This window comes from Nicotiana tomentosiformis, chromosome 6 (genome assembly GCF_000390325.3).
Source record: "Nicotiana tomentosiformis chromosome 6, ASM39032v3, whole genome shotgun sequence".
Lineage (NCBI taxonomy): Eukaryota > Viridiplantae > Streptophyta > Magnoliopsida > Solanales > Solanaceae > Nicotiana > Nicotiana tomentosiformis.
The window spans coordinates 142,938,853-143,010,941 of NC_090817.1; the positions used below are offsets into that span (position 1 = coordinate 142,938,853).

The window sequence follows — 72,089 nt, forward strand, 5'->3', positions numbered from 1 at the left end:
GACGCATCGCATATTGGTCTCAGCGCAGTGTTAATGCAGGATGGTAGGGTGATTGCCTACGCTTCCAGATAGTTAAAGGTGCATGAGAAGAATTATCTTGTATATGACCTGGAGTTAGTAGCTATTGTTCATGCCTTAAAATTTTGGCGGCATTATTTGTACGGTGTCCATTGTGAGATCTACACCGATCACCGGAGTCTACAACATCTGTTTAAACAGAATGATCTTAATTTGTGGCAGCGGAGATGGTTGGAGTTGCTTAAGGATTTTGACATCACCATTCTCTATCATCCTGGAAAGGCCAATGTGGTAGCCGATGCCTTGAGTCGTAAGGCGGAGAGTTTGGGTAGCTTAGCATACTTAACAGTAGCAGAGAGGCCTTTAGCCTTGGATGTTCAGGCCTTGGCCAACCAATTTGTTAGACTGGATGTTTTCGAGCCGAGTCGAGTTTTGGCTTGCGTGGTTTCTCAGTCTTCTCTTTATGATCGTATCAGGGAACGTCAGTATGATGACCCTCATCTGCTTGTCCTTAACGATACAGTTCAGCAAGGTGATGCTAAGGAAGTAACTATTAGAGATGACGATGTATTACGGATGCAGGGCATGCTATTTATGCCTAATGTGGATGGTTTGCATGAGTTGATTCTCCAGGAGGCTCACAGTTCGCGGTACTCCATTCATCCGGGTGCTACAAATATGTATCAGGACTTGAGACAACACTATTGGTTGAGGCGGATGAAGAAAGACATAGTGGGGTATGTATCTCAGTGTCTAAATTGTCAACAGGTGAAATATGAGCAGCAACGACCGGGTGGATTACTTCAGAAGTTAGAGATTCCATAATGGAAATGGGAGCGGATCACTATGGATATCATTGTTGGGCTCCCACAGACTCAGCAGAAGTTTGATGCAGTTTGGGTGATTGTGGATAGGCTGACCAAATCAGCTCATTTCATTCATGTGATTACTACTTACTCTTCATAGCAGCTGGCTCAGGTATATATTCGCGAGATTGTCAGACTTCACGGTGTACCAGTATCTATCATCTCTGACCGAGGTACACAGTTTACCTGACGATTTTGGAGGGTAGTTTAGCGTGAGTTGGGTACTCGGGTAGAGTTGAGTACAACATTTCACCCTTAGACGGACGGGCAGTCCAAACGCACTATTCAGATACTGGAGGATATGCTTCGTGCGTGTGTGATAGATTTTGGGGGTGCTTGGGATCAATTCTTACCACTTGCGGAGTTTGCTTACAACAACAGTTACCAGTCAAGCATTCAGATGGCCCCGTATAAGGCTTTGTATGGTAGGCGGTGCTGGTCTCCAGTGGGTTGGTTCGAACCGGGCGAGGCTAGACTATTGGGTACAGACTTGGTTCAGGATGCCTTGAAAAAGGTTAAGTTGATTCAGGACCGACTTCGTACAACCTAATCTAGACAAAAGAGTTATGCGGATCGGAAGGTTCGTGATGTTGCATTCATGGTTAGTGAGCGGGTATTGCTCCGGGTTTCGCCTATGAAGGGTGTGATGAGGTTCGGGAAGAAGGCAAAGTTGAGCCCTAGGTATATTGGGCCTTTTGAGATTCTTGAAAGAGTTGGAGATGTGGCTTACAGACTTGCGCTACTACCTAGTCTCTCTGCAGTTCATCCGGTATTCCATGTTTTTATGCTTCGGAAATATCACGTCGATCTATCTCATGTGTTAGACTTCAGTTCGGTTCAGTTGGACAAGGATCTATCTTATGTTGAGGAACCAGTGGCTATTTTAGATAGGCAGGTTCGAAAGCTGAGGTCAAAGAACATTGCTTCCGTGAAGGTTCAGTTGAGGGGTCATCCGGTCGAGGAGGCGACTTGGGAGACCGAGCTTGATATACGCAGCCGTTATCCACACTTATTCACCAGCTCAGGTACTTTTTCTAACTCCGTTCGAGTACGAATGTTTGTTTTAGAGGTGGAGAATGTGATAACCTAAAATGTCATATTTAAATTTAATAATTAATTCTATATTCTAAGAGCTCAAAAAGTACTATTTATCATTCCTCGACTTGCGTGCTCAGTCCGTAAATTTTTCTGGAAAGTGTTTTATGTGAAAAATGGATTAAAATATGAATTAGAGCTTTAAAACTCAACTGAGTTAACTTTGGTCAACATTTTGAGCAAACGGACTAGGATCAGTGTTTTGACAGTTCCGGTAGGTCCGTATCGTGAATTGGAACTTTGGCGTATGCCCAGAATCAAATTCCGAGGTCCCTAGCCCGAGATATAAAAATTTGATGAAAAATTAAAAGTTTAAGTTCAAATAGTGATCGGATGTCGAACTATGTGCAAACGAACCCGGAATAGAATTTTGATGATTCCAACAGCTCCGTATGGTGATTTTGGACTTAGGAGTGTGATCGAATTTTTATTTGGAAGTCCGTAGTGGAATTAGGCTTGAAATGCCGAAAGTTGAATTTTTGGGAAGTTTGATCGAGGGGTTGACTTTTTGATATCGGGGTCAAAATCTGATTCTGAAAATTTGAGTACCTCCGTTATGTCATTTATGACTTGTGCGCAAAATTCGAGGTAAATCGGACGTGATTTGATAGGTTTCCGGAGTCATTTGTAGAAATTAGAAATTTTAAAGTTCATTAGGCTTTAATCTATGTGTGATTCGCGTTTTAGTATTGTTGGATGTGATTTGAAGGCTCGACTAAGTTCGTATGATATTTTAGGACTTGTTGGTATTTTCGGACGGGGTCCCGAGTACCCCGAGTGCGATCTGGATCGAAATCGGATCAATTTTTGGACTTAGGCAAATTCTGAAATTTGCAGCTTCTGGTGTCATCGCACCTGTGGAAGGACTGACCGCAGGTGCGGACTCGTACAAGCGAGCTGTGGCTCGCAGAAGTGGACAAAAGGCTGCCAAGTTGGAGCCGCAGATGCGGCTCATGTTGCGCAGAAGCGAGAGGAAGGGTGCAGGTGCGGGCGGGTACGCAGGTGCGATGGAATTTTCCGCACCTGTGAAGGCGCAGATGCGGTCCAAAGCTCGCAGAAGCGAAGGCAGCTGGGCTGAGCAATTTTCACAGATGCAGTATTTCAGTGCCCGCAGGTGCGAGAATTTTGTCCGTAGATGCGAAAGCACTGACCAGATTACCAAAACATAGGGGTTCCGATATTTTTGTCATTTGGACATTTTTAACACGGTTTTGGGCGATTTTTCAGAGAGAATTCACGGGGAAACTTGCGCTAAGTCCCATGTGATCATTGTTAGTCAATTATATTGGATTATTATTGAATATTTCGAATAGATTACATATTTTTGAGGTGAAATTAGAGGATTTGGGCTTAGGGATTTCAAAATGAGAATTTGAGATTTGGAGGTCAAGTTGATGTTAGATTTTTGTAAAAATGGTATGGTTGGACTCGTAGTTGAATAGGCGTTCATATTTCGTAACTTTCATCAGATTCCGAGACGTGGGCCCCACGGGCCATTTTTGAGTTAATTTTGGATTTTATTGAAAAATATAGTATTTTCTTATGGAATTGATTCTATAATTTTTGTTGACTGTATCGAATTAATTATGACTAGATACGAGTCGATCGGAATGGGAAAAATCGAGGAAAAAGCATACTACTTGGTTAAATTGGAGCAAGTCGAGGTAAGTGACTTATCCAACCTTGTGTGGGGGAAATTTCCCCTAGAATTGATATTAATGTGAGTAATGAAATGTGTTGAAAGTAGTGTACACGAGGTAACGAATGTGCACACGGGCTAAATGTGAAAGATTATATTTTTAAATTGTGTAGATCATTGTTGCGCATTTATTAAATTATTTTATCTTGTTATATTCTTTATCATTGATCTAAGATATATACCTTAAATTTGTTTGACATTTTCCTGCTAATTGTTATACCTGTTTAGTTGAAACTTGGTTTCTTTTATTCTGTGCATTATTTGAAGGGTGATTTTCTTTAAATTAAACATTATTAATATGAAATATTTGATATTTTTAAATCTGATATTGAAGCAACGTATTAAAGATTTTGAAATATTATTTTCCTTAATTATTTATTCTTGAATAATTTGTAAGATTTTTGTACTCGTTGTGATGGAGCCATGAGCTCTTTATTATGGACAAATATTATTGATGATTTATTTTGGCATGAGCCGTGAGCAATTTATTGTGGAAAAATATTATTGTTGAATTATTTCGGCAAGTTACATTATTTGAGCACTTGAGGTGCAAATTGTGATATATTGTGATATTGACACGCATGCGGTGGTATAAGGTCTGGGTATTGAAACACATGCAGTGAGATAAAGGTGGCTTGATACGCGTGGCTAGTAGGGGGAACTACTAGAAGTCATGCGGTGTGATAATAATGGCTAAAACGCGGGATGCTACTTCGGAAAAAAAATATTTTCTTTAAAATAAATTGTGAAGGCTCCCGCGATGAGATAAGAAAATGAGATATTGTGAATTTATTTATGATTTGGGACTACGAGGCGGTACCTCAGTAGTGCCCTTGTTGATATTGATTTATGGCCATAGTTGCCTTCGATTAATTGTTGTGATTTTCATAAAGTTGAAAGGAATTCTGTTTTGATTCCACGAGATATTATTTGCAATTATTTGGTGTCATTAAATGTGACATACTATTTGATTCATTTCCATAGTCATTTTATCTTATTAAATTATTTAAATATTTTTTCATGTCATTATCTATTCTCCAGTAGGGCCTGACCTGACCTCGTCACTACTCTACCGAGGTTAGGCTTGGCACTTACTGGGTACCGCTGTGATGCACTCATACTACGCTTCTGCACATATTTTTATGCAGATCCAGGTACATCTTACCAGTCTAAACGTTAGTGAGTTACCTACGCACGGAGACTTCGAGGTATATCTGCCAGAGTACGCAGACTCGAGAGTCCCCTTCTATCATTTTATGTTGCTTCCTTATTTTTTCTTTAGATCTTAATACATAGAAACATTGAGAATAAATTTTTAGAAGTTTGTGACTTATTTCTACAAGGTTTTGGGAGTTGTAATTATTTGAATTGTAGTTTAATTATTTAAGATATTTATGATTATTCCGCATTGTTAGGCTTACCTAGTCTTAGAGACTAGGTGCCATCACGACCTCCTACGGAGGGAATTTGGGGTCGTGACATCCGCATATCACGTGAGTTGACCGTGCGGATCCAGGTATTGATATGATGGCACGTGAGTTATCCGTGCTTAGCGCTTGGGCTTTGGGAGCCCCTCCGGAGTCTATACACACCCCCAGTGAGCGCAGAGTGTTGAGTGTTGAGTGTTGAGTGCTGAGTGTGAGTGATGAGTGATGGAGTGACACTGCTGTGAGGTTGTATTTATTTGTATTGTTGCTGCATTTATCTGTTAAACTTCTTTGTGGCATTTATTGAGTTATGGAATTTACTTGTTTATTTCTGTTTATTTTTAAATTGTGAAAATAAATAATTGGACTGTTTTACTTAGCTCGTCACTACTGCTCAGTTCCTTAGTTATTTCTGTTACTACTGAGTCGGTTATACTCATACTACACATTGTACTTTATGTGCAGATCCAGGTGAGTTAGAGCGCGGCGATCGTTGAGTTCATGTCGACTATCTGTGGAGATTGCAAGGTAGCTGCTAGCGTCCGCAGGACCTTGTTACTCCTTTTGTCATTTCTTCTTTTGGACAGTTAGACATCTTATATATCTTAGTTCATAGTTTTAGATGCTCATGACTTAGTGACACCCCAATATTTGGGGCTCGTTTCCGTATTTTTCTATATTATATTTAGAGTTGATTTAGTTTATGAAAAAATTAAATGTTAAAATATTTTATTAAATTCTTATAATAGGTTTAGTAGTAATATTTTGGGAAGTAGGCTTGCCTAGTAACACGATAGGCGCCATCACGACCATGGTTAGATTTTGGGTCGTGACAATTTAGCTTGCAATGCGAGCATGTAATTTTCTCATACTTTTATTGCATCCTTTAATGTTTTTGTACAATAGTATAGTCGCAGATAGTTGTACCAATATTCTTGAACAATCATATACTCTGTTGGTATGCATGTATACCATATTGGTATCATATGGTACTAGAAGTCTTTTTTGCTACTTATATTTTTATTATATTTTTCAATATTTTATTATTATTTCTATTCTAACTAGTATATATGGAGATTTGGTGGCCGTAGATTATGTTTTCTTGCTCCATAACTGGTTGTGTTACTGCTAATGGTAGAGCGTGTACTGTTATTTGTAGGGAGGGAGATCAAGGTTTGCATGGCAATCAAGTTGAATTAGAAAAGGAACAAGAAATAAAAAAAATAAATAAAAAGAAAAAAAAATAAAGAAGGGGTTAAATTTGAGTGTGAAATAAGTTATGATAAAAATAACAATAATACGATTTGAGCAAAAATAAATGAATAAAGGAGAAAAGGGAAAAAATAAGAAGAAAACGAGAAAAAAGAAAAACAGAAAAGAAAGAAAAAAAAGAAAAAAGAAAAGAGGCATATAAATAAAAAAGAATTGGAGAAAAAGAGAAAATTTCTCACAAAAACTACTATGGGTAGGAAATGTAATTAGTTTGATGGTAGAAAAACAAATGGGAAGGTAAGAATAAATAGTTTTGTTTTTGTGAGTAACTGTGACAATCACCCTTATTAAAATTACTTAGCTTTCTTATTGTCAAGTTGTATGCAAAGTTGCTACATAAAACAAATATTCCTACATAGTGGCCCTCGCACGGCTCCATCAGTGAATTACAAAACTTTTCTTTTATACATTCCCTTTTGTTGCAAGATTTATGTCTTAGAAAGATAGGACAACGAATTGATTTTTTTTTCTTTCAGATACAATAAGTGAACATGCATGATCAAACGTGTTGGTGGAAACAAGTGAATGGGGTGATAAGCAAAAATTTCGATGAAATTGTAATTCAAGGGCTTGTGGATTTATGCTTTGAAAATTTACGCGTGCTTTTATTACAAAGTTTTGTTTTCAAAGACAAAGTGCTTCCATGAAAGTTTAACGGGGATTTGCAGTCGTACCCTATATTTGTGCCACCTTTTAACATGTATCATATTTTTTAAAATTATTGATTTGGTAGTCATCTCACAAAAAATCTGTAATAACATGACAATTACACCCTTGACAAAAGATATAAAACGATCTCCTCCTCTCCTCTCCTCTCAGCAACTTTATAAAAAAATCAGAAACTTGTCCAGATTCATCTTCAGAATCACACTTGCATGCATGCTAAAGTTATTTATCCTGTAATCTACAGTTTTGTCATGAATTTTATCCGAAACTTCAGTGTAAACATGCTGAAATTATTTAATTCATTTGCTAAAATTTCAGACTAAACATGCTGAAGTTATTTAGTCCATTTGCTAAAATTTCAGACTAAACATGCTGAAGTTATTTAGTTCATTTGCTAAAACTTCATACTAAACATGCTTAAGTTATTTAGTTCATTTGTTAAAATTTCAGACTAAACATACTTAAGTTATTTAGTTCATTTGCTAAAATTTCAGACTAAACATGCTTAAGTTATTTCGTTCATTTGCTAAAATTTCACACTAAACATGTTTAAATTTTTTATTTCATTTGCTAAAATTTCAGACTAAACATGTTTAAGTTTTTTAGTTCATTCGCTAAAATTTCAGACTAAACATGCTTAAATTTTTGTCTTGTAGTATGTAATTTTCTAATGAGTTTTTACTAATGCATGCTGAAATTATTTAGTTCATTTGCTAAAATTTCAGACAAAACATGGTGAAGTTATTTAGTTCATTTGCTAAAATTTCAGACTAAACATGCTAAATTTTTTTAGTTTATTTGCTAAAACTTCAGACTAAACATGCTTAAGTTTTTGTCTTGCAGTATGTAATTTTCTAAAGAGTTTTTGCTAATGCATGCTGAAGTTATTTAGTTCATTTGCTAAAATTTCATACCAAAACACGCTGAAGTTTTGTAACGCAGTCTACAGTTTTGTCCTGAGTTTTATCTGAAACCTCAGTCTAAACAAGTTGAAGTTTTTTAGTTTATTTGCTAAAACCTCATCCTAAACATGCTTAAGTTTTTATACTGCAGTTTGTCAATAGTCTTTTATTAAAGAAGGGCAAAATCGTCTTTTTAAATTACTTTTAACAAAAAAAAAAAAGGGTACGGATGCAAACAAAAAATAAAACGGTTATAAGTTAAAAATGAGCAACCAAATAGGGCGCCCCATGCAATTTTTACAAGTTTAATGACTCCTATGATTTACCATTTAGCGCATCCCAGACATTATTGATTTTGGGTTACGTTATTGTTCATTAGTGTACCACATTATTGGCTTCTATGCTGTCAAAAGTGTCACATTGCTAAGTTTCTTTTAGAAATTAACATAAATAGACGCTCACCCAACTATTTAAACTAAAAATAACTGATGAATATGTAACATATGTATAATTAAAAAGAACAATTCGGTAAACAAAGTATCCCGTGTTCCCATAAAATCTGGGATAGATCGGATTCTATTGGATGTGATATAAATAATCTACTCTAATACAAATATTAGTGGTTGTTGTCACGGCTCGAACCCGACTATTTGGGTAAAGATTCCAAAAGGTTTTGTCCTTTGGGTCGAGCAAAGAGTTTGGGTCACCCAACTGGTTGACCATTGATGAGGGGCAGTTAAAGTCAACCAACCATTATTTTCATTAAAGAAATTAAAGCAATAAAATATAAATGAAAGAATATGCTAGTGCTGAATGCATAACATACAGTCATAAACATACAAAATAAGGAGGAATTACTGGGTTTTCTTTTCAGTTATTTTTCCTTCTTTAATGGTTTTATAATCTCAACCTTTAATTAGTATTTTTTTAATTTGTTACAGGGAAAAGCTTGAAGCCAAAATCAGGAACCCTAAAAACAGAAAAAACAATCAGGAGTTATCCCTGTTTTCATTTGACATAGAATCACTGTTAAGTTTGTCATGAATATAATCTATTGCTCATTTTTATGTTTTTCTGTTCCAATTTTTATTTAAATGAAAGGAAAAACGTTTAAATTTATTTATGTACCATCTAAATTGAACATTTTTGTTCTTTTTGTTAAACTTGTAGTCTAATATTGCCGATGGCGTAAGAAAATCTCACGTTTGTATTGACACTTGATGGATTCAACCTTAGAGTGATTTGAGGTTATAGTGTAAGGATGGGAAATTTAGACAAATGAAGTTAACTATATTACATCAGAGTGCAATACTACTATTATTTACCCATAAAATGGTACAATTGAATTTATACGTGATTTATAGACAAGTAAATCGATTTGATCATAAAATGATAAATAAATTAGACAAAAATGTAAGACTTAGCCTTGAAGTTGAGATAAAACAACAGGAATTGTGATTCCGGGAGTAGGACTTCCGGAGGCAATAATAACAATATAAATGAGCAAGAAGGTAAAATTGTATTGAGTTTTGCACAGTGTAGTATATGCTTGTCAAAATATTCGTGTCCTTACAACGATGATAGAGCTCACTATTTATAGCTGCACTAAAGGTGGCACAATAGTTAAAAGAAAACAGTTATCAACTCATATTATCCATTTAAAAATGAGTCGGATAATGAATTTTTTAAAAACGGGTCGAATATGGATAAGAACCATATTATCCGCTTAGAAAATGGATAACCAAATGAATAACCCATGGATAACTAATGAGTTTATCTTTTACATTTGTAAAGCCTCAAATTGGGGTTCTTCAAGTTTGGGAGACTAGGAATTTTACCAAAAGTGATTATATTTAAGAAGTCATGGATAGTATGAATATCCATATTATCCGCCGGATAAACCGTTTTTTATCCGTATCAAATATGGGTCGGGTCGGATAATTTATCCGTTTTTGAATTACCCGTTTTTGACCCGCTCATATCCGATCCGACCCGTCCGTTTGCCACCCCTAAGCTGCACCTAGGGAACAAGGTCCTAGGATCAAGCCCATCTTAAATGACAATTATGAGGGCCATTGAAGAATGTGTAACGGTAGGTAATGAATGTCATATTCTCTGTAACGGATCATGCACTTAATGCTATAGAATATTCTTCATTGAATGATACCAGGTGACAGACATTTATTTTGCCTTTAATAATATCGTTATCTCTGGTAGCAAACAAGATCGTTGCCTTCAGATCCAACTGTCTTCTGTCTTCGGCTCCACGTATCGCTTTCTTATGCTATCATTAAATATGAACATATTTTACCCTATACAAAAAACCTTCTCATTAATTAAATTGGGATGATATGTTAGATTTGCTTTATAAACTTTTAATTATTTTTTTCTCTAGATATTTATTTACAAAAAAATAATAAGCAATTACTTTTTTTTTTTATATTTTAATATATGTATCGTAGTTGGTTTTAAACATGTTACTATAAGATTTATGTGACTATAAATCATTTAATTAGGAGTAAATGAACAAATTAAAATTAAAATTTTTGGTTAAAACATTAAATTATTTTTAAAAATAAAAGATGAAATATTCCTTTTGCAAACGGATTAATAGTGCCGAAGTAAAATGAAATTGAGAAAATATTATAGTTGTGGAGAAAATATTAGTTTGAGGAAGAGTGTTATGGAATGAGATGCTGTTTGGTCATATGATGGATTCTCGAAACCGGCTATTCTTCAGCTTTTTTTGCGCAAAGTGTGGCGCGCATCTCCGCTTTCTTTCTTTCTTCTCAATATTCCAATTTTTTCTTTTTCCTTGCCTATTAGGAGTTAGGACTCTCGTATTTAATGGCTTTTATCACTGACCAAAACTGAAAAAATTTCAACACAAATCAAAATCAAACCATGGCTCAAAAATCCTAAAAAAACTGATCCAACAATCCACCTATCGCTGTTTCACCACTAACGCCTCGCCACGAGCAGTCACGGCGTTGGTCCACTGGTAACCGATTCAGTGGAACAAGTGATGCAGGCACCCGTTTACTTCGAGCGGTACGAAGTACGCGGTGATATGAAGTGTATTCCGGAGGAAGTAATTGATTCGATTAAGAAGAATAAGGTTTGTTTAAAGGAGGGTTAAAAACACCGGTCGCTGAATGTGCAAATGAGGAAAGAGCTTGATCTGTACGCTTCTATTGTGCATTGTTTCACTTTCCCAGGGTTGCCTACGCGGCATGAGGATGTGGATATTGTTGTGATTAGGGAGAATACCGAGGGAGAGTATGCTGGCCTTGAGCATGAGGTTGTTCCTGGTGTCGTTGAGAGCCTTAAGGTACTGCACTTTTTCGTTTTGAGAATTTTTCATTTTAGTATGTTATGCGAGCCCGTTAGATTCATAATCTTTGCTTACCTCTGCCTATGTGAGAAGATGTAAAAAAATTGATGAGGTGCGAATGGATATTGAGGATTCATAGTTTGGATTGAGGCATAGTTCTTGTTGTTGTATCCAATTTTACTGTGTCTAAAAAAGGGATCATGCGCTACTTTTAGTAGAACTGCACATATAGGTGGCTCTTATGTGCATTTACTCTGATGCCTTGTTTTGAATGTGCAGTTATCCTTGAGATTTAGATCGTAATCATGTTTTGGCCCATTATTGTATGCATAAGGCCCCATGTAGGACCGCATGGCAGCAGCGTAATTCCGTCAAGGGTGTTCAAACTTAAACAAGTTAATAATTTCTTTTTTGTCGATGAATGGTGTACTAAATTTTTTAGATCAAACTACGTAACATTTAGCTAAGCAATAAATAAAAAATAAACCACACATGGTTGTCTCCATTTAATTTTGGCAAATAAAATGGGCATAACTTTGAGAACCGGTGAACAACACTTTAAACACCCTGAACCGTTGGGCTGCCTCATTCAACCGTGTTAAGGATGTTCAAGATCTAATATATAATCATATAAAGTAGTACTCCCTCTGTTTTAATTTATGTGAACCTATTTCTTCTTTAGTTCGTGCCAAAAAGAATGACTCCTTTCCTTATTTGGCAACAATTTACCTTTATACAATGATTTATAGCCACACAAAATATATGTGCCTCATTTTACACCACATGTTCAAAAGTCTTCTCTCTTTTCTTAAACTCCGTGCCCAGTCAAATGGGTTCGCATAAATTGAAACGGAGGGAGTATTAACTTATATACGCAGTATAATTTTTTGGCAAGGATATGCGCTTGACCACCCTTGGCATAGGGTGGCTGCACCACTACCGCAGGGTGCACACTAATGCACTCATTCCTTAGTAGGTTAGTATGGAAGGCCCCATTTTGGGAAACACGGTGCACATTTTTTTGGGAAATACTCTTTGTGCTCCATCCTCGTGCTGGAGAGTGCATTTTGCCTGAAGCTTTGCTGCTTCTTCATTTTATATATCCTTGACATTATTATCATATTAATATCCTTGATAGGTGATGTAATCTTGAGTGAAGTGTATACATTATCAGCTGCAGTTGAACCTGTTTGATTGTGGTTTGTGCATGAGGAAGAATTACACTGTTAGTGCTTATCTTTACCTGGTCACGTCAAAAGGGTAGAGAAATGGGCCAGCTAAGCGAGATGCACGTGATTTTTTCTTCATATGAATTTTCATTTTGTAACTTGACCAATTTATGCCTATATGGTTTAAATGTTACTCTTATATGCCTGCTTGTTGATCCTTCTAAAAAAGTAGTTGTTCTTTTTTCTTTATCAATGTTCCTTTGTGGTTCCTCATATTATATCGACTCCTCTGTAAAATTCTCCTGTCCCATGACTTGCTTTAACCCTATACTTTCATGTTTTCCCTTTTCCAGGTGATAACAAAATATTGTTCTGAGCGTATAGCAAAATTTGCATTTGAGTATGCTGATGTAAACAAAAGAAAGAAGGTTACAGCTGTGCACAAAGTCAACATTATGAAACTTGCAGATGGTCTATTCCTAGAATCATGTAGAGAAGTTGCAGCTAAATATCCAGAAATACAGTACGAGGAGATTATTGTGGATAACTGCTGCATGCAACTTGTCTCAAGGCCAGAACAATTTGATGTCATGATACGGGGATATGCTTCCGTGGCTTTTCTCTTTACTACCGTCCTTAAAATTCTAGCTTCTCTTACATCTGATATCTAATGGTGTCATTCAAATTTATCAAAAAGAAATCTAATGGTGAATGTCATCCATTAGTTTAGTCCTTGAGGAGAGGATTGGCTTGCTGAGAGCTTGTCCTGTCTGCTGTTTGTGTGCAGTTGGATAATTTGCTTGACTTTTGAAGTTAGAAACTTGCTTGAAGCTGATATGAGACTAGTACATATGGTATTTGGCTATGGACTAATAAGCAAATAATATTGGAAGTTAGGAATGTTCACTAGGTTGCTTGCATAGTCAAAGGGCCTAGTTTTGGCACTCTGTCTCTAGCATCTATTTTGACCTCTTAATTTTGTGTTCTTACTGGTAACTGTCGAGACCAGTGATGTGATGAAATAACAGAGTCCAAGTGACAAGGTCTGCAAAAATATTGAAGTCTTTTCCCTTCTCCTTCATTTACAATTGAGTTACCAGGATAATCTTGCACCTGGGATTTCCCTTGAGTGGCCTCTTTGATTTTCTTGTAAAATAATACGATATCAGTAAGCTTGGTTGGTGAGAAGAAATGCTTGCTTCATTCAGTGCAACTTACGGAGAAGGGGATGCAAGTCGTCTATTTCTGCATTTTAGAATCACTGGTCAGCTGTGGGACATGTTTCTCACTCTGCTGTACTCAAGTGGGCTATGCCTAGAACTGTTTTGATATTTCTACAGTTAGGGGACTGGGAGGTACTCGGACAAGATTATGGAATGCTATCCCAGCAGCTATTTGGTGGACTATCTGGAGAGAGAGGAATGCCAGAATATACTTAGGCTTAAATTCAAATATATACTTTTTCTATCTTTTTGGGATAAGCTGGCAAATATAAACGTTATTCAGGATGTTGAGGTCATGTTTGACTTTTTAAACTCCTTACATACTCTGTTACAAGTTACAACTAACAGAAGCTTGATTGGTCGCAATGTCCAGGCTTCCAGCATATGCTTGTTGCTGGTTATACACCTATAAAAGCTTGCCTTATCAAAATATAGGATATCAGTGAGAGAGCATGGATAGAAAAAATTAAGATTAGCAAAGGTAGGTATTACCCTCCCGGCTTTTTTCACTGTGGTTTTTAGGTTAAGAGTCATCAGCTTTCCTGCATCGATCCAGAAGCAATCATTTGGTGTGTATTTAGCTGCCCGATTCTAACTTGTCTCCTAATTTTGACATAGCTGATAAGCTTTTTGCTGAACTTCAACCATTGCAAGGTGACACCCAACCTCTACGGAAACCTAATTGCAAATACAGCTGCTGGTTTAGCTGGTGGAACAGGAGTCATGCCAGGAGGTAAATCCTTCAGACATTTTGAATGATTACATCTCTGTATTATGCTAAGCTGTTGATTCTTGCTAGCATTAGCAGCCCTTTTTTTTTTGTCTATAAATGACAGGTTGATCTTAAGATTTCACTAAGTTAAGACACCCTTAACTTGGTGGCTAATCTGTAAGTCACAATTTATCAAATATAATTCCGGTGATCTAACCTGTTAACTTCCCAGCAACCAAAACAACTAGCTTCTTTGTAGATGGATTTTCTTGGTAACTTAAGTCTAGCTATACTGCAGAAAATTGATCCACAAATGTTCTAAATGAATAGAAAACTCATATTTTATTGGCAGACAGAAGTAGTAAATTACAGTAACAGAAGATTGAGCTGTTTCGAGGTACTAAAAGGAAAAGGAATAAGCAGGATGACAGTTTAGGGAAATCACATCATCTGTTGGACTTGCAGTACAACCGGATTGGCATCAGAAGGTCAGGGAAATCGGTCATGGAAATATTTGAAGATTGAGATTACAACTATAGCTACCACTTATTCAGTATGTTCTTATTCAAGCTGTGCAAGGCAAAAGGAGCTCAAACATAATCATACCAGAGATAGTGGACTCAGGCTGGGAAGACATAACCTAAATACAGAAGATTCATCAGAAAAAGGGTAGCAGGTTAACACAACCTTATGCACATTAGGTTAGAAGAGAGGTTGCTGCTCTTAGTAGCTGGCTAGAAATGAGAGCTAAAGTCATATGAAATTAGTGGAGGAGGGTCATTGAATTTCAATAGAAGAAAATTCAGTAGCTAAGGATTAAATCATCTTAATAAATGTTTAATTTGAAAATTCGGAGCTTACATACAGAGGTGCCTCATGTTCTGGAGGTGTAGAGATGGGCTCATAAGATGAATTGACACATTTTTCCTCTGCCGATTACCTGTGAAGGCTATTACAGAGAGTCAAGGTGGGTGAATGGTATTTCGAAGGTCAGAAGCTCTTCCTTGACTAGTGGTCTCTGATCGCACTTTCATCAGCCTAATCCTAAACCAAGTCACTGGCGGGCTTCCATTGCACTTGTGATGAATATCCTGTCTGAATAGACGGAGACATTTGTGGTGGTTATTTGGAACTTAACAAGGTTTCAAGGAACAAGAGAAACCTCCGATAGGCTAGAGTTTTTGTTAGGGCTTCGGACAAGAAAATTCCGGGGACACTGCATTTGAGGCAAGCAATTGGATATACTTGGTGTCAATTTGGTCTAAGATGATGAATTGGGTGCAGAACATAAGGCGTCAGAGAGGTCACTCTAAAATGCATTTTCTACAAATAGAGATGGCCAGCTGGAATACTTGCCCTTAAAACTACAAAGAGCTAAGCAACTTCATCAAAAAACTATAAAGAGCCAAGCAACTTGTGGACAAGTGGGGAATTCGAACTGAGATTAACTCAGCCAGATCGGAAGCTTTTGCTTACTGATGGGAAGCGGGGGAACACTAACAACCGAAGTTGTTGTAAGTGGGCTGACTCTGCCACAAGAAAAAAAATTTCCATTAAAAATGGAAAGCAGGCAGGTGCTGAAATCAAGGCCAATTTGTAAGGCATCAACCACGGACGGATAAGTCGTCTCAGCCTCTCAGCACAAAAATGAATTAAAATTCTAGGCCCTGATCCATGTGGCGAGGACAAACTTTTTGGCTTTCGTATAGGTGAATCATATGTTGAACCAATGGAGGTGTAGATAGAGGTCTAGTTAGAAGCATGATATTCGTTAGAGATTTTTCTCGAGCCATTGAAGATAGTGAAGTTCGGGGATAAAGAATGCAGACCAAAGTCATAACGATTAGCTCAAGCTAAGGAATAGAGCTAGGTGACAAAAATTAATTGCCTCTGGCTGACAAATTAGGAAAGGAAGTCACACAGTCAACGGCATACTAGAGAGCCAAGGATTAGAGGAGATGGCTACAACAACTGTGCAACTAATTGATGAACCAGGGTCAATGCTGGTGTCGTTACATTTACTCCTCCCTTATTACAGAGATGATAGAAAAGAAAAGTGCATGCAGGCGACGAGGGGAAAAGAAATTGGAGTGTAGCTGGGTGAAAAAGAATGTGCTCAAGCTGACCAAACAGGTAAAGGTGCATTTTGCAAGGTTTGAAGAAGATGTTCTAGCTCTATTCAGCTTGAGCATATTCTTTTGTGGAGATTGCAATGTTCTCGAGTTGGCTTTAGAAAAGTTGAATGCTTCTCTGTCATCAAAATCTATGAATTTTTATAAAGTTCCATAAGAGATGGACCTGTGGATCCACCACTATTGGAAGGCATATTTACTTGGTGTAAGGAAGGAGAAAGACCTGCTGCTTTCGGAATAGATATTTCTATTCTCTATGGGATAGCGAATTTTTTAAAAAGCTTTTTTTTTTAAAAATAAAATAAAAATAAAGCAGCACGCTCTACCTAAAGCCTTGTCACGTCACAAGCCAATGTTGTTGGAATGTGGGGATTGACACAGCAATGTGTATGTGTAAAATTCAGACAGTTCCCCATCCATTCTTCCAATGGGTACAGCCACTAATCCAACTCTTGTCTACTGCGCTATGCATCATCCTGAGTAGGTATATTGGTGAGGGCCAAGCAGGTATCTCCGTGCTGCCTAACTTCATCCACCCCAGGTTGCACTAGCTCCAAGGGAATGATACTGCTGCTCAATTACATTTCATGTTGGCCTTTTCTTTTCCTTTTATATTTTGGATGCATTTATAGATCGTTATGTTCTTTCAAACTTCACCGTTGGTTTGCTCAGCTAGCATGTCTAACATAAATGTAGTTGGTCAATTACTTTGTGGGTTTCGATATCTCTTGAGATTAAATCTTTCTGTTAGCCTTGTTAAGTACTAACTTCTAAGTGAGGCTAGTGTGGATAAACAATCTTTATGCTTGACCCTCCTCTACATCTCTTTGTCCCCCCCCCCCCCCCCCCCATGACTGTTCAGTATAACGATATCCATCCAAATATGAGGTATTTACTGGTTGGTTGTTGAATCACTTCCACGCCCACTTCCCTCGGCTCAGTGCTGAACTTACACTCCAGGTATTCCGTCTTCGTCCTGCTCAGCTTGGGTCGGTTATTCAGAGGGGAGGGGAGATCGATGAGGATGTCACACACCGTATTGGGGTAGGGTGAATGAAGTGGAGGTTAGCATCTGGAGTCCTGTGTGATAAGAGAGTGCCACCGATACTCAAAGGTAAGTTTTACAAAGCGGTGGTTAGACCGGCAATGATGTATGGGGTTGAGTGTTGGCCTGTTAAGAACTCACATATCCAGAAGATGAAGTAGCAGAAATGAGTATGTTGAGGTGGATGTGCGGACACACTAGGATGGATAAGATCAGGAATGAAGATATTCGGGAGAAGGTGGACGTGGTTCCCATTGATGACAAGATGCGGGAAGTGAGGCTCAGATGGTTCTGACACGTACAAAGGAGAAGCCCAGATGCTCCTGTAAGGAGGTGTGAGCGGCTGACTTTGGAGGGCACGAGAAGAGGTAGAGTACGACCTAAGAAGTATTGGGGAGAGGTGATCAGGCAGGACATGGCGAGAGCTTCAGATTTCCGAAGACATGACTCTTGATAGGAAGGTGTGGAGGTCGAGTATTAGGGTTGTAGGTTAGGAGGTAGTTGAGTCTACCTTACTTCGTACCTTTGTGAGGCTAGTATGGTAGGGTTTTTGCCGATGTCAGCTAGTGGCAATGTTGTGTCTTGCTACTCTTTTGTTTTCCATAGTGTCGCGTCTATGTACTTTCTATTAAGTTTGCTTTGCAAGTTCTCATTTTCATGATGTTATTTTTCCTATGGTTTCTATTGGTGATACCGATATTGTCTCCTTTCGTTTTCTTGAGCCGAGGGTCTTTCGGAAACAACCTCTTTTCTCCCTCGGGGTAGGGGTAAGGTCTGCGTACACACTGCCCTCCCCACACTCCACTAGTGGGATTTCACTGGGTCGTTATTGTTGTATTGTTGTTGAATTGGTTAGTGCCCTTTTGCTTATTATGTGACAGTTCCGACTGATTGCTAGTACTTAACAAAATGCACTAGAAGCCTCTTTATGAGTGCCTACTTCTCCTGTGACTTTAACAAATGCTCATTAGTACTTGTTCTAACTTCTTTGTTGGAAGAAAGATTTAAGTGCCTTGTGCTTGTCTATTCTACAGATCATTTATAGCATCTCTCAGGGAACAATTAGAATATTATCAGGATTTCTTCCTCAAGCATTAGGCTGCTTATGAGATTTAATGTATGGCTGTGATTTTCTAAGGTAATGTTGGGACTGATCAAGCAGTATTTGAGCAAGGTGCTTCAGCTGGGAATGTTGGCAATGAAAAGATTTTGAAGCTTAAGAAAGCAAATCCAGTGGCGCTTCTTTTGTCGTCAGCAATGATGCTTAGACATCGTGAATTTCCATCATTTGCTGATTGTTTAGAAACAGCTGTAAAACGTGTAATAGCAGAGGGAAAAGTCAGGACAAAGGACCTTGGAGGAGATTGCACTACCCAAGAAGTTGTTGATGCAATTATAGCTGCTCTAGACTAATCAGCACTATACTCAGGAAATAGTTAAGAAATTTTGTTCACTGACCAGAGATCTACTTGGCCTATTTTTCGAGCAGCTGCAGTTTTGTTAGAATCTGCTTTCTATAATTTTGCTGCTACAATTTTTATTAGTACTATCATTGGTTAATAATTCAAATTTGATGCATGATTGCTGGTGCATAAAAAACTTGTAAAGGATCACTTCTTGATCTGTCCATATTATTTAAAGGAATTTTGCTTCGTGGTGATATTTTGTTCCATTTTGGTACATACTTTATTTGATCTTTCTTATTTTTATTCTTCTTTCTCCGTGGTTAGTGGAAAGCATGTCTTCTTGTTCTTCTTCATCACTCACTTATTGTTTTATTTTTATTTTATTCAGCCATGTGTAGTGGACCTCCTTTTTTATTTCTTGCTCTCGTTCTCACTTCATTCCTTTACCTTTTTTATGAAGAAACAAGAAATATTTGAACTTTTTTTTTTGCTCTGTCAACTCTAATCTGATCTTCACATTGCCAATATATGTCATAGTTCTGAAAGGTTCCAGATGTTACTCTTCAATCTTACTTATACTACCAATTCGGTTCAAATTAAACACATAAATACTCAGAGGCCTCGCCACTCGTGTCAGGTTTCAATGAATCTTCAATCTGAGTCATTGCGATCAATGCTTGAATGTTAAGCAAACTATATATGTTCCATTGACACCCATAAGTTTGCAGCAAATGTTTTTAGAGGAAGAACTTCTATCATTGATGGACCTTCTGTGAAGTATACTTGGGAAGAGGCACATGCACATAGGATTTGTGGGATTTTACTGGGTTGTTGTTGTTGTTGTTGTTGTATGTGGTAAGTTTCTTCTAACCATTTACGTTAGAACATAGGATGACTAAAGAATTTGTAGAATTGTAGTTCTCCAGTTGTAGTATAAAGAACGATACGTTTCATCTTCAACCCAACTTCCTTCAAAGAATTTGCAGCTCTGCCGTGGATAAAATGGATGATGCATTTGCATTTGCTTTTTTATGCTTCCACGCAAATGTTTCTTATCTTGTGTAATCTTAATCTTTTAAAGAGAAAAATAGGAACAGAATTGTCTCTTTTGCAACGTCTGTCTTTTGATGTCCCTGAAATTAAGTTGGCAATAAAGATGACAAGTTTTCTGTAACCGTTTTTTATGATTATTGAGATGCAATAATATGATAGTAATTAAAATGATCAATTTTCAGTGAATGGAATGAAGGGAAAAGACAAAAAAAAAAAGGAAAAAAGATAAATAGTAATCCTTATCTTTGAGAGGTGCCACATCAACTCTACTATTCCCAGGATTATATATATATAGACAAGGGGATGGTTTCGATCTTGCTTCGTGGTATCCTTTCGATGATTGTTTATTTAATATTAATTCTGTGCTTGAGTTGGAGCGCCAAAAAGATCATAAGTACATTAGAACTTGTAATTGTGCATATTAGAACATGCGCACCGGAAGCAAGCATACAATTCAGACATCAAATACATGTAAATTAGATAATGATATAATTACGAGATTAGAAACCACTAACCTCTTGAAAGCGTTGCACAGGTCCTCATCAAAGCAAGAATCCAGGGCTGCAGTCTTTCTGCTATGGTTCTAGTAAGACATTGGACGAAATTATTTTGAGTGGGCAAGAACAATACAACTCAAAAAGTGAGTTATTGGGTGAAACATGTCTTCCTTATATAGGCTCGTTTTTCAGCCAAAGAGGGCTCCAAAAACGTGTAGGATTCTGCTTGTGCAATTAGAATCCTACTCTAACTTTACATGATGACTTTTCTCCCAAGTCATTTTTTACCCAAGTTAATTCAGGTTTTTACTAGGTATAGCAGAGATCACAAAAATAGTAAGAGGCTACCAATTATAGCATTAATTCGAAAATTTGGATGAATTAATTCCTACTATAATTAATTAAAGTTTATTCCATTAAAAAACTGCAATTGAACTCCTCAATATGAATTTCGAAAATTCACTAACACTTATTTTAACTCCCCATGTTAAGATCACAAATACCAGTTAATTAAATTAAATCACTGACAATTTAATTTAATCAACTAATTAAATCCTCTATAATTCCGCTTAAACTATTTCATGTGACAGATACAAAATCCACCGGCAGGGTTTTTACATGAAAACTTATAAGCTTACATAAAGTGATATCATCAAACTCAAAACCGGGTCATGAATTCTATCAACTAATTATTATTTCACATAATACTATTATTAAGTTTTATAAAGTGGTTCACGTTTTGAAAGAATAAGTTGTTTTGTGGTGAATGATTTTCAGCTCATGATCTAATTTTAAAGTTGAGCCCAACCTAATTAATGTCCATCATCTTATCAAAAACACTAAGAGCATGTTTGGAAAGTCACTTAGAAATTGGATTTGGGTATAATTGGATGTAATTACACAGTTTGGCATGTTTATTTGGACAAGTAATTACGTGGTCAGCATGTAATTGGGTGTAATTAGAGAGGTGCAATTACACTCTCCAATTCTCAAGGGGAGGTAAAATTGGTGGTAATTACACTGTGCAATTATAAGGTTACTTTTTAAAATTCTTCATTTTTGTTTTTATTTTAATTTATTTTCTTTATAACTTTTTATTTCTATTATTTTTATTTTTATTTTATTTTTAGTTTTTAATTTCTTTTTAATTTTAAAATATATTTCTTGTCCATTATTTATCTTTTATTTCTTCACATTTACTTCTTGTGATTCTATGTAATTGCTCGTGTGTTTTATTTCTTATTTGTTTAATTTCTTTATTTAGCATAATTGCGTTATTATTCTAGTTTCTGAAACTACATCTCCTAATATTAGAAATAATAATTCATTAACAAATTTGACATATAATGAGTGATGTTATTAAAGTAGAATTTCGTTGTTGAATGAGGTTATAAACTTATTATGTTTCCTAATCTTAAGTTGTATTGAAATTTATTTTTATTATGTTGGAATTTGACATATGATTAAGTTTTTTTTTTTGGGATTTTGAAATTGTGTTTATTTATGGTTCCAATTTACTTGTTTTAGTGGTATTGACTTGTTATTTCACATTGCATATTATTCATTTTTTAGTTAGAATTGATAGATTAGTTTTGTCAAACACTTGCATAATGTTATGACATTATATTTATAAATATTAATTTATTTTATCAAACATACATTCCATGATATTCTTACAAAATGTATGTTTTTAGTTTTTATAATTGATTAAACTAAATACTATTAATTTGAAATATATATATATATATATATATATATATATATATATATATATATATATATATATATATATATATTACTAATAAGTGTATATGCAAGAAAAAATATGCATCTTAAAAAATCTAATATCATTTATACTTATAAAAAATTATTTATAGGCATATATTTATTATTTTTAACTTGCAAGTTTTGATAATTCTTTTAAAATTTAACCTAACTGTGTAAATTCACTTGTGCAACCAAACAGTACGCTTGTAATTACACTATAATTACATTGTAACAAACAAACAGGTCGTCGTAATTACTAGGCTGTATAATTACCAGGTTACATAATTATTACCGTAGTAATTACACCAATTCCAATTAACGGGTGACTTTCCAAACAGACCAATGCAAGATTATAGAAGGTAGTATTAGTTTTACTATTCATGAATGTTATGTTTATTAACAATTCGTCAAGTACACAACAAGATAGTAACGTAAGAAATGAAAACAAGCAATATAAGACAGAAGTAATTAAGACGTATGTTATGCCGACCTTGTTGACATAATTTTGATATTTGATAATTGCCACAAGATTGTTAGTTGTCGAAAAGTCATGGATAAATGATATTAAACAGAGACGGAATTAGAATTTTAAGTTTATGAGTTATGCAATTGACGTCGAATTCATATCATGTTTTAGTTGTTGCCTTATTGCGTTCGTAATTAAGTATTTATACAAATTTAATAAATTTCTTAATACAAAATCATGATCTATGTAAAAATTATTGAGTTTAGACGAACCCATAAATAATACCCTACCTCCGCCACTAATATTACAGGCAGTAGACCTCTATGTATAGTAGCACTTTAATTCGTCATACATCATGATCTATAACTAACAATGCTATTAAGTCGTTCAAAAAACATACTTTAATACTACCAACATTTGGACACATTGTACATTATTTTAAAAAAAAATTGTTTGATTTGGTCATCTTTTATTTGGCTGGCTTATTACGTTCGTGCTGAATAGTCAATGTTGTCGCTTCCAAACAACAAATTATAAAACATCATCATAAATTAAATAATTGAGCGAACTTAGGACCCAAATTTACAAATAATAGTTGAATACTAGAATTATATCTCCTTCATCAAGATATGGGATCCCAATTTAAAATGTAATCAGGCAAATCTATTTAATTCTTTTTTAAACATCATCACGAATAAAGCGTATTATCTACTATAATATATTAAAATATACTAGTAATGTGAATATTTTTTTATTTTTACATGTATACTCCCTCTGTCTCGTATTATCTATCGTGTTTTTCTTTTACATGCACATTAAGAAATATTAATTAGGAAAGAGATTATACTATTATATCATAATTTATGTCTTAAGATAATATCTCTCTTCATTGAATATTTATTCTATTTATATATTATCTCCATCTTCAAAAACAATTATTACTAAGGGTAAAAAAGAAAAAGAAAAATCAATTTGTCTAGAACTTCTAAAATAACAAATAATTTAAGACAACTATTTTTAGTAACCACGATTGTTAATATTGTTAATATGAAACGAAGGGAGTATAAGTTAAACTCTTAAAATAATGACACGTGAAAGGAAATCTCTTGCGGTCCGGAGAGGAACAATAACAACAACATACACAGTGTAATCGCACATAAAATGAAATCTCGGAAGGTAGAGGCGGATCTAGGATTTAAATCTAATGGGTTCAATTTTAAGATTTTTAACATTGAACCCATTATATTTTTAAAGTTATGGGTTTATATCTACTATTTTGCAATTTTAATGAATTTTTACATACAAATTTTTACTCCGCGTTGAAAGTTATGGGTTCAGTTAAACCCGTAGCTAGTACGCTACATCCGCCTCTGTCGGAATGGTACATTATACGCAGATCTTACCTTTATCTAGGAAGAGACTATTTTCAATAGACACTCGACTAAAGAAAAACATAAGCCGGGAGATTACCATAATTGAACTGAACTACACTTATGCATCAAATGTAAGACGAACTTCATCAGATTTGAGAAAGCTCATTGAATAGATTGGCGTAAAAAAAAGATATGATTTCAACTGCCAAAACAGTCCAAAATCAATGAGAATAAATGCCAAAGATCTTCCCATGAAAGTACAAACTTCCACTGCTACTATTCGTTCAACTCTTATGACACCTAACTTACCATATTTAGCATACCATAAAAAGGCAAATCACTTTGCTAGAAATTTCTCTGGACCGTTTGTACGTACCTCGACTATAAATTTAATTATCGGCTTCTTTATTTGAAGAAGCTTTGCAGAGATTAACAGGATATTTAATGGCATTAAGTTCAACCTTACGAAGAGCAGCTTTGCCAAGATCAATCCCACAAATATCAGAAAGCCTAACGAGGTATAGCAAAACATCAGAAAGTTCTTCACCAAGATGTAATTTCTCCTTTTCATTCCAATCAGGCAACCCTTTTGGAACTTCTCCTTTCCACTGAAATATTTCTGAGAGTTCTCCAACTTCTCCCACCTGTGTATATAAGTAATTGGATTAATCTAACCAATAAAAAAAGAAACAAGAAACAAGAAAATTAAAGGAAATAAAGGGATCGTTATATCGTCATCATATTACTCTTTTTTCCAAATGTAATGACTGTCTTATTGACAGAAAATATTAGTCGTTTCTTTTTATATGTTAGTTTTTGATTGGGCAATAGTGTTTAATGGCCACTAAGGGGTCGTTTGGTTGGAAAACAAGTTATTTCAGGATTAATTATCCCAAGATTATTTATAGCAGGGTTGTTATCCCACCTTCCATGGGGACAAAAATAACACTGCACAATCGAGATAACTAATCCTGAGATTAGTTTTACCGTAATTTTATCTCAATCAAACGTAGAATAAACTCATCTCAAATTTAATATCGAAATTTATTATCCCTTATGCATCATACCAAACAGCCCTAGAAGTATCCTTAGAAGTGTTTTTCTTTTACACCCTTAAGAAATATTAATTAGGAAAAGAATTAAACTATTCTACTCTTATTTATGTCTTAAGATATAATCTTTTTTCATTGAATATTTATTCTATTTATGTGTTATATCTATATTCAAGAGCAATTATTACTAAGGGTAAAAAAAAAAAAATCAATCAATTTTGTCTTAAACTTCTAAAATGACAAATAATTCGAGATAACTATTTTTAGTAAACATGACTGTTAATATGAAACGAAAGGAGTAATTTTTTTAATTTCACAAAAAGAAAGAGTTAATAAAACGGTAGATATGACGTTAATAAAATTGGAATGATAGGGAAAAGATTAGCATAATTCTGCAGGGATAAAAAAATACCGAAATGGTTCAAAAAAATATTCATTTAATAAACATGCGTGTGATTATTTAAACACATATTTGGTCATTCATAGCAAATCACAAACGGAGACAAACAAACTATTATTTTTTAAAACGATGATTAGAAAGATTAACATAACCACTGCGCAAGCAAAAATAACACACAAGTGGAGAAATAATTCATTTTTTTTTTCATTAAACAAAAGAAATAAAATAAAAAGGTAGATAACAGGGAAAGTACCAGAGCCAAAAGAAGGTTTCTTGGGCTATGAAACTTTTCCCAGTCTCTTTCTTTAGCAAAATCTTCCATTTTCTTCCTGAGAAGTTCAAGAGTTACACTCTCTTCCACCTTTGAAATCCCTGTCATCTCTCTTTCAAAAACAAAGACAAGACAACTTTGGACTGACACAAATAGGAAATTAGAAGGGAAAGAACAGAAGTGAGAAACCAGAAAAAAACAGGGAGACAAAGAATTGCTTGTGTGTGATTTTGTGTGCTGTTTGGTTCTACTATTTAACGTGAGAGGGAGAGGAGAGACCAAAAAACAAAAGGAGTCTTTTCTTGTTAGGCGCACGGGAAACCGGCTATTGCCAGTTTCACACCCAAGTTACCTGTTATTCCTTTGGTTTCATGTTAATTTTTTCAAATAAGTATGACTTAGTTTAATTTAATACGAATTTTAAAAGATTAATTCCATCAAATTTTTATAAGCCAAAGTCATTTTTTCTTGCAATTATCAGGCTTTATAACTCATATTTAAATATTATTTTTCATTAATATATTTTTTTTTGCAAAAAACAATTTATGTTCACTAACCAGAAATCATAGAGAATATTTTTTTTAAAATGACTTTTGTCATATCAAACATGTTCTAATTTATGTACACTATCATTTTATTTTATTTTGATTTTAATAAATCTTAATAGTTACTCAATATACCGAAGGTTATTTTGATCGGTATTCAAAATCTAAATGGGATTATATTAATCTATTTCAGATATCATAATAAAGATATCCAACTGTTACACATAAATATTTATAAATTGAAATATTCCCATAATAAAGATATCCAACAATTACTTGTGAACGTAAAATGTATGCTATGTCACTTCTCACTTCTGTCCTAATTACTTGTAGTAAATGATATTATTATATTAGCATAAATATTTATTGTGAATAATTATTTAATTGAAATTGACAAGTAAACAAGGATCCTCGCCACGATACTTGGGAATACTCGTGTGCATTGGGTCATTGGCGGACCCATGATTTTGTGCAAGCGAGTTCAATCTTATAAGTATATAAATTTAGTGTTAAAATAGTAGTTGTCAAGTGAGTTCAAATAAAATATTTATGCAAAATTTACACAGTTGTAATCCTAATTTATACATATACACAATATTATTTTTTTGTAAATCGGGTTCAATTGAACCCGCTAGCCACCACTTGGGTCCGCCACTGTCATGTTTTATTTTTTATGCTTATTGTCGGTATAATTTTATGGGCGTGATGAGTTACCAATAAGGGTTGTGATGAGTGTTAAATAATTTTTTTTTAATTAGATGTCTCGGTCTCTCGGATTATAAAATCACCTATATTACAGAGTGTTTTATCCTCTAATATGAAACTTTCAAGTACAAATTCGAATTTAGTTGGGGTCTAAAGAAAATATCGGACATCGGATAAAAAAAGGCAGTCTAGTGTACAAGATATGCATTCCGCGTTCCTATAAAGTCCATGGAAGAATCGCATTCCAAGAAATATGATATAGATAATTTATTCTATTATAAATATTAATGGCTACTTTCATGGTTTGTGTAGTATAAGTCAAGTCAAATATGGAGACAACTTTATTCTAGTTCCTAATAAAAATCCAAAAACTATGGCGTGCGCCAACATAGAGTTAGCTCGAGCCTCGAGACACAAAACTATCTTTTGCTCCCTATTTCGGCGAATCATCTTCGAGTCATACCTCTACTTTTTGACTGTTTTAACTTTTAATTCGTTCTGACTATTGCTACCCACTAAATTCTCCATCGTAAATTAATTTCCTAATTTAATTAGTTCTTGCTTCTTGGAGAGTAGAAAATAAATAAATTAATTAATGACCTACTCTAACAAATATAGGATGGGTTTTAATAATTTTCCATACTTTCAGATGTTAAAGGAATTTTTTTAAAAAAACAAATGAATTACTATCTTAAACAGCCTGAATCTGTCCAGATTGCAAAAATTTATTGCACATAGGTTATTTTTATAAGAAATACTGTATTTTATAGTAGGTGCTTAATTGTATCAAACAATATATAACTGCGTCACACGTTTTCAATATAAACTTTTATGCGTATATCACAATTAAATTGTACATCGTTATCTCAATTCCAATTCATGATAGATGTGAATAAATTTTCTTACACTCATCTCTCATTAAAATTCAAAATTTGACATTCCTTATTTCAACTTTTGTGTAATAAGTAAGCTAAGATTTAAGAAGCTCCACTAACAACCAACTGGAAGATCTTTTATACAATAATAATATATTCAGTATATTCTTACAATATAAAATCTGGAAAAAATAATGTGTACACAGATTTTATGCCCTATTTATGATAGACCTTCCCTCAAGACCCAAAGATCTTTTATATAAAAATAATATTGTTCTGCCCTTAAAACTAAAGCAAAACTATAGTATTTCTCAAACTTTTCTTAAGTTAATTTTCCTGTATCCACGTGAAAGGATCGAAACGCAATGGTCATTTCGTACATTTATAAAACACAGCAAAAAGTGGAACAAGAACGTTCTCAACTTTGCTCCTTATCTATTATCATGAATAATGCCTTGCAACTTAAGTTGTTATTTACGTGCAATGAGTTAAAAGGTTCAATTTATGTGATACTTTTGTGATTGTTTGTTTAAAAAAATAAATATATATTTTTATATTTGAAAACAATTTAAGATTTTACTTATTTTTATCATTAGTGAAAATATTTTTAAAGTCACACAAATTGAAAGGCACAAAAAAAAATTTATCCTTTAAGCTTTTAAGATTACAAGTTTAAAAAGGTATTTGTTTTTAAAAAAAATTTGTTTAGTGAAACTACATGACATAAATTAAAACGGAGAGAAAAATATTCATGGGAACATATAATGTTATATGTATGGATTCAATTGAGTTAATAAATTCTTAGCATGGATTAAGGAGTGCTTCCCTTAAGTTTTCGTTTCGATATAGATTTTTTTTTGTTTTAAAAAAAAACTTAAAAATATTATTTGTTCATGAAACTTGATCAGTTTTTGAATTTTTTTTGAACAAACACTTTTAATTTCCAAAAAATTGGTTTGGAGCAGTTTATGTGTGAAATCATTTCTTTCACTCACAATTTTAATTTTCAAAAATTATTTTTTAACATAACTTTAAAAACTATTTTTTTAAATTTTCAACCAAATCTATGTCAAAATGCTAGCTAAAATTATTTGGATTCAACTATCACAATCTTTTGTTGATCCTTTTCTTTCATTTTACTTGATCTTTAAATACGTTAAGACAAAAGAAATAGAAAAGTCATGGTTGGTACGAAACTATAAATTATCCTAAAATTGAACGCAATAAATTCCTCTTACACATAACAACAGTTGAACACTAGAAAATAGAAAGGGGACATTTAAAATCGGGATTCTTGGCCGGTCAGAAGATTCTATGAGAATCGTAACCATTGGATTAGAGACAGAGAGGTCTCTTTTCCGTGAGCCGACAGTACTACTTTACATTGAAAGCGATAAGCGGAAAGATAGAGCGAGAGGCTTTTCTTCACGGAATTTAAACCAGATTCAATGCTCCCCCTATGTTTAACTTTCAAGCCTATCAACAGTCACGTGCAGTTGAGATAGATAAAATTCTCCCCTATTGATTAGAGAGCCGGGTTCAAGCACTAAGAGAGCCGGGTTAGTATTTGAAAGTTAGGTAGGTGAACAAAGTCATATATTCATGGATGAAAAGACTGGAAGACTATGTGTGTGTTTGGTATTACCAAAAACATTCTCATTTTTTATTATTTAGTTGTACAAAATAATTTGAAAAATATTTTTCTAGATATCATATTTTTCTGAAATTGGAGGAAAATGACTTTTTTATAAAAAGTTAGAAAAATATTTTCCAAAAATTACATCTACTCTCACATCTAACCCCAACCGCCTCCTCTTCTCTCGCCTACCCCGCCCCCTCTCCAAAAAGTTTTTTTTTTCAGCTTTCAGTTTTTTTTCTTTTTCGTCACCCCCTACCCTGCAATTTGTTTTTACCTTTTTTTTTTTTGTAATTTTCAATCTTCTTTTTTTTTCTTTTCGTTTTTCTGCACCCCCAGGCAAATTTGTTTTTTTAAAATATTTTCAGTGTTGGTTTTTTCATTTTTTCGGTTTACAGGATCAAAATTTTGCGAGTTCCAAAGTTATGAGTTCAGAGGTTAATGTATTTGGAAGTTTGCGGGTTTAAAAATTATAGAGTTTAGGGGTTCAAAAGTTTGTGGGTTCGAAAGTTTAGCGGTTCAGAAATTTATCAAATTTATGGGTTAGGAAGGTTATTGGTTCGAAAGTTTATGGCTTCATGTTTATTGTATCTAAATTATTTATGAATAGTCTTGAGAAGTTATTTTTCTTAATTTGCGTACCAAACATCGGAAAATGAGTAAGATTACTACTTGTTTTTCAAGAAAATATTTTTTCTTGGAAAATATTTTCCGTTATACCAAACACACCATATATAAGATATATAGATTTCTTAATGGTGTGATGAGTTTAAGCTTTGGTACTCTAGGCGTGGAGGGGAGCAAGAACGGGGTAGGTATTTTGATTGATAGGGATCTTCGGGTGCTAGTGGTGGAGGTTAGGACGGTGAACGACATGTTGATGGGCATTAAGCTAGTTGTTGGGGGTTTTACTCTAAATGTGATTAGTGCGTACGTCCCTCAAGTGGGGTTGGATGAGGAGGTCAAAGGGCGTTTCTGGAAGAATTATGACGAGGTTGTGCGTAGTATTCCGCACACTGAGAAGCTATTCACATGAGGAGATTTCAATGGCCACATTGGAGTGAGTTTTGGGGGCTACGATGATGTGCATGGCAGTTTCGATTTCGGAGTTAGAAATGAAGGTGGTACGTCCCTGCTAGATTTTGGTAAGGCTTTCGATTTAGTGATTGCTAACTCTAGTTTCCCGAAGAAGGAAGAACACTTGGCCACCTTTCAGAGTTCGGTGGCCAGGACCCAGATTGATTATCTACTCTTAAGGAAGTCCGATAAAGATCTGTGTGCGGACTGTAAGGTCATCCTGAGTGAGAACCTCACGACTCGGCATAGACTTTTGGTCATGGACTTGGAGAACACGAGGAAGTGTAGAAAGAGGGTTGTGGTTAGTCTACCTAGGATCAAGTGGGGAGCTTTGACAAATGACAGAGCACATGAGTTAGGAGATAAGTTACTGCTATGAGAGCACGGAAGAGTAGTGGGGACGCGAGTAGTATGTGGACCGCGACTGCAAATTGCATTAGGGATGCTGCTAAAGAGGTATTGGGGGACTCGAAGGGCTCTTCTGGTGGTCCTAAAGGGGATTGGTGGTGGAGTACTGAGGTTCAATGTAAAGTGGAGGCCAAGAAATTGGCATATCTTAAGCTTCGGGAGAGCATGGACGAGGAGGCGAAGAGGACAAATAGGGAGCGGTATAAGATGGCTAAGAAGGAAACGAAGTTAGCAGTTACTGCGGCCAAGACCGCTGCATTTGAACGCTTGTATGAAGAACTCGGAGGTAGAGAGGTGGATAAGAAGTTTTACAGGTTATCCAAGGTGCGGAAAAGGAAGGCCCGTAACCTGGACCAAATGAAGTGAATCAAGGAGGAGAATGGTAGAGTTTTGTAAGATGAGGCACTGATTCGCCATAGATGGCAGACTTAATTTTGTTTTGTAAGATGAGGCACTGATTCGCCATAGATGGCAGACTTACTTCCATAAATTCTTGAACGAATAGGGGGATAGGAACATTAAGCTAGGCAACTTAGAACACTCTGAGAGTCGTCGGGACTTTGGGTATTGTAGATGTATAAAAGCTGAGGAGGCTGAAGGGGCTATGTTTAAGATGAGCAGGGGAGAGTGACCGGCCCTAACGAGATCCTGATGAAATTTTGGAAGAGCGTGGGTTGGACGGGTTTGGAGCGGCTCACTGGGTTATTTAATATCATTTTTAGGACGACGAAGATGCCCGAATAATGGAGATGGAGTACAATGGTCCCGATGTATAACAATAAGGGTGACATCCAAAGTTGCAACAACTACCGGGGTATCAAGTTACTAAGCCATACTATGAAAGTCTAGGAGAGGGTGGTGGAGCTGAGGTTGAGGATGATTGTGGATATTTCTAAGGACCAGTTTGGATTTATGTTAGGTTGTTCGATTACGGAAGCTATTCATCTTGTTAGGAGATTGATGGAACATTATAGGGAGAGGAAGAGGGATTTACATATATGTTCATCGACTTAGAGAATGCTTACGACAAAGTGCCAAGGGAGGTTTTGTGGAGATGTTTGGAGGCTAGAGGTGTTCTTGTTGATTACATTAGGGTTATTAAGGACATGTATGATGGAGCTAAGACTCGAGCAAGGACCGTATAAGGGGACTCGGAACACTTCCTAGTTATGATGGGATTGCATCAGGGGTCAGACCTCAGTCCATTTCTATTTGTATTGGCGATCGATGTGCTGACCCACCATATTCAAGGAGAGGTGTCGTGGTACATGTTATTTGCAGATGACATTATTCTGATTGACGAGACGTGATATGGTGTTAATGAGATGTTAGAGATCTGGAGGCACACCTTAGAGTCTAAAGGTTTCAAGTTGAGCAGGACCAAGACAGAGTACTTGAAGTGCAAGTTCAGTGGGACGACTAAATGTGTAGACGGAGAAATGAAGCTTGATTCTCAAGTCATCCCTAGGAGAGAGAGTTTTAAATACCTTGGGTCAGTTATATAAAGGAATTGAGAGATCGACGAGGATGTTACACATTGTATTGGGGCGGAATGGATGATATGGAGGCTCGATTAAGGTGTTTTGTATGATAAAAATGTGCCACCTAAACTTAAAGGTAAGTTTTATAGAGCGGTGGTCAGACCGATTGTGTTATATGGGGCTGAATGTTGGTCAGTCAAGAATTCCCATGTCCAAAAGATGAAGGTGGCTGAAATGAGGATGTTGAGATGGATGTGCGGGCATACCATACTGGATAAAATTAGAAATGAAGTTATTCGGGATAAGGTGGGCGTGACCTCTTTGGAAGACAAGATGCAGGAGGCGAAACTTAGATGGTTTGGACATGTGAAGAGGAGAGACGCAAATGCACCAGTGAGGAGGTGTGAGAGGTTGGCCCTGGAGGGCCTAAGGAGATGTAGAGGTAGGCCGAAGAAGTATTGAGGAGAGGTGATTAGGCAAGATATGACATTGCTCCAGCTCACTGAGGACATGACCAGGGATAAGAAGATATGGAAGTTGAGAATAAAGGTAAAGGGTTAGAATAGGTCGCCTAGTGTTGTCCATGTCTGTAACAGTAGTTTTAGTACACGAGTTAGCGTTAGTTTTGTATTTCTTGATTTATGTGATTACTTGTCGTTGCTTTCGTTTCGTCCTTCTAATTACAATACTCAATTTTAGTTTTGTATCTTTATATTTTTTCTTCGGTTTTAGAATTGGTGTGATTGTTGATGCCCGTCCTTTTATCTTTCCTAAGCTGAGAGTCTTTCGAAAACAATCTCCCTGCCTTCTTGAAGGTATGGGTAAGGTTTACGTACATACTACCCTCCCCATACCCTACTTGTGGGATTGCGCTAGGTTTGTTGTTGTTGGTAATGGTGTGATGCATTTTAAGGAAAATCGTGCAGACTTGGTCCAGAGTGTACAATATCACACTATGTTAAGAGTATTTTTGGGATATTTGAACCCAACAATTAGTATCAATTCCCAGGTTTCACGAGACGAGTATGTATGATAATGATAGAGTGATGGTGTGGGGCTCAATTTAGTTCCCTTTACGAGCTCAGAGAGGTACACAAACAAGAAGAAGCTAGTTGTAGACTACGGTTGCCATAGTACTCTAACGATGTGAGTGACACACAATAAATCTCGTATATTGACCTATAGATCGTGGTAGTGGATCGCGTGGTACTTAGTTCGATGAGGAAATTATTGGGTGTGCAAACAAAGTCTCACACTGATAGTTGAAAATATTGGAAGACTACATATAAGATGTATGTATCTCTTAGTGGTATGAGACCTTTTGATAAAAATCGTACAGGCTTTCCCAAAGCGAACAATATCGTATCATAGTAAAAGCATCTTTGGATTAGTCGAGCCCAACACTAACAACGGAGAAATTCAATATAAAAAGCGTTTTCTCTTTAAGTAGGCCGTACGCGATACAAATTTGAATTGATCATATTAGTAAAATTCATATCCGGATAAGTTGCAAATAAAAAAGGAGGCGGCCAACATCCAAAAAGCTATACATTAAGAAGTTCTACAGCTTCCAAAGTCAAGCAAGCATTTGAACTTTTGTCTAAAGTTCAACACCTGTTCAGTAAAAGCTTTTCTGCATTCAATGGACGGACATTTATTTTGGCCATGGAGGCATCCTTCATGCATTTTCATCTGACCACAAACTTTTCTTCTTTTCTTTTTTTCGTTTCAAAAGAGAGACATTAATATATATCATATAATAAGATGTATAAGTACATAAAGTTACACGAAAATTCTCTTACAAGTGTACTTGAATTCAATCAGCAAAGCAGATTCTTTTGCTTCGTAGCGTTCTCTATTTTTGAATCTCGCAAAGAAAGAAGGTATTTTTTGTTATAATATTTGCGGAGCAAATAAAGCGGGCTTTGCTTCAACTACCTTGCAATTCATTTTGTTTACCCGAAAAACGGATAGAGTTGAATTTATACGTGGTTCTAAGGATATGTGATATACCTTAATACAAATCGTAAGGACAAAAGAAAATATCAAATATGGACTGCAGCAACTAATAGTGACGATTCCAATGAGTCGGAAGAGGGAGATGACGGGCAGGAGGAGGTTGAACCTGCCTCACCCCCATAGGAACAAGTTGCCGCAGCTGAGGGACCATCCCAGGGCAGACAGATCATGCGAATGACAGCCCTAGAACAAGACATGGCAGGACTGCGCACTTCCGTCACAGAATTGGGGACTAGAGTTGATACTTTGGCTACCCAAAATGCGAAGTTAGAAAAGAAAATCATGGGCTGGCCGCGTGCACTGGGGAGATCATGTCATCTTGACCCTGGCACTGTATCCGATCAAGACTGATCCACCAGGGAAGTTTCTTTACCTTGCATTACTTTACTTTGTGTGACATGCGGACATGCCATCCTTTTAAGTGTGGGGTGGGGGATACTTTGTTGTATGTAGATAGTTTCATAGTTTATTTGTATAAATCAATTTCGACTTGGCCCGACGATGGATATCATTCGACGGATTTCTTGAGGGACTAAAGTCGAAGGGAAAAAAAAACCCAAAAGAATTTCTTTTGTAGTAATGTATCAATTCCCCCTTGGTTTTTCTTTAAACCACGGTTCTTTTCCAAGGATTTTATTTGAACTGGGTGTAGTTAGCTTTTTATTTTTAGTTAGGAACTTATGGGTTATGGGCAGAATTAAAATAGGAAGCCTCTTTTGATTTCGTAATGCCTTGAATATAGCGGTTACTTTAGTGTGACGCTTAGGATCGTTTGTTGACTCTTGTAAGAAGGCCTTAAAATGTATGTTCTTAATTTGGCTGAAGTACCCTGATCTGAGTGTTTGATGATCTAATTTGGAACGAGTCATGTGCCATGTGTGTGTGAGGCTTGTTATATTCTGTGCACGACATTTAACGCCTAGAACTTTCCCCGTGTGTCTGCAAAACGAAATAGTAGTCTTGTTTAGTCTAGGAAGTGATATAGGCAATTCTTTGTCGAACCATATATATACATACTCCACCCACCTATCTGCTATGTACCATAGTTAACCCCGTTGAGCCTGTAATCCTGTTTCCTTGGCAACCACATTACAAGCCCTATCCCTTGTTTGAATTGACCATTTTTTAACCCTTTACCTCTCGTAAGCACTTGAAATACTATGAATTTACAAAGGATAAAGTGTAGGGTGTTGATGGAGCTTTTAAGTGGAACTAGGGAAATAAGGAAAAAGTTATATCTTATTGGAAAAGCCACTTGTGAAAAATAAAAAGAGAAGAACATTGTTAATAGTGTATCATACTGAACGGTAATAATTATTTGGTGGCTTTTAAGGTGATTGTGCTCAAAGAAGAAGTGTGGGGGTGGTATATGTGGTGTTAAAGATGAAAAATATTGGTTTAACTTAGGTGTGGACTTGATTGTAAAATAAATGTATTAAAGTGCTTAGGGAGGTGTAGCCACTATTATATATCCAAATATATCCTACCCAACCTACATCCTACATTACATCCAAATAAAGTCCTACTTGATCCTAGACTGAGTGAGCTCAATTAGTAGAGTCGTACACTACGGGCAAGCCTATGGTGCATTTTTTGTGGCACAAGAATGTCATTTCTGAGGGTGAGTGAATTCTGTTCCTTTTAAAGTTCCTCAGTGTGTGTGAATTTTACTGATTGTGAAATGAGTCTCTTTTGTTGTGAGCATGCACTTGATTCATGAAGGAGAGGTAAGTCTGGACCTATGAATTAGAATAAGTAAGCCGGTTAAGAACATTGCGTGGCTAGAGGGAGTCAACTCTTGAGGTGTAGATATTGCACTAACGTCCTCAATTTATGTAAAATATTCTTGGTGTGATGAGTAGGGAAGTCACTCAGTGAAGTTAGGCCTCTTAGAGTGTGGTTTGATTGCTCGGGGACGAGCAATGGTTTAAGCGTGGGGTGTTGATAGTAGGCTATATTTATGCAATTTAGAGACTACTTACACTCTAATTTAGCCTCACTTTATTGATAGTTGAATGCTAAAAGATAACAAAATACTCTAATTAATAATTTGATGCTTTGCAGGAGCTACTCCGAGCTAGGAGGGAGCTAACGAGTGTTTTGGAGTTAACATGGAGTGTGAAAGGCCAATCGAAGGTTAGACCGGTTGAAAAGGAGCGAGAAAAGCAAGCGAGATGACCCCCTCCAGGTGCGCGGCCGCGGAGTGGGCCGCGAACTCATGGCAGTGAGGCTGTGGAAATCCGCGGCCGGATCCGCGGTCGAATCCGCGCCGCGGACGGGCGGACGAAAGCCAAACACGCAGGTTTAATTATGTAATTTCCTAGGCGACTAACCTAAACCTAAATGAAACCTAAACTCGCCTAGAAGTGAGGGATATCTGTTTTTAGAAGATTTTAGAGGCAAGAACGAGGGAGAGAAGACAAATAATTTCTAAGAGTTTTCATCATCTTCTTCATACTTCTATTTGTTGATTGTGAATTATTTTAGTGATTTATTTTCCATTAGTATGAGTAGCTAAATCTATTATCTAGGGTTGATAGAACCAATTGTTGGATGAAGTCTTGACTTTATTTTGTTATAATTGAGTCGTGTTTGTTCTATGATTGTTCAACTACGTATTGTATTGTGGTTAATTGGAAGGGCCCTCGATTAATCGTGTCTATTTACCTTGTGTTGCTTGAGAAAGAACACTTGGTTAGATTGTTGTTGAACAACACCACTTTTGGGTAAGTTAAGAGATTAATTACTTGAATTTAAAAGTGGGGTTAGAAATAACGAAGCTTTGGTAGGATAATTCGGAGTTGCATAAATTGTTAACTAGAGTAGTTCGAGAGAATGCTTCTAGTAAATTATCGTAATTGATTGAGAGGTAATTACGGTAGCCCGGAACTCATAATCCTCATAGAGTATTACATATAGCTAAAGAGTTAAGAATTAATCCGGCAATTGGGGAAATCAATAGCCCTAGATCCTTTTACCCTTGAATTCAATTTTACTCTTGATTATTGCTAATTTTATTGTCATTTTTCCTTAGCTAAATAAATTTTACTGATTATTTATAAAACTCTTGCATCCAGAAGTTGTCTGAGCTTATTATTAGCATTATTTAAAGTTGTAGTAAATAGGTTAGTTCCCTGTGTGATTCGACTCCGGACTTGAACCGGGTTATATTTGTAGCGACCGCTTAGTCCTTTTTACAAGGCATAGTTGGGCATGATCAGATATGATCCCAGATTAAGTCTATAACCTCTCTCCCTCTTATTTTCTCAAACGCCTGTGCTTCAACTCATTTAGAGAAATAGTTAGTCATAAATATAATGAATTTAGCTTTACATGGGGTTGATGGCAGAGGGCCGACGATATCCATTCCCCATTTCATGAATGGCCATGGGGATAGGACTAAGTGAAGTTGCTCCCCGGGTTGATGGATCATTGGTGCAAACCTTTGACATTTGTCACATTTTTGAACAAATTCCTTCGCATCTTTGCCCATATCGATCCAATAATACCCTGCCCTGATTATTTGTCGGACTAGTGGATCTGCACCGGAGTGATTCCCATAAGTGCCCTCGTGCACCTCACATAGGATGCAATCGGTATCTCCTGGACACAAGCATACTGCCAATGGTCCATCAAATGTCCTTCAGTATAGCGTTCCATCTGAAGCCAACGTGAATCGAGCAACTTTAGTCCGTAGGGCCCTTGAATCTTTAGGGTCCGGTGGGAGCTTTCCGTTCTTTAATTATTCAATATACTTATTTCTCCAATCCCAGGCTAAGCTCATAGAATTTATCTCGGCATGACCTTCTTCGATCACGAAACTCGAGAGTTGAACGACAGTCCCCGAGCTCAAGTCACCTTACTCGACCGATGAACCCAAATTTGCAAGTGCATCGGCCTCACTGTTTTGCTCTAGTAAAATATGCTGTAAAGTCCATTGTTTGAAATGGTGAAAAGTGACATGTAGTTTGTCCAAATACCTTTGCATTCTATATTCTCGAACTTCGAAGGTTTTGTTTACTTGACTTACCACCAGCAAAGAGTCACATTTGGCTTCAATGACTTTGGCTCCCAAGTTTTTAGCTAGCTCGAGACCTGCAATCATGGCCTCATACTCGGCCTCGTTGCTAGTCAACCTGGTAGTTTTAATAGATTGCGTAATAGTGTTACCCGTGGGTGGCTTCAAAACTATGCCTACTCAGGACCCCTTCACGTTCGAAGCCCTGTCCGTAAAAAGGGTCCATACCCCCGATGACGTACTCGATTTCAACAGGAGTTCTTTTTCGACTTCGGGTCCGAGGGTTGGCGTGAAATTAGCCACGAAGTCTGCTAAAATTTGAGACTTGATGGCCGTACGGTGTTGATATTCGATATCGTATCCACTGAGTTCGACAGCCCATTTGGCCAATCGGCCTGATAGTTCGGGCTTATGCAAAATATTACGAAGCGTGTAAGTGGTTAATACGCATATACGGTGACATTGCAAGTATGGTCTTAACTTTCTAGAGGCGCTTATCAGTGCAAGTGCCAATTTTTCTAGGTGCGGATATCTAGTTTCTGCTTCTCCTAAGGTCCGACTTATATAATAAATGGAGAATTGTGTACCTTGCTCTTCTCGAACTTGGACACCGCTTACGGCGATTTTCGATACTGCAAAGTACAAGCAAAGTTTTTTGTCTGTTTTTGGAGTGTGAAGTAGTGGTGGGCTTGATAGATATCATTTTAGTTCCTCTAATGCCTGTTGGCATACTGGGGTCCAAGCGAAATAGTTCTTCTTTTTGAGTAGAGAGGAAAATTTGTGACTTCGATCTGATGATCTCGAAATGAATTGGCCTAAGGCTGCAATCCATCCTGTTAGCCTTTGTATAGTTTTCACGCTGTCCACGATGGTGATGTCTTCGATGGCATTGATTTTATCAGGGTTAATCTCGATTCCCCGATTTGACACCATGAAGGCAAGGAACTTGCCCGAACCAACCCCGAAAGCACATTTTTCGGGGTTGAGCTTCATGATGTATTTCCTCAAAATCTCGAACGTTTCCTGCAAATGGGTCAAATGGTCCTCTGCACGCAGGGACTTAACTAGCATGTTATCAATATAAACTTCCATTGATTTACCTATTTATTCTTCAAACATTTTATTTACTAGGTGTTGGTAAGTAGCCCCTGCATTTTTTAGCCCGAAGGGCATCACATTATAACCATATGTTCCATATTTGGTAACAAATGAAGTCTTGTCCTCTGGGTTCATCTTGATTTGATTATACCCGGAATATGCATCAAGAAAAGTGAGGATCTCGTGGACAGCCGTGGCATCGATCATGTGATCGATGTTGGCAGCAGAAAGGAATCTTTGAGGCATGCTTTGTTCAAATCCTTATAGTCCACACACATTCTAAGTTTGTTCCCTTTTTAGGCACTACAACTACATTGGCTAACCATTCGGGATATTTTACCTCCCGAATGGACCCTATCTTGAGAAGTTTGGTTACCTCGTCCTTTATGAATGCGTGCTTTTCCTCGGACTGGAATCTTCTCTTTTGCTTTACCGGTCTGAACCTAGGGTCCAAGCTTAGTCGATGTGTCGTTATGTCTGGTGGGATCCCTGTTATATCTAAATGGGACTAGGCAAAGCAATCAATATTATCGATATGAAATTGAATAAGTTTCTTCCTGAGTTCGGGCCTCAACCACGTTCCCAGGTATACCTTCTGTTCGGGCCAGTGCTCGATTAGTATGACTTGCTCCAGTTCCTCAATCATTGATTTAGTGGCGTCGGAGTCATCGGGAATCACGAAGGATCGAGGGATCCTCTGATCATCATCTTCTTCGATCTTCTGGTTATCTGGTTGGGTCAAAGCCGATATCTGTGATTGCTATTTGGTATCTCGTTTCCCTTCTAAGCCCGATACCTTTACTGGCAAAGGCGAGGATATTGGTTTCGCTTCCTCGATGGCGAACATTTCTCTTGCGGCTGGTTGTTCTCCATACACTGTTTTGACTCCTCTCGATGTTGGGAATTTGAGGACCTGGTGTAGGGTCGAAGGTACAACTCTTATGTTGTGGATCCATGGCCTTCCAAAAAGAGCGTTGTATCTCATGTCGCCTTCGATCACGTGGAACTTCATTTCCTGGATGGTTCTGGCAACGTTTATTGGTAGAATTATCTCGCATTTGGTGGTTTCACTTGCCATATTGAATCCGTTTAGAACCAGGGTTGCGGGTATGATCTGGTCCTGCAGGCCGAGCTGTTCTACGACCCTCAATCTGATGATGTTGGCCGAGCTACCTGGATCAATCAACACACGCTTAACTTTAGTTTTATTCATGCGTACATATATTACCAGTGCATCGTTATGAGGTTGTATGACTCCTTCTGCATCTTCATCATTGAAGGACAAAGTTCCTATGGGTGTGCAATCTTGAGTTCGAGATCGCGTTTCTCTCACAATCGATGTCTTAGTGCGTTTAAGCATTGGTCCCTGAGGGGTTGTAGAGGAGTTTGTCACGCCCCGAACCTAGGAGCGAGACAAGCACCCGGTGCCTCACCTAACCTGGCGTACCAAATTGCGACTAAGGGACTCTGAACACATAATGTCATACTTTGGCCATGGGGCCACCTTGCAAGACAATTTGCGAAGCAAAATATAAAACTGAATGGAAACTAGCGCTAACTAAACATCAATATAAAGCTAGGCTGAAAAGGCCGTCATAGCTACTACAGCTGACAAACCACCAAATTATACATACCAGGCCTACAAACCCAACATACTGCACTAACCAACAGGATATGTCTACAAGCCTCTACTGATAGATATATTGTGATCGGAACAGGGCCCCGACCTACCCATATTATATATATAAATACATACATAAGATGCACACAAAAACCTAGACCCGATAACTCAGAAGGATGTGGAGCTTACCGATCAGGCTAAACTCTAGAAACACCTACTGAGGAGGTCTACTCGTCTGTCTATCTGAACCTGCATGTATGAAATGCAGCGTCCCCGGAAAAGGGACGTCAGTACGAAATAATATACCGAGTATGTAAGGCAATAACATAACTGAAAATCGAAACTGAACTGATAATATAATAACTGGAAGTAACTGGGAGTCAAAGATGATCTGGAGATATACTTACCTACTGATAGTGACTAAACTCCTTCAATATAGTAAGTAAAATAAATGTCCGGCCCTATAAGGCTCGGTACGTGTAAATGCTCGGCCGTAGTAGGCTTGCTCATAGGCGCTCGGCCATACTGGGCTCTGTATCTCGGCCATCCTGGGCTCGCTCATAGGCGCTCGGCCACAGTAGGCTCGGTATATATAACTTACCATCTAATCAGAGGTTGCCCAATAGGGGCTTGCCCACCGATTATAGCTCGATGGTGGTGAAAATAGTGTAATACTGTATATATATATATATAGACCCTCTGCTCTCTTGACTGAATAAAGACAAAACTAAACTGAATATGAAGTCTCGATAAGGAATAATATTGTAACTTATGAGACTAGAATAATGTGAATAAATTCATGAATACGAACTTCTCTTTATGTCTCATTATTAACACATGTAGCTACGAGATCATGCCAAAATGAAGGAAGGGCTTAGCCTTAACATACCTTATCACAATCTTTCCAATCACCAAGTTGAACTCACCTCTTTGCACCTTAATCTACAAGAATGATAATAATACTATCGTTAAGTTACGAAAGGTACAACTATCGCACAACGAACGACAAACTTATTTTGTATTAAAACGGGTAGCATCTCCCCTATAATCCTTACTTCCTCCAAATTCAAGATAACACCAACAATACAAGAACAGAATAATAACAACATATATACATCATTTTACAGCCCTATATACACCATCAAATACTACAAAACAGCCCAACACACCCCAATCTCTTCGTACACAAAACGACCACCGTAGTAGTGTCAAACGACCCGAAAATGTTATGACGAATGACCAGCCAACCACCCTACATTTATATGGTGTTTATAAACCCCCTTCCTCCTCCAAAACTCCACAAAATAGTAGTAAAACACGCAGCCCAACAGCAACACAAAACAGTCCACAAAACAGTCCGCTACAAGTGAATAACTCGAACTCACGGCTTCCGATCACCGTCCCGTGAGTTCTTACAAGTATAGAACGACTTACCATGAATTTACAGAAGAAAAATTGGATGAAAGAGAGCAGTAAACTCACCTTATTTGTTGGATAACTCAGCTCTTATCTTGGTTCTTCAAACTCTAGGTTTTACCTCCAATTAGAACTTGAAAGGGAGAGAAAATCAATTAGGGTTTGTGGGAAATTTTTGGGAGGATTCTTTGCAGAGCTTATGTCTGGTTATTATGCTCTATTTTAAGTCTAATATATGAAGAAAATAGGCCCTTAAAAGGCCTCTTTGGACGACCCGAAATGGCCCATTTTTGGGCTTTCATTTAAGCAAGTAGGTGACACACCTACTTGTCACCTAGCAGCTTGCGCAGTATCGCAAAAATGCACATATCTCTCTACTCCGATGTCGTATTGACAAATGGTTTAATGCGTTGGAAAATAGACTCATAGATCTTTAATTTGATGGGTGGAACACCCCATAACTCTAAGTATATTGGGAGAAAATCGCAGTTACATTTGACCCAAAATTTCAGTAAAACTTATGAGTGTAACTTGTGATGACTTTCATCGACTTTTGTTCCACAACTCGCTTGACATTAAAACATAACACACGGATGTCATACGACTAATATAAATCATAACATAATCTCCTTATCATGTTAATCACCCTAGTCTCACCCCAAAGGTACATGTTATAACATTCCCAACTTGTCGACTTTCGACGAAACATTGTTTTATTCAATTGCTTTAGCTTCTGAACTGTCCAACCCTCTTTGTACTTGTTGTTCATGATCTTCAATATTTGTAACCTCATAGGTAACATGATTAACTTACTTTATATACTTTTAAATATTATCTCATTTTTGGTCCTACATTAGTTTGCTTACGACGCATTTTTACGTACAAAAATATAGGGTGTAACAATTTAATTAGTTGATAATACTTTAAGTGAAATTATAGAAGATTTAATTAGTTAATTAAATTAAATTGTCAGTGATTTAATTTAATTAACTGGTATTTGTGATCTTAACATGGGGAGTTAAAATAAGTATTAGTGAATTTTCGAAATTCATATTGAGGAGTTCAATTGCAGTTTTTTAGTGGAATAAACTCCAATTAAACTGGTCCCTTAAGTTATATTCCGATAACAGAGGTGCTTCCTTAGATCCGACAGGCCTATCGAACCTACTTCTGTTCATCAGCCCCCGGGACCCTTGACCTCGATCACTTCTTTTGTTATTTTGCCCGAGGTTATGTCTCAATTCACTGACCCTGTGGCTTTCGTTGTACGGTTGGTATCGATCCCTGATCGGACCTCGTTCTTGATTAGTATCCCTTCGAACAGCGGGTTCAGACCCCAATTGATTATCTTCGACCCTAATTTTTGATTGGTACCGATTGTGCACATCGGCCCACGTGATGGTTGGGTATTCGATTAGGTTATGCTGTCATCGCTGTGAAGCCGTCGAACTTCGTTCGTTCAAACCTTGAGTGAAATCCTGAACAACCCAATCGTCTGTGACTGGTGGCTAGTCCATTCGTTCTATTTGAAAACAAGATACGAAGTCCCTCAGCATCTCGTTATCCTTTTGTCTTACCTTGATGAGGTCCGATTTACTTGTTGCGACTTTTATGGCGCCGACATGTGCTTTCACAAAAGAATCTGCTAACATGGCGAACGAGTCGATGGAATTTAGTGGTAGGTTGTGATACAAAATCATTGCCCCCTTCGAGAGGGTCTCTCCAAATCTTTTTAACAACACAGATTCGATTTCATCGTCTTCTAAATCATTGCTCTTGATGGCACATATGTAAGAAGTGACGTGCTCGTTGGGATCGTTCGTTCCGTTATATTTGGAAATTTCGGGCATACGGAATTTTTTGGGTATTGGTTTCGGGGCTGCGCTCGAGGGAAAAGGTTTTTGCACGAATTTTTTCGAATCCAACCCTTTTATCATTGGTGGAGCTCCCAGGATCTGATCGACCCTAGAGTTATAAGTTTCTACTTTTTGATCGTTGGCTTCGACTCGCTTTGTGAGTTCCTCGAGCAATTTAGCAATTTCGGGAGTAGTCCCCGATTCTTGCTCATTTGACTTCACTATGGCTGGCTCCGTTCTGTGGGTGATTTCTCGAGGTGGATTGGGCTCCGGCCTGCTTTGTAGCTGGGTTTGGCTCTACAACAGAGCTATTGCTGCCTGTTGGGCTTGCAACATTTTGAAAATCATACGCAAGCTAACGTCGTTTTCCTTGAAGTTATGGGTATCTCGAGCTGCAGACCGAGTGCCACCATGGATGCTATTCTCGGGTTCAGCATGTAGGTTCGCCTCAATGGCTACATGCGAATTGATATCTATTGGCGCTCCGATTCAAGCTCCAACGGCGTTAACAAGTGGTCTTTCAGTACTGGGTGTCAAGTTGTTGTTTTCGTCTTGAAGGCCGGCTCAGTTGTCGATTGGTGAAGCCATTTGATAGGTGGTTAGTCGTAGCTAATCCGAAATTCAAGATATTTTTGGAAACAAGCGCAAAACACAATGACGTATTTTTTTTAGATTCATATCAAATAACCACTGTTATCCTTAGCCCCACGGTGGGTGCCAAACTGTTTACCCGAAACACAGATAGAGTTGAATTTATACGTGGTTCTAAGGATATGTGATATAGCTTAATACAAATCGTAAGGATAAAAGAAAATATCAAATATGGACTGCAAAGAATGCAAAATAAACAAAGTTGTAAAGAAGACGATTTTTAGGACTAAGCAAGATGAATCAGTTTATGAGGCTTAAAAGAGTAACTCTTGAATATAAGAGGATATGGTGCTTGAATTACAATGTGAGCTCCCTCAAAAAACTGCCCTTACAGAAATGATAACCCTGCCATTTATAGTAGAGGGATCTTACTTTAAATATAATTAAAATACTCAGTGGGAGGTCCATGATAAATAAACTTTTCCACAATTTCTGCCAAGATTCTCTCCTCTAGTGGGATTGCAACGGCTTTTGTCTGTGAGCTCGATCTTGACTTGAGCTCTCGATCTTGGCTTGAGATCGATTCTGACTCGAGCTCTCGATCTTGGCTTGAGCTCGATTCTGACTCGGACCCTTGAATTGATTCGGGATCAATATTGGCTAGTCTCTGGATCATAAGCTTGATAGCTTTACTTTGCATCATAGTTCGATTTGGATTCGAGTTTGATAATGATATCGAACTCGACATTGATCGGCCCCTTGGGTTAGAAGCTTATTTGTACCATCTTCGGAACCCATCTCGAAGTCTCACTCTGATCGCTTATCTTTCGAACTCGATCAGACGTACGAATGCCGAAATCTATGTCGACCGTATATACATTTCTTTCCTTGCTTCTTCTAAACCCTACTAAGGTTCCTCATAATTTTCCCCAAAAGCGCTAAAATCATCCATCAACACCCAAACTATGAGGCGGATTCAAGATATTAACTTGACTAGTTCAAACGTTAGGTTATTCCGTTTTCAAAGTGGGCTTTGCTTAAACTACCTTGCAATTCATTTCTTTCCTTGCTTCTTCTAAACCCTGCTAAGGTTCCTCATAATTTTCCCCAAAAGCGCTAAAACCATGCATCAACACCCAAACTATGAGGCGGATTCAAGATATTATCTTAACTAGTTCAAACGTTATATTATTCCGTTTTCAAAGTGGGTTCAGATTTAAATTTCTTGAAATTCTATTGATTTTTTATTCATATATATGTCTAAGCTTTGTGTATAAAGTATTGAGTTCAGCTGAATCTTGAAACTTGTATTGCATTCGATTTTTCCAAACTCATAAAGTTTATATATTACACGCTTAATGTAATTTGATCGACGCAAATGCATTACTAAATTGTGAATCAATTGGAAGAGGAAGAAAGCTACGACAACTTTATTTCTCGAAGAAAAATAAGAATTTGATGAAAGTGCATATCTAATCCAACTTCAAATTTGATACATTATACATTAATCCAGCATTTGATTTAGAAACGACGTTATTAAATTTTTAAGGACAATGATTACACTATCAAAGTCATTAGTGTTAGCGGTCGCAAACACATTTGTAGCGATAGGGGCTGTTCATTGGATCGTTTACCTCCACTGGAACTTGCTCTGCTCTACACTTGTACTTGCATTCTGGTCGCAAACACATTTGTAACGATAGGGGCTGTTCATTGGATCGTTTACCCCCACTGAAACTTGCTCTGCTCTACACTTGTACTTGCATTCTCTGCATTTGTTGTAGGTGCAGGTTGGTGCTACTGATCCTATCATCAATCTCCTTGAATTCTTATAATTTACCCATCCTTCTCTACCACCCTTTTAATTTTCATAAATATTTCAAAAAGAGAAATTGAAGAAGTCATGATTGGGAGGAAATAAAAGACAAAATGATGAAAAACAAAAATCAACGTGTTTAACCTAAATACAATGACAGGTTAAAAGATATATTTTATACTATCAGGTCATTTAAAATATAATTACAGGTAACTGTTCGTAAATTACAGGTCATTTAAAATATAATTACATTTAAAATAAAATATGTTTGAACAATCATAATATTACCCCATAATTGAGGTATTTATAGTCTTCAAGAACAATTAGTACTAGGAATAAAATAGGGGGAAAAAATATAAAGTTTGTCATAATTTGAAATAACTATTTTTAAAAATCACGATAAATAACTTAAGACCGGAGGGAGAACAAAAGTACTTAAAATACATGATAGGGGAAAAATTAATGTTAGATGCATGTGTATTTCTACCTTCAATTATAATTCTCCACTGGCTTTTCGATGATGAGAAATTGTCACTTGACTTCTTGACCCTACGGGAACAGAAACTATATTATATGAAAACACGTTTTGAGGAAATAATTCAAATGTTGGAACTTGAAACTCAATAAATGAGATGCATATTTTGTGTTAGTTATGGAACCTTGTAAAACTGCATGTATACGGTCGAAATAGATTTCAACCTTCCTACGTTCGATCGAGTTCGAGTGTTAAAAAGCCGGAATGAGGTTTTGGGAGTGAGCTCTGAGGTCGTTACTAACGAACCTCGAGTCCGAAGGTCACTCGAGGAGGCGGCTCGATAATCCTATCGAGCCCGTGACCGAATCGATCCGCAAGCCACTGCTTCGAGGTCGGAAATATGTGACGTCCATCTCGAAGGTCGAACTCGATCCGAGACCGAAGGGCCCGACCCAGTAACGAGTTCGAGCTAGTATAGAGCTCACAGACAAGAGCCGTTGCAACCGCACCAAGAGAGAGAATCTTGGCGGGAATCGAAGAAAAGACAAGTCATCATGGGCCTCCACTATATATTTTATTATTTTTTATAATAACCCTCTTCTATAAAAGGGGGATCCTTGTAAGCCAAAGAGGCAGGGAGAGAGGAAAAACAGGAGAAAGGAAGATCACTTCTTATATTGATAGTTATCCCCTTATGTTTGTTTTACTTATTCATTCTTTTTTGCTTATTATTTTCATTCTCACAGCCAACAATACATATATTTCCATTTCTCTACGCGATTTATATCGAATTGTATCGTATATCCTTAGAACCATACACAAATCTAACGTTATCCGATTTTTTCGGTAAACAGTTTGGCGCCCACCGTGGGGCTAAGGGTAACAGTGATCGTTTGATATAAATCTAAAGTACACGCCAGTTTGCAACTTCAAATCATCAATGGCTTCACCTATCGACCACGAAGCTGGCCTTCAAAATGAAACCAACAACTTAGCACCCGGGGTCGGAAGGCCACTCGATGATGGCACTGAGGCTCAAATCGAAGCACCCGAAATTTGAGCCGAAGTACCATTCGATGTTAATTCACAAATAGCTTTAGGGGCGAATCAGCGTTCCGAACCTGAAAGAAGCATTCAAGGCGGTACTCGATCGGTAGCTCGAGACACCCATAACGTGGAGGAGATCGGAGTCAGCTTACGGATGATCTTCGAGATGTTACAAGCCCAGAAAATAGCGATAGCTCAGTTGCATAGCCAAACTCAGGTACAAGGCAGGCCAGAGCCCAATCCGCTTCGAGAAGTAACCCACAGAACGGAACTAGCCATGGAGAAGTCAATTGAGCTAGAATCGGGGACTACTCCCGAAATTACTAAATTGCTCGAGGAACTCACAAAACGAGTCGAAGCCAACGATAAAAAAATAGAGACATATAATTCCAGGGTCGACCAAATCCCGGGAGCTCCACCAATAATTAAAGGTCTAGATTCGAAAAAATTCATTCAAAAGCCTTTTCCCTCGAGTGTAGCCCCAAAACCAATCCCCAAAAAATTCCGTATGCCCGAAATACCCAAATATAACGGAATGACCGACCCCAACGAGCACGTCACTTCTTACACGTGTGCCATCAAGGGCAATGATTTGGAAGATGATGAGATCAAATCTGTATTATTGAAAAAATTCGGTGAAACCCTGTCAAATGGGGCAATGATATGGTATCATAATTTACCATTTAACTCCATTGATTCTTTTACTATGCTTGCAGATTACTTCATAAAAGCACATGACGGAGCCTTAAAGGTCGAAACCAGAAAGTCGGACCTGTTCAAGGTAATACAAAAGGATAACGAGATGCTAAGGGAGTTCATAGCTCGTTTTCAAACGGAACAAATGGATCTGCCACCAGTCACAGACAATTGGGTTGTTCAAGCTTTCACTCAAGGTCTAAATGAGCGGAGCTCGAGGGCTTCACGGCGGCTGAAGCAAAATCTAATTGAGTACCCAGCTATTACTTGGACCGATGTGCACAATCGATATCAATCCAAAATAAGAGCCGAAGATGACCAGTTGACTTCTAGGTCCATTACGAAAAAGCAAAAGTCGACCAGAGATCGATACCAGCCATATAGCGGAAACAATAATACTGCTGAGTATCCGAGGCCTGTTTAAAATCAACCTCGTACACAGGGGGGCTTTATCATTGAATGCATCTGTGATGATTATCAAGTTCGGTGCGAAGGAAGTTACTTCGTTATTTCATGACAAACAGTGTCTCAACGGGAAACGTCGTAAGGGCCAAATGGTCAAAACGAACCATGCTTATACAGTTGGCCCGAGCCTTGACGCAAAACATGAACCCATGTATAATGACTTGCAAAGAAAGCTCTCTTCTTTACCGATATCCTATGTTCAAGATTTATTATGCAAACAGGATCGAGTTTGAATCATTCGCTCGACCGCCAAGCCTACGAGCTACCTTTATTTCGAGTTCGAGCAATCGCTCACTCGACCATTAAGCCTACAGGCTACTTTGACTATCATGCCTACGGGCTACATTGCATCGAGTTCGAATCATTCGATCGACCACCAAGCCTACGGGCTACCTTTATTTCGAGTTCGAGCAATCGCTCACTCGACCATTAAGCCTACGGGCTACTTTGACTATTATGTCTATGGGCTATATTGCATCGAGTTCAAATCATTCGCTTGACTGCCAAGCCTACGGGCTACCTTTATTTTGAGTTCGAACAATCACTCACTCGACCATTAAGCCTACGGGTTACTTCGACTATTATGCCTACGGGCTACATTGCATCGAGTTCGAATCATTCGCTCGACTGCCAAGCCTACGAGCTACCTTTATTTCGAGTTCGAACAATCACTCACTCGACCATTAAGCCTACGGGCTACTTCGACTATTATGCCTACGGGCTACATTGCATCGAGTTCGAACCATTCGCTGGACTGCAAAACCTACGGGCTACCTTTATTTCGAGTTCGAGCAATCACTCACTCGACTATTAAGCCTACAGGCTACTTTGACTATTATGCCTACGGGCTACATTGCATCGAGTTTGAACCATTCACTCGACTGCCAAGCCTACGGGCTACCTTTATTTTGAGTTCGAACAATCAGTCACTCGACCATTAAGCCTATGGGCTACTTCGACTATTATGCCTACGGGCTACATTGCATCGAGTTCAAACCATTCGCTCGACTGCCAAGCCTACGGGCTACCTTTATTTCGAGTTCGAGCAATCACTCACTCGACCATTAAGCCTACGGGCTACTTCGACTATTATACCTACGGGCTACATCGCATCGAGTTCGAATCATTCGCTCGACTGCCAAGCCTACGGGCTACATTGCATCGAGTTTGAATCATTCGCTCGACTGCCAAGCTTACGGGCTACCTTTATTTCGAGTTCGAACAATCACTCACTCGACCATTAAACCTACGGGATACTTTGACTATTATGCCTACGGGCTACATTGCATCGAGTTCGAATCATTCGCTCGACTGCCAAGCCTACGGGCTACCTTTATTTCGAGTTCGAACAATCACTCACTCGACCATTAAGCCTACGGGCTACTTCGACTATTATGCCTACGAGATACATTGCATCAAGTTCGAATCATTCATTTGACTGCCAAGCCTACGGGCTACCTTTATTTCGAGTTCGAGCAATCACTCGCTCGACTATTCCGCCTACGGGCTACATTATTTCGAGCAAAACTACTCATTTCTTCGAGTTAGAACAAACACTTGACTATTTAAGCTGAAGGACGCTCGAGCCCGATAAAGCAAAGGGGACTACCCACGAGCCCCAAAGGCAACCGAGATTTAAATTCAAACTATCTATTTAGTTTGAAAGGCCATTTCTCTTCAAAAAGAAGAAAGATTTGTATTTACAATTTTTTTGTACAGAGGCGGCGAAAACGCCACCAGAAGTTACCCGATTCAAAGCATGTTGGGCCTCGTTGAAAAGACAAGCGGGCCCCGTCGCATTCATCACTGATTGATCTTCTCCGGTCACCAAGGACCGAAGGTAACTGATAATTCCCACAGGGGAAGAAAAAATTCGGGTATCCTCGATAAAGTCGGGGACTGTAAAGGCACATAAAATGATCGAGCATTACATACGTCATGGTCGGGATCGATAAAAAGATTAGTGTATATCTGATCGAGCTGCTGGGAAATCATATCGTTTCTCGCCACATCCTTTTTCGAGAAACGAGGGGACTATCTGTATACGGTCGAAATAGATTTCGGCCTTCCTACGTTCGATCGAGTTCGAGTGTTAAAAAGCCAGAATGAGGTTTTGGGAGTGAGCTCTTAGGTCGGTACTAACGAACCTCGAGCCCGAAGGTCACTCGAGGAGTCGGCTCGATAATCCTATCGAGCCCGTGGCCGAATCGATCCGCAAGGCACTGCTTCGAGGTCGGAAATACGCGACGTCCATCTCGAAGTCGAACTCGATCCGAGACCAAAGGGCCCGACCCAGTAACGAGTTCGAGCTTGTATCGAGCTCACAGACAAGAGCCGTTGCAACCGCACCAAGAGAGAGAATCTTGGCGGGAATCGAAGAAGAAACAAGTCATCATGGGCCTTCCATTATATGTTTTATTATTTTTTATAATAACCCTCTTCTATAGAGGGGGATCCTTATAAGCCAAAGAGGCATGGAGAGAGGAAAAACACGAGAAAGGAAGATCACTTCTTATATTGATAATTATCCCCTTATGTTTGTTTTACTTATTCATTTTTTTTTGCTTATTATTTTCATTCTCACAGCTAACAATACATATATTTCCATTTTTCTATGCGATTTATATCGTATTGTATCGCATATCCTTAGAATCATACACAAATCTAACATTATCCAATTTTTTCGATAAACACTGCACCTGAAGAAAGTAAGATAAAGAAGATCAGTATGCAATGGCAACATAGTTTAATGTTGGCCATTCTAGACATAATATGGGAATACGTTTTGTGACGGAAAAAATGGCAATCAAAACTTTTGCAGGGATATGATAGGAAGAAGAGAGCGAGGAATTGAAAAGAATGTGACTGAATATATAAGAGCTAGATATGCTGGCTGAGTTTTAACTTTTATATGCTAGTAAAAACAATTTTTACGCTATTAGATTATTTAAATAATAACTATAGATAACTATGTCGATTAAAAGTGTAACTAGTATCTTAAAACTTATTACGACAAGTTAAAATATATTATTCTAATGAAAGGAAATTCACACTTTACTAATTAGATATACAATAATATGACTATTTATGGTGAAAAATTAGTGGTATATCAAAAGGTAATGTCCATCATTTTGATTTGGAAAAACTTTTCTTTTTAAAAATATTATTTTTATATCTACTTACTATTATTTAGTAAATTATTTTGCATTAAATAGAGTAAAAAAATAATCGTTAACTAGCCGTTTGAGCAATGCCTATATATACAAGATATTTTGGAGACTTGTTGACACCACTTTTTGAATATTCTTTTTCCTTCCATGCACTGGATTTTTTTCTTGAATTTTCTGTTAGTTCTGTTTTCAGTTTAATAACTGGACAAGCGTGTTGAATTTTGGGTTGGAATAAGCCTAATTTTATTCTTTTGTGTGGACAAAATATCCTTAAGGATAATGTCCTCAACACGGCTAAAAGTTTTGATAAAGTCTATTCTCCATAATTCATTTTATTCCAACAGTTTATTCTTGGATTTTAATGGGTTAGATTCTTTTAAAAAAGGACAAACATTTAGTTTTTTTTGGAAGCATAAAAGTTTTCACCCACCAACTTAAAAACTGCATTAAGAGATAGTACCTTCCAACTAGGAAATAACTTAACGTTTTCTAATTAATGAAACAACTAGGAGTACGTAAAAACCAGATTGGAAAGCTCACAGATTTTCTTTGTTGATCTTTTCATAAACTAGTATATAGATACTAACAACTCGTAAAACATTAAAACGAAAAAAGAAGAAAAAAGAGCCGAAATTGATAATTTGCAGTCTCACTGAGATTTAAAAGAAAATTGCAGTAACATGTTAAAATAATAAATTGACATTTCCAGCTAGGATCTTATGTATTTTACATTAGAGACAAAATTAGAGGTGTCAATAGATATTTAAAAACCGACTAAACCGACCGAACCGAACCAAACCAAACCAAGTTTTATGTTCCTTTTAATAAAACCGCAAATTTTTATATAAATCTATCACCGTACCGATAATTAGGGTAGATTTTTTATTTTATGAAAATAAACCGAAAAATACTGAACCGTACTAAATAAATTTACATGGAAAAAATATATTTATATATTAAGTTTAAAAATAATAATGCATTGCCTTTTTCCTTGGGCCTTGGAATTATGAAAACGGTTACAAAGCAACAAGTAATTAAACTTAATACCTAATTCCAAAACCTATTATACTACTTCAAATGAAACTAAACTATTTCCAACATATTCACTAGCAAGACACAAGGTATTCTAGCGATTATGAGTAAAAAACCATAATGTATTGAATATGTTTCCTTTCGTTTGATTTAAATTTATATTTTCGAATTTTTAATTTTTCATAGACTTTATTCTTGAGTCACAGCTTGCTTAATATCTTTCCACTCTTGTGATTTATATTTTCTTTGTCTTTGCTTAATTTCTTTTACGCTTGATGGATCTATATTTTGGCCATCTTTCATGTTTTCTTAATTTATCACCCTTTAAATTGTAAAAATGCCTAGAGAGTTTTGCTAAGTCTTATAAAAGTACGTATGTTATTGTATTTTGTTTCTACTAGTGACTTTTAAATGATATTGTTGATTGCGAAAAATCGAAGCAAATTGTACAGAATTTGTGATGACCCAAAATGTCATCTTTAAATTTAATAAGTAATTATGTGTTCTAAGACCTTGAAAAGCACTATTTTTTATTCCTCGACTTGCGTGCGCAGTCCGAAAAATTTTCCGAAAAGTTTTCATGTGAAAAATGGATTAAAATGTGAAATAGAGCTTTAAAACTCAAGTGAGTTGACTTTGGTCAATATTTTTAGCAAACGGACCCGGATTAGTGTTTTGACAGTTTCGGTAGCTTCATATCGTGATTTGAGACTTGGGCGTATGCCCAAAATTTAATTTGGAGGTCCCTAGCTCAAGTTATGACCATTTAACGGAACTAGCAATTTAAAGGCTAAAGATTTTCAAGTTTGACCACGGGGTTGACTTTTTGATATCGGAGCCGGAATCTGATTCTGAAAATTTAAACAGCTCTGTTATGTCATTTATGACTTGTGTGCCAAATTTAAAGTCATTCCGGATTCATTTAATATGTTTTGGCACAAGATTTGCAAATTAAAAAGTTTAAAACTCAAAGGTTAAATCGGGGTGTGAATTGTAATTCTAGCGTTGTTTGACGTGATACGAGACCCCGATTAAGTCCGTATTATATTATTGGACTTGTTGGTATATTCGTATGGGGTCCCGAGTAGCCCGAGAGTGATACGGATTGAAATCGGATCAAGAACTGGACTTAAGTAAAATCTGTATTTTTGCCTTCTGTTGTAATCGCACCTGTGAATTTTTGACCGCAGGTGAGAGCTCGCAAAAGCGATCCTTCTATCGCAGAAGCGCCCGGGCGTGGCTGGGCAAAAGTCCGCAGGTGCGGAAACCTGCATGCACCTGCGCGTCTGCAGAAGCGGAGGTCAGCGCAGGTGCGCATGTTTTCTTCCGCGGGTGCGAGACCTCACCTGGCAGCCCATTTCGCAGATGCGCATGTGCGAGCCCAGGCACCGCAGGTGCGAAAATGCCTGGGCAGTGTATATATCGAAGAATCCGATATTATTTTCGCATTTTGGTCGTTTTGAGCTCGATTAAGGCGAATGGTTTGGCGATTTTCACGGGAAACATTGGGGTAAGTGTTCCTTATCCTATATTGATTATATTTCATGATTCCATACTCGTTTATATCATGAATCCGTGAATTTATGGAAGAAAAATCAGATTTTTCTAAAATCTTCCAAAAACGAAAAATTTAGATTTGAAGGTCCATTTAACATCGAAATTGGATAATTTTTGTATGGTTGAACTCGTATCGGAATGGGTGTTCGGATTTCGTGAGTTTTTTGGGATTTGAGACGTGGGTCCTACTGTCGAATATTTAAATAAATTTCAAATTTTTATCCGAAAAATTTATAAATTCATATGGAATTAATTCCTATGATTAGTATTGAATATATCGAATTGTTTGTGCATAGATTTGAAGATTTCAGAGACAAATTTAAAAGAAAAAGTTGTGGTTGAGTAATTGATTGGAATTTGCAAAGCGAGGTAAGTGTCGTGGTTAACCTTGACTTGAGGGAATAGAACTCTTAAATTATTTGTTATATGAAATGCATGTGAACGACGTATAAGCGATGTGACGAGTGTCTATACGTCGTCAAATTAATTGTTTGCCTGCTTACTTGAAAAATCATAAATTATTTTAAATCATAAATTAATTATTATAATAATTATTTCTCTCCTATTCTTTGTCAAATATTAATTCATGAATTCCTGCATTAATTGCTACATACTATTTGAATTATGTGTTTGAATTGTTATTTGACATTTAGTATATTAAATATTAAACTGCCTATTTTCTCCCTGATTTTCATAATAATTTGCTATTTGTCATTATTTGTTTCATGATTAAATCATAATTATTGTATGCTTGTTGTCTTATAATTTTATATCAATTGTTGCATTTATTGGGGAAATTTCTTCTATAAAAATTGATTGAAATGGATATATTGGAGGATCGGATTGTGCGCCGCAATAGACTTATTAAAAAGTCCATATTGGAGGATCGGGTTGCACGCCGCAACAGACTTATTAAAAGTCAATATTGGGGGATCGGATTGCACGCCGCAACAGACTTATTAAAAAGTCTATATATACTTAATTAAAATAAATATATGACAGACTTGATTAAAAGAAATATATTGGGAGAGCGGATTGCACGCTGCAACAGAATTGAATGTGAATATATTGTGAGAGCGGGTTGCACGCTGTAACAAAATTAGGCGAAATAATAATAGATTATGACTGCTGAGTTGGCTTCAATTATTATAAATGAGTTACCTGATTTATTTCTATTATTTGTTGTTGTTATTAATATTGTATACAATTTAATGTAAATGAACCGCCTTAGCCTCGTTACTACTTCGTCGAGGTTAGGCTCAGCACTTACCAGTACATGGGGTCGGTTGTACTGATACTATACTCTGCACTTCTTGTGCAGATTTCAGAGTTGGTCCCAACATCGTACCATAGACTTGCTCGAATTTCAGCTATTCGGAGAAGACTTGAGGTATAACTGCATGGAGTCCGCAGTTCTGAAGTCCCCGTCTATTTTACTTTAGATATGTATTTATTTCCAGACAGCTTTATTTTATTTAGACCTTTATTTGTATTATTCTAAAAGCTCGTGCACTTGTGACACTAATTCTGGGATGGTATTTAGACACCGTTATTTTTATGGATTATTCACTATATTTTAGACGTTACTTCCGCAATTGTTCTCTATTATTAATAAATTTAAAAATTAATTTAAAAATAGATAATATTATTCTAACGTTGGCTTGCCTAGCAAGTGAAATGTTAGGCGCCATTATGGTCCGAAGGTGGGAATTTCGGGTCGTGACAGAATTGTTCTAGGGATAAGAGATTGAGAGAGAAGAGAGAAACCTTTTATTGATATTATCGGATCAATCTTTTTTCATCTGTTACAAAGATAGAAATATCTAGAACTATAAAGCAAAAATAAGACTAAAGAAATGTGAGCTTTCAGCCAATGTACAAATAATTATATTGGGTCAATTAATGAAAGTGGGCCTTAATCTGGACTCTTCTCAATAACTCCAACAGATGTATTAAAAAATACCGAAAAATAACCGAATCGTACCGATACCGAAGAAAAACTGACATAATTGGTACGATTTCTAAAAGTATAATTTTGGTTATACATAATAGAATAACCGAAAAATTGATATGGTACAAATTTTATAAAATAACCGGCACCCCTAGACAAAATGTACATTAATTACATTAATTAGGCAACATTAATTATTGTAACAAGTATATTATGTTTAGATGTGCTCTTGAGACTATAAACGACAATAAACAAGTGGACAAATAATATATTAGGCAGCATTAATTATTGAGCCTTATGGGTTCCTACCATAATTTTAAATTAATATGCAATAATAACTGGGTTCACAGTTAGATATTTACAAATATTTAGTGAATTTTTTAATATAAATACATAATTTACGCAAGAGTTACTGTGTCCCCGAAAATCCGTATTCAATGCTCTAGCTCCGCCCCTGACTAACAACAACTAATGTATTATTACGCCTGGACCTTATAGGCATTTGAATTGAACCACCATTTCTTTCTGGTTAGAAGAAGGGATGTTCAATATAAATTAGATATTGTACTTAGCACTTCTAAGTTGCAAAGAGAGATAATATGAAGTGTAAAAGGAAGTCAGAGTAGGACGTAACTAGCTTTAATATGAGAATTTGGTACTTGTATCAGACTATAATTCTTGTATTATTATTATTATTACTACTACTACTCGGCATTCTATTTGTTATTATTTATTGTGTAACATTTTTTTTATACATTCACCGCATAATAATATCTATGTTACTATCACTTATAATTAGTCTATTGAACCAAATTATCCTGAAAAGGGTTTTAGAGTTTAGGAGTCATATAGAGAGAATGGCAGAAATAGGACATTTAGTGTCACTGTTGATTTTTTTATCCCGCCGAAAAAAATCATGAAAAAATACATCTATCAAAATTTTGAGAAGCGCTTATGTCGTGTGATAGAATTTTGACAATGGCCAGAAATTTTCTTGTTGGTGATCACCAGGATTTGCAATAATATGGCAATCATCGATTTTGTTTTTTATATGGTGATGACTAGGATTTGCCATAAAATATAATAATTGTCAGAATTTGCAATGACTTCAAAATTCTCGCAATGAGACTATTTTTTCAGAATTTTCTTAACGAGGTCAAAATATAAATGGCAGTTCTAAAAAGGTACATCCGGTATAATTTAGGGGATTGTTTTCCTTCCTATACAATATTTGAAACTTATTTACTAAAATTGTCCTAATTTTTTTATATTACCCGCCCTAAACAAGGATTACTTACAAATTATATACAATCCATTATTAGTGCCTTAAATTAGGGGATTCAGTTACATCATTTTCCTTTTTTCTCTCCTCTCCTCTTACCCCTATTAACTGCCGCTTCTCTTCATATACAAAACCATTATTAGTGTCTTAAACTAGGGGATTCAGTTACGCCTTTTTTCTTTTTTCTCCCCTCTCCACTTTTCCTATTCTCTGCAACCTCTCTCCATATATAATAGTTTGAGAGAGTCAATGCATAAATAATCTAATTACCATACGTGATGCCGATAATTTGTAATCTCATTGATTTAAGAGTTGGTTGGGGATGATTTGTACAGTTTCATACGTGTTCTCCACAGTCATTTCTTGTGAAGATATATATATATATATATATATATATATCACGTATCTCCCAGTGGGGGGAGACACATTGTGGAAGATGAAGAACGTATATACCAAAAGCCTCAAAACTAGAATGCAAACCTAACACAAATTATTAACTCATCAAGTAACTCCATAATTACTTAAAAAGTTGTACATAAATTATATTCGCGCTCATTCTATTCATAAATTCTTTATATTCATATACTATAATCCTGTAGATTGGCATCTATCAAGAAGTGACATTACTAAAAAATAGTGTAATTCTGTCCGCTATTTCCGACCGAATTCCAACCGATTTTAATTGGTTGGGAAAACGATGGTTGCAAACTGTACCGACCGCAATCGGTCGGACATTTTCGACCGAATTCGATCGGAAACTTCAAAGCGTTGACTGACTGTCAAACTTTAATTTCCGACCGAAATCGGTCGGAAACAATTAAATATTTTTTTTATTTTCAAATTTCCGACCGAAATCGGTCGGAAACTATTAATTTTTTTTTTAAAAATTTCAAATTTCCAACCGAATTATTAATATATATTTTTTAATTTTTATTTTCCGGCCGAATTTGGTCGGAATTTTTTTTAAAAGTAATTTTATTTAATTAAATAATTAGTTATAAATTGTAATAAATTGTTAATTTATTTTAAAAAATAAATATAAATTCATAATTTTCGACCAAATTAGGTCGGAAATTTTCATAAACTGGAGAATTTATTTGAAATTTTCGACCAAATTCGGTTGGAAATTATGAATTTCTGGGCAAAAAGAAATAATTTCCGACCGAATTCGGTCGGAAATATGGGTAAAAACTGGGCAGAAAATGCCTATATTTGAGCTACACCACCTGCCAATTACAACCAATATCCATCCTATAATGGCAGCATTACATTGCTGCCATTCAACCATAATTAATCAATAACAATGAATATACTAACAACAACAACAATAATTAACTAATACTAACAACCATTAACTAACACTAACAACCATTATCTAACAATAACTAATAACAACCACAACAACTAATAACAACCACAACAACAACTACTAAAATATTCAATAACAAAATAACAATATAATCATCATTCAAAACTAGTCTCAACTAAATATTGACAAGTTCAATACTTTGTTTAGCAACACACACCATTCAATGAGTTTTTTTAATCTAGCATCATCTCTATCTTCACTCCTATAACCTTCATCATCGACACATGGGGAAGGCTCACGAGACTGGGGAATGGGGAAAGCACCACTAGCAAGAAGATTGTCTAGATGACCTTGAAGGAGATTAAATTGTTCGTCCCTCATTTCTAGCTGAACTTGAAGGGTACCAAATTGTTCCCCATCCTGGTTGCCTTCACCACCTTTGACACACCCCCACTGTTATTGCTGTTTTTATACTTGGAGCATTACTCGGTGTGAAATTTGTAACCATTCACATAATACTTAGACATAGTTGTAACTGTAGGTGCAGGTGTAACAATCCGATAGGTCGTTTTGAGTATCACAATCCTGTTCCCCCATTTACTGCTAAATTTATGCCTCACAGTTGATTTATGACTTATTGGGTTAGTTGGTTCGGGTTCGGAAGAATTTCGAAGTGAAATAAAATACTTAGTCTCATAATTGAAAACTTAAGTTGAAAAAGTTAACCGGATATTTACTTATATGTAAACGACCTCGGAATTTAATTCTGATGATTCCAATAGCTCCGTATGGTAATTTTGGACTTAGGAGCGTCTCCGGAAAATTATTTGGAGGTCCTAGTGGAATTAGGCTTAAAATGCCGAAAGTTGAATTTTTGGAAAGTTTGACCGGGGGGGGGGGGTGACTTTTTGATATCGAGTTCGGAATCCGATTATGGAAATTTAAATAGATTCATTATGTTATTTATGACTTGTGTGCAAAATTTGAGGTCAATCGGACTTGATTCGATATGTTTCGGCATCGAATGTAGAAGTTGGAAATTTCATAAGACTAAAGTTTCAAGTGAGTTCGCATAAGACCTAACTTCAAATGAGTATAACTATTATGATACGAAGTGTCATATGGTGTATTACCTATAAAATGAAATATCTTTGAATCTAGTTTCTAACGCTTCAAACCGTTCGTCATTTAGACATTCCTACAAGAAGTTATGACCAAATTACCAAAGGCTGAAAACAATGCAATTCTACGACCAATTATGCGATCGCAAAACTGCTTCTGCGACCGCAAAACAGGTTGCAGAATGGACCAGAAGAGCCCAGTTTTGGGCGCCAATTTTGCGATCAATTTTGCGGCCCGCATACCTATTTTGCGGTCCATTATGGGAACGCAGACCTGCTTTCGGAGGGTTAATTTTTCTATTTTCATAACTCAACCCCATTTTGATAAATAGGCTTTGGGGCTTATTTTGGGGCAATTATCTCATGATTTTAGAGAGAAGTGAGAGTGTTCTAGAGAGAGAAAGTAGATGAAGTGTCTTGTTCATCAAATTCTTGTCCAAGCCTTGAAATCCAAAAAGAAATTCCTCAAGTTCTTTATCAAAGAGGTAAGGTTCTAACCCCTAATGTTCAATTTCGAGTTTGGGTAATGATGGGTGATTTAGAGTATGATTCTTGGGTGTAATAGTATTATTTATACATATCAATAAGGTTTATGGAAAGAGTGGTGAGTTCAAATGAGTAAAGATTGGGTTGAAAATGATAGAAATCTTCAAAGAGTCCAATTGAAGATTTGAGGGTCGAGTTGATGTCGGAATTTGGTGAAATTTGTATGGTTGGACTCGTGATTGGATGGGCGTTAATATTTTATAACTTTGTTCGGGTTCCAAGGCGTGGTCCCCACGGGTAATTTTTGAGTGTAATTTCGAATATATGGAAAATATTAGTATTTTGATATGGAATTAATTCCTATAATTTTTTCGGGCTGAATCAAATTAATTGTGACTAGATTCGAGCCATTCGGAAGTTGTTACGCACATAATGGAATTTCTGGAGCATTGGTTAGCTTGCTCGATATTGGATTTGGCTTGTTCGAGGTAAGTAACTCTTCTAATCTTGGAGTTGAGGGTATGAACCCTGAATATATGTATTTCATGAATTGTTGGGAGGTGATGCACATGCTAGGTGACAGGCGTGTGGGCGTGCACTATAGAAATTATAACATAATTGTTTCTATGGAATTTTGTAGTTAACTAATCTTGGCATTTTCCATGCGATTTTATGTGTTAAAGAAATTGAGCTGAAAAGCATAATAAAAATCATGTTGAGGCTATGTGCCAGTATTATTGGGACCCACAGAGGTCATATTACTGTGAAATATTTGTTTTAAATTGAAAATTTATACTCAGTCATATTCATGTCATTACACATCATATCTCAGTCTCTGTTGTTATTTATTGATACATCATATCATCATTTTTGGGCTATTGTTATGGCATTGTGAGCCTTTGAGAGAGAGACTGGAGAGATTGATGACTGAGTGAAGCCGAGGGCCTGATTGTGAGGATTATTATGTGGATCGGGGCTGCCCGCCTGCAGCAGGCCTTATAGGATTTATTATAGCACGTGAGTTATCCATGCAGCATGTGAGTTGGCCGTGCGGATCCAGATATTATTATTGCATATGAGTTGTCCGTGCAGCACGTTAGTTGGCCGTGTGGATCCAGATATTATTATAGCACGTGAGTTGTCCGTGCTTATAGCGCTTGGGCTGTAGGAGCCCCTTATGAGTCTGTACACCCCCAGTGAGCGCAGTCGACTATAAATAGGGATCGGGCTGCACGCCGCAATAGGTATTGTATAGCGCTAAGTGATTGAGTATGCTGAGCATAGTGAGAGAGAATGCGAGACAGTAAGATTGAGTACTCTGAGAGTGTGAGTACATGAGTAAAATCTCTGAGATACATTGCATTGACATGCATATGTGACATATATGCATAGAGATGTGTTTTCCTCATGCTGTACGGTATCACATTATTCATGATTTCTCACATATGTTGACAGATGGGCATAATGATGCATTTGTTTTACATGGGTTATCTGGAAAGAAAATGAAAGATATCATTTATTATTGAAAGGATGTTGGAAAAATTATTGCTTTCAAACTTATTCATATTTTTGGATATTTCGGTAAATGATTTGGGTTTTTCACTGATGTACTTGAAAGGAAGAACTATTATTTTTGAAATCATGATTTTACTGAGCATTTTATCTCTGAGTTACTTCTGGTATTACTTGCTTAATATTGTTATGAACTATTGTGTACTATTGGTTTTGGACCCGACCTTGATGGAAGCTCGTTACTACTTTCAACCTATGGCTAGGTTTGTTACTTACTCAGTACATGGGGTTGGTTGTATTGATACTACACTTCTGCACATTTCGTGCAGATGTTGGCTGATGTTGTTGCTGTGCTCGATGGTTGCGGGATTTGAAGATGTACCTGCATTTCTGTTGTAGCTACCTCTTGTTTAGGGTAGCCTTAGATTTATAAAAGTTTTGTTTAAGTATTATTCAAACAGATTATGTATTTATTTCATTTTTGTTTCGTATACTTTATTCTTAGAAGCTCATGATTTGTACTACCAGTTCTTGGAGAATGTATAAGGTTAAGATAATTATTTACTTAAAATTTCTTTAATAATTGTTATTAGAATTGGATAGTTGAAAGTTGGCTTACCTAGTGGGTTGGGTTAGGTGCCATCACGACTAGTTGGATCTTGGGTCGTGACAAGCTGATATTAGAGCTCTAGGTTCATAGGTTCTACAAGTCATGAGCAAGTGTCTAGTAGAGTCTTGCAGATCGGTATGATGACGTCCATACTTATCTTCGAGAGACTATAGGGCATTTAGGATATATACTTCCCATCTTTCTTTCTTTATCGTGCGAAATTGATTCAGCTTGAAAAATAACTCTTTGAATTCCCTCCACGCATTCGTATGCGCGCATGAGCGCTCCGTATCAGCTGTGCGTCGCTGGCTTGTGATTCCATGAACGAGGTTCGAAATGTGTATTCTGTGTTTTGGTGATGGGCCAGTCTGGAGGACTTGAGATTATGGTTATAACACAGCTTAAGCTCGGTAGCTTTAGTTGTAAATTGTGCTTTTGGATTCATATGTTTGGTAATGTTCCTTATATGGGAGTAGAGAGTTTCTTTTCTGCCAGCAAGGCGTATGTGTGGAGATTTAAAATTAAATCTGGCTGAGAAACTTGACTTGAGTGACAAGAGAATGATTGCGAGCTTAGAGGATGATCGAGGTATTTTATGGTTGGTGTCACATTAGCTTGAGAAGAATATCCATTGAAAATTTTTGGCGGATTTGTTTGCGGCTAAAATATGAGATTTAAGTTGGATGGGGTCGAGACTTGTGGAATTTTTGTATATCATTATGGATTTTATATTTAGGTATCAGGAAGGTGAATGAAACGGCTTTAGACTCACATAAGGAATTTTCAAAGTGAGTGTTACAGTTGTGATATTTATGGACGTGCTTAAGAAGAACACAGTTTCTTAAGGGTCGTAGGGCGTTGTAGTTCTATGCTAAGGTTTGTGAGGTGAGTCGTGGTTAAATATCGTGGTGTTTAGCAAGGAGAAGTATCAATTTGATAGCAAATTCGGAAGGGACTCGGAGAAATAGGACAACTGGGTAGTAGGCTAGACCGGTATGGTAATGGTAGGATCGATCCTTTAGGTAATTACGACGTGGTAAGAATTTACAGATGCTTTGGTGGCAATATCCTTGGGTTTTGGTGACCTACGTGGTTTGGTCGAGTTAGAGGAATTTAATTCTAATATCTTGGTTATGTGCAGATGGATTTCAAAATGTTCATGATGGTTTCTACCATGGTTTGAATCAGATACTTTTCTACCGGTGTGGAGAACGTGTTGTCTATTGTGATTTCCTCCTGGAAAGGAGCAAGAAAACGGTTTCAAACTAATAGAGTATGTAAATTGTTGTTGACTAAAAGTTGATAATAGGACTCTTGTGTTTTTCATATGATGGCATAATAGATATGGTGTGTTGTGCGGGATTAGGATTTACATGTACAGGATGACAATTCTGTCTTGAAGAAAAGGTAGCGAATGTTGGATAGCATGGTCAGTTTTAAATATTTCGATGAGTGTTATAACTGCTTGGTAATTCCTGAGAAGGGTGCGCATTTTAGAAAGCGCGTTGTGTTTTGACTTACGGATGTTCATCGGTATTGCAGTACTCACCTGGTTGATAGACTGCTGATATTCAAATTATTGCTATGTGGCACGGAAGAATTATGAAAGTATTCCTTATGGGATTATCGTGAATGGAAGATGTGTTAGTCATTTTAGTGCTGGAGTTGGGATCAGTTACGGTGATTCATGTGTTCGATGAATTTGGACACTGGGAGTTCTCAGAAGTATATTGTTTCGGGGTTGCGACCTATTTGAGGTGACAATTTTATTTAAAACTCAGTGGAGGCACTAGTTGCGTTAATTATTTGTAATAGCTATGCGCTATGAGTGCGCATATATGTGAGGTTTGAGCCTATTTGCAGTCATTAGAGCAAGTATTCATACTCGAAAGAATGCTTAGGCTATTATATGCCTAAAGTTGGCTGTTAAGCGTAAAGTCATAACGTTTCCCGTATTTGTACTTTTGTTGAGAATTGTCTGGGCTATACTTGAGGTTATAAAGAAGATGATTTCCTAAATAAACGGGGTAGTTACTATTTCTGCGTTAAATCGCCGATTTGAAGTGTGAAAGTAGACTTTGAACATGCATACACTATGGCGTGTTATTTTTTTATATTTGTTTACCAGTCCGGGAGCATGAGAATCTTATTTCATTATCATATATACAAGTGTACTTGTTTAATTGTTCATGTATGATATGCTGGGACTGGAGGCCTGTGACCATGCTGGGTGATTCATATTATTGGCACGTGAGTTGTCCGTACCGTGTATGAGAATTTTATTTCTATGATAATTTATCTGATTCATTAATTTCTTTCCTATACAATTGTGCACATGCACCTACGGTTATCCTCTTCATGAAATTTGAGGAGTTGGTTGTAACATTGCGGTTGTGGTGGTGCTTGTTGAACTTGCAATATGGTTCTCTTTCTTGAGACATCTCCCATATTTGGGTACATAGATTGCGCAGTTGTGGCATGAGTTATATTGATGTGGCGTGTCTGTGGGATAGTTGTGTTTAATAATATAAGGTCATTGGACCTAGAATGGGTACTATCAGGCTTGATTATGGTATATTCAGGAGGATAATATTGGAAGTCGGCTTAGGAGATGATTATGGTTCTGTTTGGGATGAGAGAGCTCCATGACTAGTTGATTTGATGAGTGGTTATGAGTTTTGATTGTTTCTTTCATCATTGGCAGTGTACGAAGGTTTCAGAATGAGGTTCTGTTGAATGCGGGGTTTTATACTAGTACTTGGTTGGTTTTGAGTAATTACTGTGATCAGAAATGGTGCTATGAGTATGCGAGTTGTGTAGTATGTTATATGATTATATCTGGGATTATGGTTATGTGAAAAGAATTCTGGATGTTAGAAATTTGGCTCCATGGTTTTTGGGCTAAGGTTGAATTAATGATTTTCAGTTATGTTGTGTGGTCATGCCTATATAGAATTGGGTGACGTGTGATCACCCCCGGGTATGTTCGTGGTAAGGTGGAATAGAGATTTGGTGGTTAAGAACAACTCTTGGCATGTTCGAGGACGAACGTATGTTTAAGCGGGGGAGAATGTAACGACCCGACAGGCCATTTTGAGTATCACAATCTCGTTTCCCCATTTACTGCTCAATTTATGTCTCACAGTTGATTTATGACTTATCGGGTTAGTTGGTTCGGGTCCGGAAGAATTTCGGAGTGAAATGAGACACTTAGTCTCATAATTGAAAACTTAAGTTGAAAAAGTTGACCAGATATTCACTTATGTGTAAACGAACTCAAAATTTAATTCTGATGATTCCAATAGCTCCGTATGGTGATTTTGGACTTAGGAGCGTGTCCGGAAAATTGTTTGGAGGTCCGTAGTGGAATTAGGCTTGAAATGCCGAAAGTTGAATTTTTGGGAAGTTTGACCGGGGGTTGACTTTTTGATATCGAGGCCGGAATCCGATTATGGAAATTGGAATAGCTTCATTATGTCATTTATGACTTGTGTGCAAAGTTTGAGGTCAATCGGACTTGATTCGATAGGTTTCGGCATCGAATGTAGAAGTTGAAAATTTCATAAGACTAAAGTTTCAAGTGAGTTCGCACAAAACCTAACTTCAAATAAGTATAGCTATCATGATACGAAGTGTTATATGGTGTATTACCTATAAAATGAAAAATCTTTGAGTCTAGTTTGTAACGCTTCAAACCGTTCGTCATTTGGATATTCCTACAAGAAGTTATGACCAAATTACCAAAGGCTGGAAAAAATGCAATTCTGCGTCCAATTATGCGATCGCAAAACAGTTATGCGATCGCAAAACTGCTTCTGCGACCGCGAAACAGGTCGTAAAATGGACTAGAAGAGCCCATTTTTGGGCGCCGATTTTGCGATCAATTTTGCGGCCAGCATATCCATTTTGCGGTCCATTATGGGACCGCAGACCTGCTTTCAGAGGGTTAATTTTTCTATTTTTATAATCCGACCCCATTTTGATAAATAGGCTTTGGAGCTTATTTTGGGGAAATTATCTGATGATTTTAGAGAGAAGTGAGAGTGTTCTAGAGAGAGGAATTAGATGAAGTGTCTTGTTCATCAAATTCTTGTCCAAGCCTTGAAATCCAACAAGAAATCCCTCAAGTTCTTTATCAAAGAGGTAAGGTTCCTGATGTTCAATTTCGAGTTTGGGTAATGATGGGTGATTAAGAGTATGATTCTTGGGTGTAATAGTATTATTTATACATATCAATAAGGTTTATGGAAAGAGTGGTGTGTTCAAATGGGTAAAGATTGATTGAAAATGGTAGAAATCTTCAAAGACTTCAATTGAAGATTTGAGGGTCGAGTTGATGTCGGAATTTGGTAAAATTTGTATGGTTGGACTCGTAGTTGGATGGGCATTAATATTTTGTAACTTTGTTCGGGTTCCAAGATGTGGGCCCCACGAGCAATTTTTGAGTGTAATTTTGAATATTTGGAAAATATTAGTATTTTGATATGGAATTAATTCCTATAATATTTTTGGGCTGAATCAAATTAATTGTGACTAGATTCGAGCCATTCGGAAGTTGTTACGCACATAATGGAATTTTTGGAGCATTGGTTAGCTTGCTCGACATTGGATTTGGCTTGTTCGAGGTAAGTAACTCTTCTAATCTTGGAGTTGAGGGTATGAACCCTGAATATATGTATTTCATGAATTGTTGGGAGGTGAAGCACATGCTAGGTGACGGGCGTGTGGGCGTGCACTATATAAATTGTAACATAATTGTTTCTGTGAAATTTTGTAGTTAACTAATCTTGGCATTTTTCATGCGGTTTTATGTGTTAAAGAAATTGAGCTGAAAAGCATAATAAAAATCACGTTGAGGCTATGTGCCAGTATTATTGGGACCCACATAGGTCCTATTGCTGTGAAATATTTATTTTAAATTGAAAATTTATACTCATTCATATTCATATCATTACACATCATATCTCAGTCTCTGTTGTTATTTATTGATACATCACATCATCATTTTTGGGCTATTTTTATGGCATTGTGAGCCCTTGAGAGAGAGACTGGAGAGATTGATGACTGAGTGAGGCCGAGGGCCTGATTGTGAGGATTTTTATATGGATCGGGGCTGCCCGCCTGCAGCAGGCCTTATAGAATTTATTATAGCAAGTGAGTTGGTCGTGCGGATCTAGATATTATTATAGCATGTGAGTTATCCGTGCAACACGTGAGTTGGCCGTGCGGATCCAGATATTATTATAGCACGTGAGTTGTCCGTGCAACACGTGAGTTGTCCGTGCTTATAGCGCTTGGGTTGTAGGAGCCCCTCATGAGTCTGTACACCCCCAGTAAGCGCAGTCGACTATAAACAGGGATCGGGCTGCAAGCCGCAGCAGGTATTGTATAGCACTAAGTGATTGAGTATGCTGAGCATAGTGAGAGAGAATGCGAGACAGTGAGATTGAGTACTGAGCATGTTTTCTCGGAGTTACTTCTGGTATTACTTGCTTAATATTGTTATGAACTATTGTGAACTATTGGTTTTGGACCCGACCTTGATGGAAGCTCGTCACTACTTTCAACCAACGGCTAAGTTTGTTACTTACTTAGTACATGGGATCGATTGTACTGATACTACACTTCTTCACATTTCGTGCAGATGTTGGCTGATGTTGTTGTTGTGCTCGATGGTTGCGCGATTTGAAGATATACCTGTGTTCCTATTGTAGCTACCTCTTGTTCAGGGTAGCCTTAGATTTATAAAAGCTATGTTTAAGTATTATTCAAAGAGACTATTTATTTATTTCATTTCCGCTTCCTATACTCTATTCTTAGAAGCTCATAATTTGTACTACCAGTTCTTGGAGAATATATAAGGTTAAGATAATTATTTACTTAAAATTTATTTAATAATTGTTATTAGAATTGGATAGTTGAATGTTGGCTTACCTATCGGGTTGGGTTAGGTGCCATCACGACTAGTTGGATTTTAGGTCGTGACAGCAGGTCCCCAAGATATGTCTTTCAAACATTGATTAACACCATTGTTTGAATTATTGAACTACATGTAGGGGTAAATAAATCACAAGTGAGCAAGTATATTTACAAGTATTTATATTCACATGTGAGAAAGTATGTAAGATGCACTTACACACTCTTTAAACCATGCCTCAAATGTAGAATATACATCACCATGACCAAATTGACTCATGAAGTCATTGAGCACCACATTGAAAATTATTTGTTAGTTGTATCAACCAAATCAAATAGTAGCCCATGTAAATTAATCTTACGTCAACACTTACTTAAGAAAGGGTTGAACTTCCGGACAATTTAGCAACACATGATTTGAAGTTGATTTGTACTCCATACTACTTAGGCCCCTTTTTGTTCGATCTTTAGAACCTCGGCCTGGTTGATTGAATACAAACATTGGTGGATATAATGGATCAATCTCAATCACCACATTGTGCCGATTGGGCCTATTTCTAGCACATGGCACATGACTGTCAAAGTAGTAAGAACAAAAATGGGCAGTTTTCTTTGAAAGATAGGCTTCGCATATGGATCCTTCAATCCTATTTCTCTGTTTAACAAATCATTTACACTTGTCGATAGTCCTGTACATTGTCATATTAGACGATAACGTTAAAGAAAATTATAAGAATAAATCAAGGTTTGATCATTACCTCTCGAATGGATACATCCACCTGTATTGAACCGGGCCTCCAAGTCGCGCCTCGTGTAGAAGGTGAATTGAAAGGTGTTCCATCACATCAAAGAAACCACATGGAAAAATCCTTTCCAGCTTATTACTGATTACAGGAATGTTCCGAATCATTTGAAATTGGTTTTCTTCCCTTAATGTGGTAGAACATAAGTCTTTGAAGAACAAACTTATCTCTGTGATGGGTTTTAATATATTTTCAGGCAATCCACAAAATGCAATAGGGATTAAGGTTTCCATGAATATATGACAGTCATGACTTTTCATATGAGTCAGCTTTCCCTCAACCATATCGGGACGTTTTCCCAGGTTTGATGCATAGCTCTCGGGCATCTTTAGGTTTGTAACCCACTCACAAATATGTCGTCTTTGTTCCAAAGTGAATGTGTAGCTGGCCTTGGGCTTGAACACCTTACCATTGTTCCCAGACTGCAAATGTAATTCAGGTCGCCTACTTAGCATTAATCATAAATCATAGTCACAATGTTTTATTAATCGCGCCTAAATCAAGCTACGAATGTTTATAAGTTACTTATTCTAATTTTGGATTATTGTGGGTCATGATTTATGGATGAAAAATTATTGTGGAAGAAATAGCATGATTCCGCCAATACTAGTATTGAGAGGGTTATTTATACTTTAGGGGGATATTAAAGGTTATAACTTGATAAATTACCAATATTCCAACTTGAATTCTTTAACGTCTTGGGCCTTGGTTTCCGCATAAGCCCAATCAAATTAAAGCGACCTGGTGTTTACTTATTCAATTACCTAACTTACTACCCAAACTGCATAAGAAATTGTAAATAACTTCATGAACCATCAAAGTAATAATTTTTGAAGTCATTGACTTGTTCATACTAACAGTAAATCACAATCAACTCTAACCATTAAAACTAAAAATAATAATTGGGGTATCAAATCATATCAGCACATACCAACTTATATACAGAACAAAGCATATCAAAACATATCACGTAAAAAAAAGAAAAAAAACTAATCAGGATACATATTTCAAAGCATTAGCACAATTTACTCGTAACAAGAAAAGACAAGAGAAAGAAGCGGACCTTAGTGTAGCGAAATTTCTTTCTTTGATATATTAGAACCTCAAAAATGTGTAACAACAATAAATTTTGACGAAGCCCAAACGAGCAATAATGAGCCTCCAACCAAATAAAAAAAATCCAAAGGAGAAAGCACAGCCGCCAACTGAAGCTTGAACGAGGTACCTTACTGACCAGAATTTGGCTGTTTTTTGAGGGATTCAGGCTGTTTTTGAGCAATTTTGTGACTGGTTTTGTGCTGTTTTTTTGGGGGTGTAATTTGGAGCTGGAATTTGGGGTATTTGGGGATGAGTTTACAGTTGCGTTTTCACTGTTGTTCGAATGGGTTTAACAGAGAACTTGGGGCTGGTTTTAAGGGGAAAAACTACTGGAATTTGGGGGTGTCTTGGAGCTGATTTTTGCAGCTCTTTTCTAGCGGTTCAAGGGTTGTTTTAATGGAGTTTTACATGGGTTTGGGGCTGGTTTGAGCTCTAGTTTTTAGAGCTGAAAATGGTGCCCTTTGGTTTGGAAAGAAAGGTGGTATTATGGGTGAAGTTTCATGATTGTATTTTCATGGTAAACACTTGGTGTTTTATCTTGTTGAAGAGGAA

At 36.9% G+C, this 72,089-nt stretch overlaps 2 protein-coding genes across 6 annotated transcripts; one reads left to right on the forward strand and one right to left on the reverse strand.

Moving 5' to 3' along the window:
* Nucleotides 1-10,626: 10,626 nt before the first annotated feature.
* LOC104087001 (isocitrate dehydrogenase [NAD] regulatory subunit 3, mitochondrial-like) lies at nt 10,627-19,223 on the forward strand. 5 transcript variants are annotated; one of them, XM_070177960.1, is made up of 4 exons: nt 10,627-11,276; nt 12,802-14,240; nt 14,326-14,404; nt 18,699-19,223. In XM_070177960.1, exons 3-4 carry the CDS (start codon nt 14,395-14,397, stop codon nt 18,971-18,973), a joined length of 285 nt encoding a protein of 94 aa, XP_070034061.1. In that variant the 5' UTR covers nt 10,627-11,276; nt 12,802-14,240; nt 14,326-14,394; the 3' UTR covers nt 18,974-19,223. The 5 variants fall into 5 exon arrangements, with proteins under 5 accessions (XP_070034061.1, XP_070034062.1, XP_070034060.1 ...); XM_070177961.1 differs by having other exon boundaries at nt 12,802-14,152; XM_070177959.1 differs by having other exon boundaries at nt 10,628-11,276; nt 12,802-14,152; nt 14,290-14,404.
* A 5,050-nt stretch (nt 19,224-24,273) lies between these two features.
* Nucleotides 24,274-26,100, reverse strand: LOC104087000 (uncharacterized). Its single transcript, XM_009591381.4, has 2 exons — nt 25,828-26,100; nt 24,274-24,766 (listed from the first exon to the last, which is right to left on the reverse strand). Exons 1-2 carry the CDS (start codon nt 25,951-25,953, stop codon nt 24,512-24,514), a joined length of 381 nt encoding a protein of 126 aa, XP_009589676.1. The 5' UTR covers nt 25,954-26,100; the 3' UTR covers nt 24,274-24,511.
* Between the last annotated feature and the right edge of the window lie 45,989 nt (nt 26,101-72,089).

Bases quoted from the DNA above. Each gene is read 5' to 3' on its own strand.
- LOC104087000 (XM_009591381.4), bottom strand. From the start codon at position 25,953: ATGACAGGGATTTCAAAGGTGGAAGAGAGTGTAACTCTTGAACTTCTC. The intron at 24,767-25,827 runs GTACTTTCCCTG...TTATATACACAG, and splicing joins GAAACCTTCTTTTGGCTCTG to GTGGGAGAAGTTGGAGAACT.
- LOC104087001 (XM_070177957.1), top strand. From the start codon at position 11,109: ATGAGGAAAGAGCTTGATCTGTACGCTTCTATTGTGCATTGTTTCACT. The intron at 11,277-12,801 runs GTACTGCACTTT...TCCCTTTTCCAG, and splicing joins GTGTCGTTGAGAGCCTTAAG to GTGATAACAAAATATTGTTC.